General features: G+C 39.0%; 1 long non-coding RNA gene across 1 annotated transcript; it reads right to left on the bottom strand.

Annotated features, from left to right (window-relative positions):
* Positions 1 to 52,176: 52,176 nt before the first annotated feature.
* On the bottom strand, positions 52,177 to 53,363 carry LOC121987442. Its single transcript, XR_006113593.1, has 2 exons — positions 53,326 to 53,363; positions 52,177 to 52,449 (listed from the first exon to the last, which is right to left on the bottom strand). It is a non-coding gene; the product is annotated as an uncharacterized LOC121987442 (long non-coding RNA).
* Between the last annotated feature and the right edge of the window lie 18,726 nt (positions 53,364 to 72,089).

The raw sequence follows: 72,089 nt of genomic DNA, 5'->3' as shown, positions 1-72,089 counted from the left end.
ACCCCTTTCTTGTAGATTTAGTGTAGATCTAGGATAGAAAACATGTACATGTAAATTTTTATATATCTTCGCACGGATCCATGGCAAGACTTCGGGGTTTCCGCAACGCAAAAAAGCGATTTTTGCGGCCCGAAAGTCCCAACAGTGATATCAGAGCCACGTGCGAAGCATGTACTTGTTTCATTTTGTATTTTGATGAAAAATATCAGATCTGTAAGTTTCTGTAAATTTGTTATTTTTATGTATTTTATGAGTATTTTTCTCGTAGAGGCGAAGCAACAAGTGTTTGGACACTTGTAGGCTTCGACTACCGAGAAAAACCTTCTGAATCGACATGGTCTCGCCCAAATTGTTTTGGGACAGCAACTCAAGGCTCTTTAAGATTGTAGTAGGACACTCGTGAGACTTATTTCACGAGAAGGGACGCTGCCCCTAACCCCGCAAGGGGCATTGTCTAGCGATGTCGCCCGAAAATCGCTAAACGGGACCGTCGGGAAGTTGTGACTCATAAAATCGTAAAATTAGTAGTTAAATTATAGAAATTTATGAAAATTACATAATTTAGAATTATGTATAATTTTTGTGATGGTCATGGCCCAAGAACCCAATTTGATTGGACAAATGTGTTGTAATTCATAATATGACCTGCGTGCCATTTTTTGATTGTGCGTGTTGTATTTGATATGCGACCTGCGTATCGTGCCTCCTCTATTTTAATATTCCTATTGTAAAATAGTTTTAGACTCGAATGTAACTCGAGTTTCACCTTTTTGTAATGTACAAAATGAGGCGGTGGAAGATCCACTCAAGAAGGAGTTACGAGGAGGGCACTGTCAACACATGGTGGTCAAAGCAGGCACTTGGAGAAGCCGTTGACCCTAGGTTGACCGTCCAATCTTCTCATTGGCTTGAGAAGATCGTAGTAGGGTCATGACCTTATCACAATTAATTATAATTATCATTGCTTGTGTGTATGTGATGCATGCTAGAGTAGGATAATTAGTGCCTTGATGCGTACAAGATACGAATCCACGATTAGATTAGATCTAAATCAACTCAACTCGAAATGCCTACCAAGTTTTGATACCCATCACTACCTCGATCACATGTTGTTGTTGAATCTGCCAAAGTAGAGCAACGCATATTATCTTGGTAGGGTGCGGAGGGACAATCTTGGTCCCGCCTATCAAGGCTTGGGTGAGTACAAACTCAATTAGATTGAGTATAACTAGTTAACTCAATTGGATCGGGTATAACTATAGGCATTTTTCCAACGGTTGGACGATAGGATAAAAATCACATTTATACTAAATCATGGGCGATTTAGCCAAAGCTAACTCAAGTTTTAATGTAAATGAGATTTTTGATCCTATAAACAAGAGTTGCATAGAGATGTAATTGATAAATTCGTTATCTACCGATCATACTAAGTCTTGGGTGATTTAGCCAAAGCTAACTCAAGGCGTAGTATGATATGAATCTTGTCTCACATGAATTATAGCTTATTGGTTAGAATCTAGTAAGTGTGGTTTGACCACATCCATGGCTTGATTCTACAAAAGTTCTATAATTCAGTGGAAGCATCATTTGATTAAAGGCCTAATTAAATGATTAATGGAATATGATATTTATTTTCTATAATTTTCTGTTGTAGATTGTCATGTCGACAAACACGAACACCTTTTCCCTGCGTTCTATCCTTGACAAGGACAAGCTCAATGGAGCTAATTTCCTGGACTGGTACAGAAATCTGAGAATCATTCTCACACAAGAACGAAAACTGTACGTCCTGGAGAAGCCCATTCCCGAGGCACCTCATGCCACTGCCACGCGAGCTGACCGAGATGCTGATAAGAAGCATCAAGACGACGCATTAGATGTGTCATGCCTCATGCTCGCAACCATGAACTCTGAGCTTCAGAAGCAACACGAGTTGATGGGTGCTTATGATATGGTTGAACATCTTCGTCAACTATATCAAGGACAAGCGAGGCACGAGAGATTCGAGATCTCCAAGGCACTGTTTCAATGCAAAATGCTAGATGGGACTCCCGTAGGACCCTATGTGCTCAAGATAATTGGGTACATAGAAAACCTACAGAGGTTGGGATTCCCACTTGGCCAAGAGCTGGCCACTGACTTGGTCTTGCAATCCTTGCTAGAGAGCTACAGTCAATTCGTCATGAACTACAACATGAACGAAATTGATAAGCCACTACCCGAGCTGCTTAGCATGTTAAGAACTGCTGAGCTCAACCTTAAGAAGGTTAAGCCCAACTCTATTTTGATGGTACAAAAACATAAGGGCAAGGGCAAGCCTAAAGGCAAAGGAAAGTCCCAAGCCAAAGGCAAAGGCAATACACTGAAACCCAAAGGAGGGGTCGCCAAGGATGCTACTTGCTTCCACTGCGGTCAGACCGGGCATTGGAAGAGGAACTGCGAAGTTTACCTGGAAGATCTTAAGAAGAAGAGAAGTGAGACTTCTACTTCATGTATATATGTTATAAAAGTCAATCTATCTATTTCTGCATCATGGGTATTAGATACCGGATGTGATTCTCACATTTGTACTAATGTGCAGGCGCTGAGAAATAGCAAGGCATTGACGAAGGGCGAGGTGGACCTACGAGTAGACAATGGAGCACGGGTTGCTGTTGTTGCTGTAGGGACTTACTTTCTATCTCTGCCCTCTGGGCTTGTACTAGAATTAGATGAATGTTGTTATGTGCCTGCTCTTGCTAAGAACATAATTTCAGTTTCTTGTTTGGACAAGAAAGGCTTTTCGTTTATCATAAAGAACAAATGTTGTTCCATTTATTTAAACGATATGCTCTATTGTAGTGTACCCTTGATGAACGGACTCTATATTCTAGACTTAGAGAACTCCATCTATAACATAAGTACCAAAAGGTTCAAATCAAATGAAATGAACCAAACCTATCTCTGGCATTGTCGCTTAAGTCATATAAATGACAAACGCTTATCCCAGCTCCATAAAGATGGTTTGCTAGACTCATTTGATTTTGAATCATATGAGACATGCGAGTCATGCCTACTAGGCAAGATGACCAAAACTCTCTTTAGTGGACACAGCGAGAGAGCGATTGACTTGTTAGGACTTATATATAGTGATGTATGTGGCCCTTTCAATGTCACTGCCAGAGGTGGTTATAGGTACTTCATTACATTTACTGATGATTTCAGTAGATATGGTTATGTGTATCTGATGACACATAAGTCAGAATCTTTTGAAAAGTTCAAAGAATTCAAGAATGAAGTACAAAACCAGCTTGGCAAGAGTATTAAGATACTTCGATCAGATCGAGGTGGTGAATACCTTAGCCATGAGTTTCGTGACTATCTAGCTGAGTGTGGGATTATATCCCAACTCACTCCTCCTGGAACACCACAATGGAATGGTGTATCCAAAAGGAGGAATCGTACCCTATTAGATATGGTGCGATCTATGATGAATCACACAGATCTTCCTATATCTCTTTGGGGTTATGCTCTAGACACAGCAGCCTTCATACTTAACCGTGTTCCATCCAAAGCTGTGATAAAGACACCATATAGGATATGTACTGGGAGAGATGTCCATGTAACGACCCCACCCTCCTCTTACTAGTCTGTGAAGGTGCGATGTTACTTAACTATTTGCTTCACTTAACTAGTGTCACCCACATATAGACAGTAATACTTAGAACTCTGTGAAAACTCGAAAACATGCAATTTAGTAGCAGCTAAAAACATAAATAACTCATCTCAACATTCTACTCAAGTATTTGTTCTCAACTAAAATATATCAATCTGCACATGCATGCGACAGTGGTACAACTCAAATAATGGGACTAATGTGCATAGCAATTTAAATGGAAGAATTCTAAAAACATAAAAACATTCCATGAACAAACCAGCAACACGAAAGAATAATTCCAACAATGCAAGAGAGACTTAATCCATCTAAATTTCACAACCAGTCTAAATACAAAATCTTATAAATTCTTTAGCAAGGTCCCAAGGCTTCCATAGTCCAAACATCACACATCCATCCCGTACCTCCTTGTCGCCTTCCTTCACTATAACTTTCCTTTTCCTTTATCTGCAGTAAGAGGAAATGCAACTATAAGCAAATACTTAGTAAGCGTTGTCTACTCACAAAACTCAATGTGCATATACGTGTATATATATATACATCAAAACTAAAACTGAATGCTTACTGAAAATCTACATCTAAAATGCAACACCCCACCCTCCTCACTACTAGACTGCGAGGGCGGAGCGCTACTGGACTACTAACTTTACTTAACTATCCTTGTTCACATGTTGATAGAAATTCCTAAAACTCTCGGAGAACTCAAAACATACAATTAACTAGCAGCGGAAGACTAAATGACTCATCTAATACATTCTTAATAAATGATAATTTTAATAAATTCTTATGCTAGGTCCCAAGGCTTCTATAGTCCAGGCATCACACATCCATCCGCACCTCCTTGTCGCCTTCCTTTGCTATAACTTTTCCTTTCCTTTATCTGCAGTAAGAGGAAAATGCAACTATAAGCAAAATTGCTTAGTAAGCGCTATCTAACTCACAAAACTCGAATATGCATGTAACTGGAAGAAGTCTAAAACTGAATGCTCAGAAAGAAATACTACTCATACTCTTCTAACAGCAAAGGAAACAAAGCATACTGGAATGCTAAACATGTAAAGCAAATCTAAACAAACATGCTAGCATAAAAGAAAACTAAACTTGCTGGATTTTAAACTTATGTGAAGCTTGTTTTACTTGTTTAAAAACTTATACTTTAATACTTCAAAATAATAATCAACTTTTCTTGGGCCCGGCAACTGTACTTGCTATGCGCACATCCCTAACTAGACCCGAGGTAGTTAGTCCCAAATCTAGTAGGGTTTACTAGGTTATCTAAACCTAGGGACGACTATGGGAGCCCAGCCCAAGGACAACTGAGAGTCCAGCATACTAGGTTATCTAAACTTAGGGACGACTATGGGAGCCCAACCCAAGGACAACTGAGAGTCCAGCACAGTGCCACTGATAAAAGTAAAATACTTGTTATCTTTTAATACTTCTAATATATAATGCCTCGGCATTTTAACAAGCACCTTATGTGCCAAAAATCACTAAAGTCTTGACTTTGGGATCTACTTAAGGTCTTGACCTTTTTCTTTCTTTTCTTTATCTTTCTTATACTTGTTAATACATCTAATAAAAGAATGCTTCTTTAAAAACTGAAATGTTTAAACAAATTCTAACTTTGAAATGCATAAATAAAAATCTGCATATTATGCTAATCAAAATTCTGCATACTATACTAATCAAGACTTTGCATTCTATGCTACACTATTTCTGCATACTATGCAAACATAAATTCTGCACTATAATACTTAACCAAACTGCACTATAATCTTTTTCTTTAAAAACTGCGCTATAAGTTCCACCAAAAATCCGCACTACAAGTTCCACCAAAAATCTGCACTATAAATTCCACCAAAAATCTGCACTGCAAGTTCCACCAAAAATCTGCGCTATAAACTTTAAAGAAATCTGCACCATAAGCTCTTAAGAAATCTGCACTACAAGCTCTAAAGAAATCTGCATTTTAAGCTCTAAGAAATCTACACTACAAGCTTAATTAAAATCTGCACTATAAGCTTACATAAAAATCTGCACTATAAGCTTAATTGAAATCTATACTATAGGCTTAATTTAAAGTCTGCACTATAAGCTTAAATAAAAATCTGCACTATAAGCTTAATTAAAAATATGCACTATAAGCTTAATTAAAATCTGCACTATAGGCTTAATTAAAATCTGCACTATAAACTTAATTAAAATCTGCACTATAAGCTTACATAAAAATCTGCATTATAAACTTAATTAAAATCTGCACTATAAGCCTACATAAAAATCTGCACTATAAGATTAATTAAAATCTGCACTATAGGCTTAATTAAAAATCTGCACTACAAGCTTAATTAAAATCTGCACTATAAGCCTACATAAAAAATCTGCACTATAAGCTTAATTAAAATCTGCACTATAGGCTTAATTAAAAATCTGCACTATAAGCGCTTCTCATGCTTCGAATTCAAGAAGAACAAAGGTTCGAAACTACTCCTACTGCAGGTGAGAAGCACTTACCTTGCTTCTTGGACTCACAACCGAACAAAAAGGGCTTCTAGGACCTTGGCCGGCCGTCGGAGACGATGCCCTAACTCCCTTTTGTTTTCTGCCCGAGCTCCGCCATCGTACGCAGAAGAGAAGAAGAGAATGGTTTAAGTCACGGGAAAATAGAGCATCAACTTATCCCTTTTTATAACTTAATATTTCTGTTAAATCCTTAAATAAATTTTTTCTAACTTTTCTAAACAGATTTGTCCGTTTGCATTCTTGGTCCGCCGGATTTGCCCCCGGTCAGAGGTTGCGGGTTCGATTCCTCAGCCGAACCATTTTTCTCCTATTTATTTCCTATTTATTAATTACTACTTAAATAAATTTTGTTCCTTCTTTTAATCAACATCGCTCGTTGGAACACTTGGTCAGTCGCGCTTTGCTAAAATCAAGGGTCACGGGTTCGATTCCTCAGCCGAACCCTTTTTATTCCAATTTATCTCTTATTCTTTAACTACTGCTTAAATATATTTTTCTCCGTCTTTAATCTGTAATACCCGCTGGAACAGTTGGTTAGCTGCGCGTTGCTTAAAGCTTGGCTCGTGGGTTCAAATCTCGGCTGCAACCTTTTTCTTTCTATTATTTCCTGTTATCAACTTCTACTACTTAAATATATTTCATGCTTCTTTTAATCAGTAACGACTGCTTGCACACTTGGTCAGCCGGACTCGCTTAAAGCTTGGTTCGGCCGGAGGTTTCGGGTTCGAATCTCTACTTGGATATTTTTTTGTCGAAACTTCTTTCGTTTAGTAAAAATACCAAACGACCTCCAAAAATTACATAAAAATCTCTAGAATATTTTTAAAGTATTTCTAAATATTTTTAACCACTATTAGGACTCGTAATGAGGAATTTTGGGTCGTTACATAAAATGCTTTTATAAAATCTGAAACTGACATGCTAAACTAAAAATCTAGAACTGCATGTTAAAGAATCACTAACAAAAGGATCTAACAGCATGTTAAACAATTGATAACAAAAGGGTCTAATTAAGCCACGAAAATCCAACAGAACACTCCCAAAACTAAAGCTATTCATGTCTATTGCATAGCACTAACCAAAACTGCACAGCAAGCTCCAAAGCAAACTAAACCTGTTGGAATTTACATACCTATATAAAGCTGTTTCTCTTGTTCTAAGCTTATACTTTTATACTTCAAAATAATAATAATAACTTTACTCTTGGGCCCAGGCGTAGTACCAAAGCGCGCTCCCTAATAGAGACTGGGGTGGCGAACCACCAGTCCTATGAGGGTGAAGACCTTGGTCTTACCAAGGCCGAGACCTCAGAACCGGTCACCTGGATTTGTTTAACGACAACCTCGGAAGTCGGGTACTAGCCTCTTCAAGTAAAATACTTGTTACTTGTTAATACTTCTAATAAAAAGAATGCCTCGAAAATTAAACAGTAAGCTTAAAAAAAAACTGTTCGTATTCACTGCATACCCATTTCAATAGCTAATCTTATTCATTGCAGCAAGGAGAAACCAAAAACTGAGATGCTGCACATAGATCGTTCTTGTGCATTGAATTAACAAGGAAAAACCTAAAACTGAGATGCTACATATATAGACCATTTTTGCTCATCGCAGTAATAATGAAACTAAACTACATGCTCAAGAAAAACTAAAGCATTTCATGTTCATTGCCTAGCAGCAAAAATCCGAAACCTGCAAAACTCTATATGAACCGATCATGCCCATTAAGGTCACAACAGAAAGATCTAAATCAAAGTCTGAAATGCTAATTTTAAGGGCTGAAGGATCTAAATTTCACACCTAATCCATACAATTTTCCTTTAATTTCCTTTTGAGATTCACGACAGCAAACTTCAAAGAAAAACAACACATTTTACAACATGTTTCGAAAATAAAGAATGAAACAAGAATTCGAGAGCTACTCCTACTGTAGGTGAGAAGCACTTACCGATTTCCTTGACTCACAGCCGAGATCGACTTCGGAACTCCATGAAGTCTGATCACTTCCTTAACATATAGCTGTGTCAACTGCTCTATAGAGTGGGGCACCTTGATGGCTAGAAAATGGGTAGACTTTGTCAACCTGTCCACTATCACCCATATCGCATCGTACCCATTAGTGGTCCTTGGAAGACCTATTATAAAGTCCATGGATATTTCTTCCCACTTCCACTCTGGTATTGGGAGGGGTTGTAGAACTCCTCCTGGTCTCTGGTGCTCTGCTTTGACTCTCTGGCATGTCAAGCAAGTACTGACATATTTTGCAACATCTCTCTTGAGTCCAAACCACCAAAATCTCTGTTTCAAATCTTGATACATCTTGGTGGAACCAGGGTGCATGGAGTACGGTGTACTATGAGCTTCTTCTAGAATCTTCTTTCTCAATTCCTCATCATTGGGGATACAAAGGCGGCTCCCCTGATAGAGGATTCCACTGTCTGATACCCGAAACTCTGAATTTTCTTCTTTTTGTATCCCTTGCTTGATCTTCTGGATATCTGGATCTTCACTTTACTTTCTCTGTATATCCTCAAGTAGCGTTGACTCTAAGGTCAATGCAGAGAGTTGCTTATAAATAATTTCAACTCCAAAGTCTGACAGTTCCTTCTGCAGTGGCAGTGCTAATAATGACAAGGGCATCAGGGTTGCACTGGATTTTCGGCTTAGTGCATCCGCCACTTTGTTAGCTTTACCTAGGTGGTAGAGCATTTCACAGTCATAATCTTTAACCAACTCTAGCCACCTGCGCTATCTCATGTTTAAGTCTTTCTGGGTAAAGAAATACTTCAAGCTCTGATGGTCGGTGAAGATTCTGCACTGAACTCCATACAAATAATGTCGCCATAGTTTTAGTGCAAAGACCACAGCTGTCAGCTCAAGATCATGAGTGGGGTAGTTCTTCTCATAGTCTTTGAGTTGTCTGGAAGCATAAGCTATAACCTTCCCCTCTTGCATGAGAACAGCTCCAAGGCCCATCTTGGAAGCATCACTGTATATGTCAAAACTTTTGTTACCCTCTGGAACAGTCAGAATGGGAGCACTGGTCAGTCTTTTCTTCAATGCTTGGAAACTTTGCTCACATTTGTCTGACCATTCAAACTTTTTGTTCTTCCTAGTTAGGGTTGTTAGTGGAGAGGCTATCTTGGAAAAGTCCTCCATGAATTTTCTGTAATACCCAGCTAACCCAAGGAAGCTTCGGATCTCCCTGGCGTTCTTGGGTCTACATCAGTTATTGACCGCCTCTATTTTGGCAGGGTCCACCTGGATACCTTCTTTAGAAATGTTGTGACCTAGAAACGCCACCTGCTCTAACCAGAACTCGCACTTTGAGAATTTGGCATAAAGTTGTTTTTGCTGTAGGGTCTGCAGTACTATTCTCAAGTGCATGTCATGCTCCTCTGGGGTTCTGGAATAAATCAAAATGTCATCAATGAACACGATGACAAACTTGTCAAGGTATTCTCTGAACACTCTGTTCATTAAGTCCATAAAGACTGCAAGTACATTAGTCACTCCAAAAGGCATGACTACAAATTCGTAGTGTCCATATCTGGTCCTGAAAGCTGTTCTGGGTATATCACTTTCTTGCACTTTCAACTGATGGTATCCAGAGCGCAGGTCTATCTTAGAGAACACTGTTGCCCCCTTTAACTGATCAAATAAGTCATCTATTTTGGGAAGAGGGTACTTGTTCTTCACTGTTACCTTGTTCAACGCTCTATAATCTATGCACATCCGCATAGATCCGTCTTTCTTCTTAACGAACAACACTGGAGATCCCATGGTGAATGACTAGGACGGATGAAACATTTGTCAAGCAGCTCCTGGAGTTGTTCTTGTAGCTCTTTCAGCTCTGCTGGAGACATCCGGTATGGAGCTTTTGAAATTGGACCGGTGTCAGGCACCAACTCAATTTCAAACTCCACTTCTCTGTTGGGAGGTAGTCCAGGTAGCTCCTCTGGAAATACCTCTGGATACTCACAGACTACCCGAACATCTTCCTGCTTGGGTCCTTCTTGTTCTTTTGCATTCACTATGTATGCAAGAAAACCAGCACACCCTTTAGCTAACATCTGGTGAGCTGTTAGGGAAGAGAGAAATTTCTGGGTCTTCCTCTTTGGCACTCCCGTGAACTCAAAGGATGGTTCACCTTCTGGGCTGAAAATCACTTTCCTTCTGCGACAGTCTACCGAAGCACTGTACTTGCTGAGGAAATCCATACCCAGAATAACGTCGAAATCCTGCATCGCAAGGACTACTAAATTAACATATAGCTCTTGGTCTGAAATTCTGACCGGTACAGCCCAAAGCCACTAGTTGGACTCCATGACTTCCCCAGAAGGTAAGGTTGTCAAGAACTTGGAGTTCATGCTCTTTGTAGGCACCTGAAATTCCTTGGCAAAGGGCACTAATATAAAAGAATGGGTCGCCCCAGTATTCAAATAGTACAGTAGCTAAATGCTAAAAAATAACTACTTGACCTGTTACGACCGTGGAGGCACTAGTAGCTTCCTCTTTAGTGAGGGAGAATACTCTAACACTGGCTAGAACTGGTGGGGCTTCCAACCTTCCTTGACTGAGCTGAGGTCCGTCCAGAGTTGCAGGCATGTAGTGTAACTAAGGTTTGTTCCCGTATTGCGCTGCCTGTTGCTGAGGTGTTTTAAGCTTGTTAGGACATATCTTAGCCAGGTGTCCTTCTTGACCACACGAATAACATCCAGTCATACCCAAAAGACAGGCTCCTGGATGTAGTCTCCCACATTTAGGGCAGGAAGGGAACTTGGCCTGCTTGTCTACTGGACCTCCCTTTTGGCTGTCTCCTGTATTCCATCGTTTCCTTTTGTTATCCTTGCCCTTCCAGTTCTGCTTACTTGCCTGGGGTTTCTGACTCCTTACTGTCTTGTCCTCTATCTTGACTGGCTTGAGTTGCGTTTGTTGTGCTTTGATGCTGTTCAGATAGTGTTCAGCGACTAATGCCCTGCTGACCAGCTCTTCATCAGTCTGTGGTCGGTGAGTTCCACTACTCACCTTAAGTGCTATTTCTGGCCTCAGCATTCGGAGCATCAGTCTGACTCGTTCTTTCTCTGTACTTACTAGCTCTGGGAAGAGATGAGCTAGCCTGTTGAATCTCTTGACTGCTTCTTCTACTGGCAGGTCACCCTGTCTGAATTCTATAAACTCCTCATAATGTTTATTGGTGATCCGTTAGCGGAAGAATTCTTCGTAAAACTCTGTCTCGAGTCAGCCCAGCTCATCTGGTGGCTGCTCTCTTACTCTTAACTCTCTCCCACCACATACGAGCATCTCCAAATAGGCAGAAGGAGGCACACTTGACCTTCTCGACTTCCGGCCAGTCAAGAAGCTCCATTGTGCTTTTTAGTGTCTTGAACCAAGCCTGAGCATCCCAGGGCTCAGTCGTGCCTGAGAAACTTTCTGGCTTCAACTTCAGCCACTGTATCAGGTATGCTTCTTGTCTTTTAGGTGTTGTGGTGACTTCCATGGCAGCTGGTGGAACCTCAGTCACTACTGGGGTCTCCACATTAATAGTTGGGGGAGTGGGAGGGACTGGCTGCCGATTAGCCATCAGATTGATAATTACTTGTTGTTGCTCTGCTACTTGTCTCTGGAGTTGAGCAACAACTTCAGAGAGATCAGGTTCAGTTGTTTTGGGCTCTTCGTTCTCATGAGCTCGGTCCTCAGTACGAGCGGTACGGGGACGCCCTCTTCTTGCCATCTAGTCATGCAGAGAGAGAAAACCTGAAATCTTCTCTATACTCTCTAGACATATATGTATATAAACATAGAAAACAAAACAAGAACTTTTATCTTACTTAAGCACATATACGTAAATACTTCTAAGGATTTCTCTATACTGCAAATAATAAAGGAAAAGCATAAAAGAAAGTATAAATACATTCTTACTTGAAGACGGCAAGGCTGATGCTGATGTGTGTGTGATGTTGGAGAATGGGGACTGCTCTGATACCAACCTGTAACGACCCCACCCTCCTCTTACTAGTCTGTGAAGGTGGGACGTTACTTAACTATTAGCTTCACTTAACTAGTGTCACCCACATATAGACAGTAATACTTAGAACTCCATGAAAACTCGAAAACATGCAATTTAGTAGCAGCTAAAAATATAAATAACTCATCTCAACATTCTACTCAAGTATTTGTTCTCAGCTAAAATATATCAATTTGCACATGCACGAGACAGTGGTACAACTCAAATAATGGGACTAATGTGCATAGCAATTTAAATGGAAGAATTCTAAAAACATAAAAACATTCCATGAACAAACCAGCAACACGAAAGAATAATTCCAACAATGCAAGAGAGACTTAATCCATCTAAATTTCACAACCAGTCTAAATACAAAATCTTAATAAATTCTTTAGCAAGATCCCAAGGCTTCCATAGTACAAACATCACACATCCATCCCGCACCTCCTTGTCGCCTTCCTTCACTATAGCTTTCCTTTTCCTTTATCTGCAGTAAGAGGAAATGCAACTATAAGCGAATGCTTAGTAAGCGTTGTCTACTCACAAAACTCAATGTGCATATACGTGTATATATATATACATCAAAACTAAAACTGAATGCTTACTGAAAATCTACATCTGAAATGCTTTTATAAAATCTAAAACTGACATGCTAAACTAAAAATCTAGAACTGCATGTTAAAGAATCACTAACAAAAGGATCTAACAGCATGTTAAACAATTAATAACAAAAGGGTCTAATTAAGCCACGGAAATCCAACAAAACACTCCCAAAACTAAAGCTATTCATGTCTATTGCATAGCACAAACCAAAACTGCACAGCAAGCTCCAAAGGGACTGTTCATGCCCCTTTCATGGCACAAACCGAGACTGCACAGCAAGCTCCAAAGCAAACTAAACCTGCTGGAATTTACATACCTATATAAAGCTGTTTCTCTTGTTCTAAGCTTATACTTTTATACTTCAAAATAATAATAATAACTTTACTCTTGGGCCCAGGCGTAGTACCAAAGCGCACTCCCTAATAGAGATTGGTGTGGCGAACCACCAGTCCTACGAGGGTGAAGACCTTGGTCTTACCAGGGCCGAGACCTCGAAACCGGTCACCTGGATTTGTTTAATGACAACCTCGGAAGTCGGGTACTAGCCTCTTCAAGTAAAATGCTTGTTACTTGTTAATACTTCTAATAAAAAGAATGCCTCGAAAATTAAACAGTAAGCTTAAAAAAAACTGTTCGTATTCACTGCATACCCATTTCAATAGCTAATCTTATTCATTGCAGCAAGGAGAAACCAAAAACTGAGATGCTGCACATAGATCGTTCTTGTGCATTAAATTAACAAGAAAAAACCTAAAACTGAGATTCTACATATATAGACCATTTCTGCTCATCGCAGTAATAATGAAACTAAACTACATGCTCAAGAAAAACTAAAGCATTTTATGTTCATTGCCTAGCAGTAAAAATCTAAAACCTGCAAAACTCTATATGAACCGATCATGCTCATTAAGGTCACAACAGAAAGATCTAAATCAAAGTCTGAAATGCTAATTTTAAGGGCTGAAGGATCTAAATTTCATGCCTAATCCATACAATTTTCCTTTAATTTCCTTTTGAGATTCACGGCAGCAAACTTCAAAGAAAAACAGCACACTTTACAGCATGTTTCGAAAATAAAGAATGAAACAAGAATTCGAGAGCTACTCCTACTGCAGGTGAGAAGCACTTACCGATTTCCTTGACTCACAGCCGAGATCGGCTTCTAGGGTTTCGGAGAACTCGAAATTTCAGCCTCTTCTTCGTGCCTACGGGCTCTCCTCGACGAGAGAGTCTCTAGTCTGTGAAGAACTCACAGAATTAGCCCTTGGCCGGCCGCCGGAGACGAAGCCCTAGCTTCGGCTTCGTTTTCGCCCGAGCAGCGCCGTCGCACGCGAGAGAGAAGAGAGGAAGGGTTTATGTCACGGGAAAATAAAACCTAAGTTCTCTCTTAACTTATCTCCCTTTATAACTAGGATATTATGTTATCTATTACTGCTTAAATTACTTCTGCCCTTTCTTTGATCAGCACGGCCCTGCTGGGTTCTTGGTCATCCGAAACTACTCAAGGCTTTGATTAACTAGAGGTCTTCGGTTCGAACCTCGGTCCGACCTCTTTTTTTTGCCTAACTTTGTTTCTTTTGGTAAAAATACTAAACGAACTCTGAAAATTACATAAAAATACTCTAAAAATTCCTAAAAATCTTTAGAATATTTCTAAAGCATTTCTAAATATTTATAAGTATTGTTAGGACTCGTAATGAGGAAATTTGGGTTGTTTCAGCCTAGGTGTCTTTTATAAGGATTTGGGGTTGTGAGGCTTACGTTCGACGTCAAGTCTCGGACAAACTGGGACCCAAATCTGATAAGTGCTATTTTATAGGATATCCCAAGGAAACGAAGGGATATTACTTCTACATTCCCAGTCAACACAAAGTAGTTGTGGCTAAGACTGGGGTATTTCTATAAAGAGACTTAGTTTCTAGAAAAACTAGTGGGAGTACGTTCAATCTTGAAGAAGTTCAAGATATGGATCATAGCACTGAAGCCTTGATGGAATTTGAACTGGAACCACAAAGTGTTGTGGATGATGAGATTGTTCCACAGGGAGTTGAGGAACAACAACCAGTTCAAGTATACCTACCTCTTCGCAGGTCTGATAGGGTACGTCGTCAACCTGAGAGATACTCATTTCTCTTGTCTGACCATGATGACGTTATGCTCATTGAGAATGATCCTACCTCCTATCAGGAAATTATGATGAGACCAAATTCTGAGAAATGGCTAGAGGTCATGAGATTCGAGATGGAATCCATGTACACCAACCAAGTATGGACTTTGGTTGATCCACCTGAAGGCGTCAAACCCATTAGGTGTAAGTGTGTCTTTAAGAGAAAGACTGACATTGATGGACTTATCTATAAGGGTCGTTTGGTAGGTAAAGGTTTCAAGCAAATTCATGGTATTGACTATGATGAAACCTTTTCTCCAGTAGCGATGTTTAAGTCCATTCGGATCATGCTTGCTATTGCAGCGTACCACGATTATGAGATCTGGAAGATGGATGTCAAAATCACGTTTCTGAATGGAAACTTGCTCGAGGATGTGTACATGACACAACCTGAGGGTTTTGTAGATCCACAGCATACTGGCAGAGTATGCAAGCTACATAAGTCCATTTATGGGCTAAGGTAAGCTTCTCGGAGCTGGAATCTTCGATTCACTGATGCGATCAAATAGTTTGGTTTCATCAAGAATGAAGATGAACCCTGTGTCTACAAGAAGGTTGTTGGGAACACAGTTGTCTTCCTTATATTGTATGTGGATGACATACTATTCATTGGGAATGACATTCCTTTGCTGTAGTCTGTCAAGACTTGGCTGGGGAATTGTTTCTCAATGAAGGACTTAGGTGAAGCAGCCTATATTCTAGGCATAAAAATCTATAGAGATAGATCTAAGAGATTACTTGGCCTAAGTCAGAGTACATATATTGACAAGGTATTACTACGGTTTGTCATGCAGAATTCCAAGAAAGGATTTCTGCCGATGTCACATGGTGTGAGTCTTTCGAAGACTCATAGTCCCTCTTCTAGAGAGGAGAGAGACCGCATGGATACGATCCCTTATGCCTCAGCCATAGGATCTATCATGTACGTCATACTATGTACTCGTCCTGATGTTTCGTATGCTTTGAGCATGACGAGTAGATATCAGTCAGATCCAAGTGAGCATCACTGGATAGCGGTCAAGAATATTATTAAGTACTTGAGAAGGACTAAAGAATATTTCTTGATATATGGAGGTGATGACGAGCTGGCTGTAAAGGGTTACAGTGATGCTAGCTTCCAAATTGACCAGGATGATTATAGATCGCAGTCTGGGTTTGTGTTTTGCTTGAATGGTGGTGTTGTGAGCTGGAAGAGTTCGAAGCATGACACAGTTGTTGATTCTACAAAAGAGGCCAAGTATATTGCTGCATCAGAAGCAGCAAAGTAGGCAGTTTGGATCCGCAAGTTCATTACTGAGCTTGGAGTGGTTCCTAGTATTGTGGATCCCATAGAGCTCTATTGTGACAACAATGGAGCAATTGCACAGGCTAAGGAACCTCGCTCACACCAGCGGACTAAATATATACTACAGCACTTCCATCTTATTCGAGAGATCATCGATAGAGAAGATGTGAAGATTTGCAGAGTACCCACTCAGGCTAACATCGCAGATCCCTTGACCAAGGCTTTAGCACAGAGAAAGCATGATGGTCACACTAGGTCATTGGGACTTAAAGTCTACACTGATTGGCACTAGTGCTAGTGGGAGATTGTTAGTTATAGCCCTAGAGCCAATCATGTGATGGTTGTTGTATGGACTCATTGTATCATATTCTTGTATATAAATAAAGGCATTTCTTTATGGTTATTATACTTACTTGTATTGGTGCCAAATAACTAAGTATAATAGCGTCCTTGAGTAGAAGGTTCTTATCTATATCAATCGATTGGTTGAATCGATAGTGAGATGATATAGAGAACACTACTCTTAATCATTCCTAGTCAAGTATTAACATTCAGGGACAATGTTAATGCGATGAGACTAGCATGTAGGTTAACTCGATGACTTGATCTCACAAGTCATGGATATAGAGATATCAAGTTGACACATGGGTATGCATTGGAGAATGTCTACTGAATGACCCGCCATGAGAAAGTATCATGGATCGTTATATGAGTATCATATACTTTCTCATGTGACTCTATTAGTATGACTATTAGTCTTTGGACCTGAAGTCACCATGGTTCCCTACAAAGGAGTTGTGTTGGATCGAGAAGCGCTAGAGGGGGGGTGAATAGCGCTCGTGGCTATTTTGTTCGATTATCAAAAAACTATCGGAGTTAAAACGTGCAGCGGAATAAGCGGAAATAAAATAAGGAGACAACACAAAGAGACAGGTCGATTTTACTTCGTTCGGAGCCTAAGTCGACTCCTACTCGAAGGCCCGCAATCCTTGATCGCTTCCGGTGGGCAACAACTATAAGCTCGTTAAAAGATTACAATTATGAGTACAAATAAAAGCTATCAAAAATTATACCGACAACAAGAAATGCTAATTCTGAAGCTTCGGGTCGTCGGGCACTTGTAGTAGCACTTCAGAGCGTCTTTTAGAGCAGCGTGTTAATGAAAGATCACTTAGAATTCGTTTTTCTTTGAAGCTGCACCTCAACCCTCCTTTTATATGCGGTTCCGGGCGCCTGGATACCTTCCGGGCGCCTGAAGTGTGACGTGGCCAACCAACCAGGATGCTCCACGTGGCGAAGTCGCGCAGGGGATAGAATTTGGTCCCGGGCGCCCGGACCCATCCCGGGCGCCCGGACAGCCTTTTTCCAGCAGGTTCCTCACCTGCAACCAAAGGTTAGTCCGAGCAAAATACCCTGCAAGACAATGTTAGAATCTGATAAAACACAATAAGTAAGAATTGACAGTCTTCGGACTGTCCGAGTCTGACTTTGGATTTCCTTCCGGAAGCCCTAGGTCGACCCGACGCCTACTGTTCCCTCTGCGGGGAACGCGTCCTCACCTACTCCACTCAGGAGATTTACCTGTTGCCAGTCGATCCTCCAGATCGACTGGACTTTTGCTCAGCACTCGATGCTTCCGGACTTTCTGCTGGACATCCGCTTCCCCGGCTAGTCCAGTCTTTCACCTGGTTCGCGACACCAGGATTTTACACCTAGGGTTACCACCCCCTAGGACTTTTTCCTGAAGCCATCAACCTGCCAAGACTTTACGCATAGGGTTACCACCCCCTATGACCTAGGGTTACCGCCCCCTAGGGTTTTCCCTTTGCCTAACTGCAGCTAGGACTTTCCTGAAATCCTCAAGTAGACTTGTTAGACTAAAAAACATCTTAACTTTGAATTCTTTGCCGTTATCAAAACACGAGTTCGATCGTCGGATGCTTCCCGCACCAACAATCTCCCCCTTTTTGATTATGGCAACACAAATTCGAAGTTAAGTAAACAAGCGAGTAGATAGTCATTTTAAACACAGGCAAAATTTGCTAAGTACAGCAGAACAAGGTAACTAAAGTAAATTTTGCCCTATATACTCCCCCTTAACTTTGGCTCCCCCTTAACTTTTGCTCCCCCTTAATTTTTAACTTGAATTTTATGTTTACATTTTTGCTACTCTCCCCCTTTGCCATAACTCAAAAAATGGGCAATGTATAAAGAGTTGTGCATGTTTTAAAGTTAGCAATATCCAACAGAGTTTGGAAGTTAAGGTCAATTGGAATTTAAGTTTTTTTAGGACCAGATTATTCATTTAAGTTCAGTTGGTCCTTAAGTCCAAGCACAAGTCATGTTTATATATTAGGTATCAGAGCCATAGAGAACAAAACATTCTTGAAAAAGAAATTGAGTATCTTTTGCCAACTGTCTAACCTTTAGTTACTTGCTGATTGTCTATAGGACAATAGCTTTTACTAGGTTAGTCAAGTTAAGTTATTTAGGTCCAGATAGACTTGACTAGAGCTGGAGAACTTTAACTTGATTAATGTTTATTGCATATTTAACGCCCAGACTCATATTGATGCACAGATATAAGCATTCTTGAGTCCAGGATATACCCTATGCATCTCACGCCATTCTATGTTTTTCAATCACAATCAAGGTAAACCTAGGTGTTTTGTGAGATGCTCTGGCTTAATTCTAGGGGAACATGATATCTAGGGGGAAATCCTAGACTAAACCCAACTTTTGAAAGTCTAGTAAAATTGGAGTTTTGAAAACTGTTTTGCCTAGAAGTTATAAAAAAATTTGACTAAAAGACTAATTGATTAGATATAGTTAATCAAGCCTGAAGTGAAACGTTCCATTAGACTAAAAAGTCGACATAGATAAAAGAGTCATAATAGAGCTGCTACAAGCTATACTAGAGTCATAATAGAGCAACAGTAGGAGCTACTGAGATGGTGAGGGAGGTGGTCCGGAACCCAGCGACCGGAGTAGTGTCAGGATCTCAGTGTGACGAGCCCGATCGTCCTCTCGTAGATCTTGGCGCAAGTCGGAGAGCTCCTGTCGTACGTCTCGTCGTAAGTCGGAGACCTCCTGTCGAACCTCTCGTCGAAGATCGGAGACCTCTCGTCGCATGGACTGATGAAACTCGGAGTTCTCGTGCTGGAGACTCGACATAGCCCTCTCTAGTCCTGAAACTCGATCAGCGAGAGTGCGGGGAGCTGGATGTGGTGCTCGAGGTGGTGGTGGGGCAGGAGCAGCCTCCTCAGGAAATAGTGCCAACATGAACTCATCATGCTCTGCCTCCTCCGCCTGCTGGTGCTGTGCCCCCCTACGCCAGGACATGGTACCCTCATCGTCTATATGGATATTTGCTAGGGAAAAGTTCCTAGCTCCTATGATGTCAAACTCGGTCATGTAGCGGATGTCACCTCTGGTGACATCTGTAAGGGATCGGTGGCCGGCTAGAAGGGGGGTTGGATAGCTAGGTCACCCCCAACTACGATTTCTTCTCTACACGGTTAGTTTGCGCAAGCGGAAATGAAACTAAAACAAGAAAGCAATGAGTAAGAACACAAACGCTAACACGATTCTTTTACGTGGTTCGGAGATTGCTTGCTCCTACTCCACGGCGTGTCCTTGAGGTGGACGAGCCCTTGATCCTTCGGTGGATCGGTCCTCGTCTAGTATACTTTCCTTGAGCAAACCGCTCACAAAGGATCTCTTCCTCTTTACAATGATGAACTTAGGTTTAGGAGGAAGAGAGTAGGCTTGGAAGCTTTTGGGCAATGACAAGGAGTTATTCAATAAGCATGAGTAACCTCCTTCAAGCCCTAAAACTTCCCTTAAATAAGAGAGAGTTGATCATCATATCAACTCATCTCGGCACCGGTCGTGATAAAACATGCGATCGGTGTTACCGCTGGAGGTAAGCTACTTTCAAAGACCAACGGTCGTATATACCGCATTGCTAAAACTAGCGATCGTCAATGATCGCTAAAACTTGCAATGATCGATCTACACCGACCGAACGAACAGAACCATTACATTGCGCCCGATCGTGCGCGATCGCATCGATCGCTAAAACATGCGATCACTGATCGATCGGTCTTTCTGATCGCTACGAACGCCTGATAAACCCTAGAATTTATGTTTTAACTCCGAGTACAATCTCTTGTGTACTGTACCCTCACCCTTACGACTCTTTTGACGCTTCCTTTGCAGCTTTAACCGCCTTCAAGCATACTTTCTTTGGCTCTCGTCCCTCGGATGCATTCAAGCCCGCGGCTCGTCCCCAATGCCATCCTTCGCGTATGCCTCGAAATTGCTTCCCTCGGCCCTTGTCCTCGCTGCCTTGTCCACGGTCCCTCGGATGCTCCATGAGTCGCATGTGTATCTTGCGAACCTGCACAACTCAAATACACATATCAAATACAAGGATGAACCTAACTTAAACTCTTTGACACACACATCAAAACTATGATCGTACCGATCAAAACCTAGGTCGATTGCACCAACAATCTCCCCCTTTTTGATGTGTGGCAATATGTTTAAGTTAGGCATAAATATCAACATGAAAATTAGAAGCAATATGTAAACATGAAGCATAGTACCCAAGCTCCCCCTTAACATATACTCTCAACCATAATTTTCAAGTTTTGCACATAGTTAGGTTTTTAACTTAAACCTTTGCATTTCTCCCCCTTTGACACCATCAAAAATTGTACCAAATATGTATACATACTATGGTATCAATGTGGACTTAAAAGTACCCAAAACCAGCTCTTGAAAGTGCTGGAAAACAGCTACCAGTCGACTGCTATCTGTCGCAGTCGACTGGCACAAACCAACCCGAATTTCAGCATTTTACAGCCAACTTCAGAAATGCATAGAAAATTCTAGAAAATTCGAAAAATCATGAAATTTTGAACACAAATTTCTTATAATGTTATTTAACAAGGAAAAATATGTTTTCATGAAAATTCATCATATTTTTGAAGTTTTGATAAAAACTCAAACACTTTAAAAATCAATCAAGTTTGTATCAATTTGAAACCTTGTTTTGCAATCATATGTTTCAAAATAGCTAAACCACAGTAAATAAATCATAGAATTGTTTTCAAAACATTTGAAATATCCAACTATGATCTATGGGCAAGATGTCCATTAATTAAACATTTGCTTTCCCCATAGTTGGTCTATGATCACTAAAAATTGATACATTTCATAACTCATCAAAATGCTATAAGCATATGTGAATTATTTGTATCATCCTAGTATCTCACATTTATTGTTAGAAAATAATGCAAGTCATTGTGAGATAAAGGTAATCTCTACTTAGCCCTTTTTATCATGAATTTCTATCAAGGCTAAGTGCTCCCCCTTAAGGTCTCAAGTCAACCAAAAAATTGGAATTATGATTTCTATGGTTGACTTGACCTAAAATCCTCTAACCCTTGAGGATTGATTTTGGCACCCAATAGAAGTTCTCTCTAATTGGGTTGACCAAGTACTCCTTAGGGATCCATTTCCTATCTATGGTCTTTGTCTTTGATTTCCCCCTAGCAAGTAGACAATGATAAGTCTTTTCATTATTGGGTTCATTGTATCCTAGCCCATTTTTCTTGAAACTTGCCCTTTGGCTCCCAATAATCATGTTTAAGGTATTTGAGCCAATTTCAAATTTTCTAAGGGCTATGGTGAGGTATTCTACCTTTTCCCTTAATTTCCTATTTTCCTCTTCTAAACATGAATCATTTGAACTTGTAGAGGAAGCATGCAAATCATCATCCCTAATAGGCATGGATTCTAATTTTTCTTTAAGCATGCAAATGTCATTTTTCAAGGATTTGTTCTTTCTTTTTGCCCTAAATAAATCATCATTTGTGCTTGAAATAATTTTAATTAAAATATGGGGAGGAAGATTATGTACCTCACTTACCGAGAAGTCCGAATCCGAAGTTTGACCTCCCCCTTCACTTGAGCTCCCCTCTTCATCTTCGCTTGAGCTCCTTCCTTCTTCTTGCTCGGATGAGGTGGAGGCTATATCATCAATTCCCATTAGCGCAAAGTTGACTACATGGTGCTCTTCTTCCTCCGATGATGATGAAGGATCATCCCATGTTGCTTTTAGGTTTTGAGCCTTCTTCCCCTTTTCTTTTGTCTTCTTCTCCTCCCTCTTCTTCCCTTCCTTCTTCTTCAAGAGAGGACAATCATCTCTTATGTGTCCTTCTCCTTGACAATTATAGCAAATGATCTTCCTTGTCCTACTTTTGCTTCTAGTACTTTTCCTAGCACGAGATTTGTTAGAAGAAAAAGATTTAAATGCCTTTCTCATCTTCCTTACCATATATGCCTCTTGATCGCTATCCATTGAGGCACTTGATTCTTCGGAGTCGGAAGATGGTGTTGATGAAGATTTCTTCTTCTTTCCCTTTCCCTTGTTTGCCACAAGGGCTACTCCTCTTGATCTATGAGCTTCTCCATCTAATCCTTCAACTCTTGTTTCATGAAGCTCCATTGTTGAGAAGAGTTCATCTAGAGAGGATTTCTCTAGGTCCTTTGATATGTAGTATGAATCTACAATGGAGCTCCAAGTTGTGGTTCTTGGGAAAGCATTTAGGGCTTTCATCATCATGTCTCGATTTGAAAGTGTCTCACCTACACTTGTTAGCCCATTAATAATTTCTTTAATTCTAGAATGTAAAATTGATACCTTTTCTCCTTTCTCAAGCTTGATATTGTTGAGTTGAGTTCGAAGGAGGTCTCTTTTTGCCAATTTTGCTTCCGATGTCCCTTCATGAAGCTCCACTAGCTTTTCCCACAAGTCTTTGGCACTTGTATAGTTTCCAATTCTTGTTATTTCTTGTTGTGGAAGAACATGTAGTAGGTGATGCATTGCCTTGGAATTTGCTAGATGCTCTTCTTTTTGTCTTTTTGTCCATCTTGTTATGTCGATTGTCTCATTCCGTTCATCCTTGGGTTCTTCAAAGCCACTTCTCATGATTAGCATAATGTCAAAATCGGTATTGAAAAATACCTCCATTTTCTTCTTCCACCATGAGAAGTCCCCTTCGAATTTTGGTGGATGAATGTTTGAGCCGGCCATTTGATGAAGTGCTCTTCTTGGCGATTAGTCCGTTGAAGAGCGTCCTTGCTCTGATACCACTTGTAAGGGATCGGTGGCCGGCTAGAAGGGGGGTTGGATAGCTAGGTCACCCCCAACTTCGATTTCTTCTCTACACGGTTAGTTTGCGCAAGCGGAAATGAAACTAAAACAAGAAAGCAATGAGTAAGAACACAAACGCTAACACGATTCTTTTACGTGGTTCGGAGATTGCTTGCTCCTACTCCACGGCGTGTCCTTGAGGTGGACGAGCCCTTGATCCTTCGGTGGATCAGTCCCCGGCAATCTCCGGCTAGAGCTTTCTCCTTCTCGGTGGAGCAAACCTCTCACAAAGGATCTCTTCCTCTTTACAATGATGAACTTAGGTTTAGGAGGAAGAGAGTAGGCTTGGAAGCTTTGGGCAATGACAAGGAGTTATTCAATAAGCATGAGTAACCTCCTTCAAGCCCCAAAGCTTCCCTTAAATAAGAGGAGAGAGTTGATCATCATATCAACTCATCTCGGCACCAGTCGACTGCTAAAACATGCAGTCGACTGGTGTTACCGTTGGAGGTAGCCAACGGCTACTTTCCAGCACCAACGGTCATATACCATCGATTGCTAAAACTAGCAATCGATGGTGCAATCAACTGCTAAAACTTGCAGTCGACTGATCTACACCGACCGAACGAACAGAACCATTCTGTTCGCGGCTAGTCGACTGCATGATTTAGCAGATCGCCTGCTACAGTACTGCTACAGTAACACTACAATACTGCTGCAGAAACGCTACAGTGCTGCTACAGTAAACCCTAGAATTTATGTTTTTAACTCCGAGTACAATCTCTCGTGTACTCGTACCCTCACCCTTACGACTCTTTTGACGCTTCCTTTGCAGCTTTACCAGAACCTTCAAGCATACTTTCTTTGGCTCTCGTCCCTCGGATGCATTCAAGCCTGCAGCTCGTCCCCAATGCCATCCTTCGCGTATGCCTCGAAATTGCTTCCCTCGGCCCTTGTCCTCGCTGCCTTGTCCACGGTCCCTCGGATGCTTCATCCTTCACCGGACCCGAAGCCATCAACCTGAGTCGCATGTGTATCTTGCGAACCTGCACAACTCAAATACACATATCAAATACAAGGATGAACCTAACTTAAACTCTTTGACACACACATCAAAACTATGATCGTACCGATCAAAACCTAGGTCGATTGCACCAACAATGTGACATCAATGTGTAATGAGGACATGTAAGCTGTCAGAATATGACAATAAGGCATATGTACTCGTCTGCTGGTCACGTATCCAGCTGCATAAATGATAGTGGAAAAGATGTGAAGACTGATGTCTATGTCTAACCTCTGACACAGGGCATATAGCAGGAAGGAGTGAAATGGACGCATCACCGTAATGTCATGAGTGGTTAACGGTAGAATACAAAGTACTAGAACCCTATAAAGGGCGTAGTCCTGAATTCTAAGGTTAAGTGACCTAAACTGGGTCTCAGTGGGATCACGCTGGTCCTCAAAGAAGAACGAATAGATCGTATCGAGGGTAATATGTGAGTAGGGATCTCCAAAAGGTAGCTCCCTAGGAGGATAGCATAGCAAGGTGCACGGTGACTCTCGTAATCCTAGAAACTCACGAATGGTGGTGGGAGATAATGTGATATCCGTGCCAGCTGCCCTAGTGGTATAGGAGTAGTCGTCTACTTTCACTAGGTTGTTGTAAAATTCGGCACATAAACTTATGTTTACTACGCTGGTGCACTCAACTAGGTTTCGCAGCCTATAGTGGTTTATAGTCTCGGAGACTGGAATACAAGAGCGTAAAAAGAATGATCTGTCTATACATTTAGTTCTAATGGCCATGTAATTTGTTGACATAAACTTAATCCTAAGTTCGTCAGTGGGAAACCTAGGGTCAATGCTAGGGGTAGAGGGCCCAGCACCAGATTTAGTACGCTTCCTAAATTTGAAACTAATATTATACTAAGGAAGAAGAAAAGACAGAAAAAATTATAAAAATGAATTTTAGGAGGGGATAGAAATTTTACCGAGGAGCCATTGTCAGAAATTTTAGAATTGACGACCTCGGTTGAGTCACGACTTCGTATCAACCACGGAAAAAATTTTAATTTTGAAAGTCTTCGCAGGGAAGCTAAGAAGAAGCTTAAAAAAGACTTGGGTGCAAGGGTAGGGGGCGCCTCCTGCCCCCTATATATAAGGGAGTCTGGGCGCCGTATTATTATTTTATTTTCAATTTTTTAATTTAATTTCGAATTTTAAATTTTGAAATAATTTTGAAATTTAAAAATAATTTTGAAATAATTTAAGTTTAAAATAATTTTGAGATTTAAGTTTTTTAAAATAATTTTGAAATTTAAGTTTAAATAATGTTGAAATTTAAGTTTTTTTTTTTTTAAATAATTTTTTTTTAAAATAATTTTGAAATTTAAGTTTTTTAAAATAATTTTGAAATTTAAGTTTTAAAATAATTTTGAAATTTGAGTTTTTTAAAATAATTTTGAAATTTAAGTTTTAAAATAATTTTGAAATTTGAGTTTTTTAAAATAATTTTAAAATTTAAGTTTTTTAAAATAATTTTGAAATTTAAGTTTTTTATAATAATTTTGAAATTTAAGTTTTTAAAATAATTTTGAAATTTAAGTTTAAAATAATTTTGAAATTTAAGTTTTTCAAATAATTTTGAAATTTAAGTTTAAAATAATTTTGAAATTTAAGTTTTTAAAATAATTTTGAAATTTAAGTTTAAAATAATTTTCAAATTTAAGTTTTTAAAATAATTTTGAAATTTAAGTTTTTAAAATAATTTTGAAATTTAAGTTTTTTAAATAATTTTGAAATTTAAGTTTAAAATAATTTTGAAATTTAAAATAATTTTGAAATTTAAGTTTTTAAAATAATTTTGAAATTTAAGTTTTTAAAATAATTTTGAAATTTAAGTTTAAAATAATTTTGAAATTTAAGTTTTTAAAATAATTTTGAAATTTAAGTTTAAAATAATTTTGAAATTTAAGTTTAAAATAATTTTGAAATTTAAGTTTAAAATAATTTTGAAATTTAAGTTTTAAAATAATTTTGAAATTTAAGTTTAAAATAATTTTGAAATTTAAGTTTTTAAAATAATTTTGAAATTTAAGTTTTTAAAATAATTTTGAAATTTAAGTTTAAAATAATTTTGAAATTTAAGTTTAAAATAATTTTGAAATTTAAGTTTAAAATAATTTTGAAATTTAAGTTTTTTAAAATAATTTTGAAATTTAAGTTTTTAAAATAATTTTGAAATTTAAGTTTAAAATAATTTTGAAATTTAAGTTTTTAACATAATTTTGAAATTTAAGTTTAAAATAATTTTGAAATTTAAGTTTTTAAAAAATTTTGAAATTTAAGTTTAAAATAATTTTGAAATTTAAGTTTTTAAAATAATATTGAAATTTAAGTTTTTAAAATAATTTTGAAATTTAAGTTTAAAATAATTTTGAAATTTATGTTTTTAAAATAATTTTGAAATTTAAGTTTAAAATAATTTTGAAATTTAAGTTTAAAATAATTTTGAAATTTAAGTTTAAAATAATTTTGAAATTTAAGTTTTTAGTTTGATTTTAATTACTTAGTCATCTCACCCGATCTAATTTCTCAATCAGGGAATCCTATAATTTTTGTGAGATGAATTGAGGTTCAATTTAAGGGTTTTGTTTAGTCTTGTGTTAGATTCAGGTTTAGCTTTGGATTCAACAAGTAAGCATTTTTTGGATAAACTTCTGGGCTATGGTGAGTCACAAGGAGCTCATTAAAGTAACTATGCCTTCGAGGTTTTCCAAATAGTCCTACCCATTGAACTTTAATACTAAAACCTGGTCTAACTAGTTAGGATCCATTTAAGGGTAGCTTCGATCAGTTCCACTTGGCCAAATGCACCAGGTCGAAGTCATATCTTCCTAGACATGCGATGCCCAAGTTTTCCTAACGTACTATCATCCAAAAACTTCACCAGTACTGTGGTTCAAGTTAAACTTATCCCGTTTTAATCTAACATTAACTACCCTGCCGGGTAATCTATTCTTGTTTTACCCATTACGGGTAAATTAGGTTCAGTTACCCTGTCGGGTAGTTCAGTTGGAGGTGCCAGCTAGTTTGGATCCTCCTTCTATTTTTCATTTATAATTTTGATTTGTTTAATTTAAATTTTGAATTTTGAATTTTGAATTTGATTTAATTTAATTTTGAATTTTGAATTTTGAATTTGATTTTAGATTTTTAATTTTTAATTTAATTTCGAATTTTGAATTTGATTTTAGATTTTTAATTTAATTTCGAATTTTGAATTTTGAATTTGATTTTAGATTTTTAATTTAATTTCGAATTTTAACTTACGATCGTTTTCATTTTAGCTTTCCCTGGATCACGTCCTCGATATGGTCTGTCGAGGAAGTATATTTGATCCTTCGGAACCCAGTATTGGCCAAGTCCAATTTGATTTATCAATTTGGACTTGGGGACCCATGCTTGGACTGATTTACTACTTTGTTTGTTTATTAAGGATAAATAAGATTTATATTTCTTTTTACTTTTATATCCTAGCCCAGTTCTATTGTAGACGGCTCTTTGTGTCCCAAGAATTAGATCCAAATTCTTGGAGCCCAGAGAGAACTTTTCTAAAGTAATTTCTAAATCATTTAACTGATTTTTCAGATTTGAATTTTCTTTCTCAAGTTGTTGTACTTGAGTTGAATCTTCAGTTAAAGATTTTAAGTTAGTTACTCCTTTAAGAATGGTTACTTCTTTTAAAAGTGACTTAATTTTCAAATTTGACTTGGCTAATTTGCGAAGTAAATAATTGACTAAATTATTAAGCCTAGGAATACTTACAGCGGAGTCTGGCCCTTCGGAAACGGATGCGGATCCGTGGCTTTGCTTGGAGTCGGCTTCTGACTCGCTTTCGGATTTCGGGCCATCAATGCGAGTAAACTCGTTTGGTCGAGTTCGTCGTCTTCGTCCTCCGAAGAAGATTCGTCCCAGGTTGCCTTTAGTGCCTTCTTTCTTCTTTGCTTTTTGGCCTCCTTTTGGTTGGGACAGTTGGCCTTGATATGCCCTTTCTGGTTGCACCCGTAACATGTGACTTCGAACTTTACCTTGGAGTTTTGTTGGGCCTCCCTGGATTGGACTGCCTTCTTTAGATCTTTCTTGTTGAAGCCCTTCTTCTTCTTGTAGAGCTTCTTTACAAGATTCACAAGTTCACTGGTCAGTTCATCTTCTGAATCTTCTGAGTCAGGTTCATCTTCGGATTCTGATTCAATTTTTCACCGTCCTCTTGATTCCCGTGTTCGATTTGTTCCTGCAACCAAAGCAATCCCTTTCTCGGATGGCTGTGCATTAGTTTGTTCATGGAGTTCGAATTCACTAAATAATTCGTCTAATTTCAAGGAGGATAAATCCTTAGAGACTTTATAGGCATCTACCATTGATGCCCATAGTGTACTCCTAGGGAATGAGTTAAGGGCATACCTTATTATATCTCTGTTTTCTACCTTCTGCCCGATTCCATGTAGAGAATTCAGGATATCTTGAATTCGGGCGTGCAAAGAGCTTGCCGTCTCGCCTTCCTGCAATTTCAAATTGTATAGTTTATTTAGTAACAAATCACGCTTACTTACCTTGGTTTCCGAGGTGCCCTCGTGTAGTTCGATCAGTTTCTCCCATAGTTCCTTTGCGGAGGAGAATGGACCGACTCTGTTGAGCTCTTCTTTGGTAAGACCGCACTGGATTGTGCAGGTGGCTTTGGCGTCGGCTTCCACCTTTTTGATAAATGCTGGCTCCCAGTTCTCACAGGATGTAGGCTTACCGTCTGTACCAGTTGGTAGTTGCAGTCCTGTTTTGACGATCATCCAGGTGTCGAACTGGATCTTTAGATAAATTTCCATTCGCCCCTTCCAATATCCGAAGTCTTCTCCGGAAAATAATGGGGGACGAACGGTGCTAAATCCTTCTTGTTGGGCCATTTAGATCTAAAAAAACAGAAACAACAAGATCTATTCCAAGACTAAGTCTTGGATTAGTAGTGCGGGAGGAAGGAAAAAATAACAGGCTCAAGTGGTATTGACCAGCTTTGAGCAGAAAATCGATTCGTAAAAAGAAATTAGAATATAGCTATGAGGCTAAATTCTAATCGACTCCGAACAAAACCACGAAGAAATTGTCTCGAATAGTGGTTGCACTGATTCAAGACGACCCCGCTCTGATACCAATTGTTGGATCGAGAAGCGCTAGAGGGGGGTGAATAGCGCTCGTGGCTATTTTGTTCGATTATCGAAAAACTATCGGAGTTAAAACGTGCAGCGGAATAAGCGGAAATAAAATAAGGAGACAACACAAAGAGACAGGTCGATTTTACTTCGTTCGGAGCCTAAGTCGACTCCTACTCGAAGGCCCGCGATCCTTGATCGCTTCCGGTGGGCAACAACTATAAGCTCGTTAAAAGATTACAATTATGAGTACAAATAAAAGCTATCAAAAATTATACCGACAACAAGAAATGCTAATTCTGAAGCTTCGGGTCGTCAGGCACTTGTAGTAGCACTTCGGAGCATCTTTTAGAGCAGCGTGTTGATGAAAGATCACTTAGAATTCGTTTTTCTTTGAAGCTGCACCTCAACCCTCCTTTTATATGCGGTTCCGGGCGCCTGAATACCTTCCGAGCGCCTGGAGTGTGACGTGGCCAACCAACCAGGATGCTCCACGTGGCGAAGTCGCGCAGGGGATAGAATTTGGTCCCGGGCGCCCGGACAGCCTTTTTCCAGTAGGTTCCTGACCTGCAACCAAATGTTAGTCCGAGCAAAATACCCTGCAAGACAATGTTAGAATCTGATAAAACACAGTAAGTAAGAATTGACAGTCTTCGGACTGTCCGAGTCTGACTTTGGATTTCCTTCCGGAAGCCCTAGGTCGACCCGACGCCTACTGTTCCCTCTGCGGGGAACGCGTCCTCACCTACTCCACTCAGGAGATTTACTTGTTGCCAGTTGATCCTCCAGATCGACTGGACTTTTGCTCAGCACTCGATGCTTCCGGACTTTCTGCTGGACATCCGCTTCCCCGGCTAGTCCAGTCTTTCACCTGGTTCGCGACACCAGGATTTTACACCTAGGGTTACCACCCCCTAGGACTTTTGCCTGAAGCCATCAACCTGCCAAGACTTTACGCATAGGGTTACCACCCCCTATGACCTAGGGTTACCGCCCCCTAGGGTTTTCCCTTTGCCTAACCGCAGCTAGGACTTTCCTGAAATCCTCAAGTAGACTTGTTAGACTAAAAAACATCTTAACTTTGAATTCTTTGCCGTTATCAAAACACGAGTTCGATCGTCGGATGCTTCCCGCACCAACAAGTTGCATACTTTGGCTTCGTCAAACGTCACCCGTAAGTGGGTGAACTATAAAGGCGATTACTGGGTATGTAACAAATTATGCGGAGGGATGTGAGTGATGTAGATGGGATCTATCCCTCCTATATGACGGGAGCGACATCATTATTCTTGATAGAGTGAGACAACTAAGTGCATGGTCATGCCCAAATGAGTCAATATGAGATATTGAGCTTATTTGATTAGAGTGAGAATACTTGGAGTTCAAGATTTAGATTGATTAGAGGATGACACGGTCTATGCCTCAAATTGATCAATCTAGATGTCAAGGATAGAAGGGCATTGTCATATATTGTGAGAGTCACAATTAGTAGTCACAAAGGTGATGTTGGATCTCAGCATTCTTTTAACTTGGGTAGTAATGATGTGTTGCTAGATACCTCTCATTACTTATGCTTCTAAATGGATTTAGGAGCATTGCCAACGTTAGAAGAACCTATAGGGTCACACACAAAGAGCAATTAGATGGAGATTAGGTTCATATGATGAACCAAGAGGATTAGGCTTATGTGATGAACCAAATTGGATTAAGAGTAATCCAAATTAGAACTAATTGAGTTGGACTCAATTTGATTCATGTGTCCAATGAGTCTAATTTGATTATAATTCATTGAGTCAATTTAATTCAATGAATATAGATTCATTAGATTAAATTGATATGAATCAAATGGTTAGATTTGATCAACCATGGGAGATAAGAGGTCAAGTTTGACTTGACTTAAGAGGGAAGATGAAGACTCAAGTTTGACTTGACCAAATGTCATGTCATTGTGACTTGGCATAGGATCAGTCAATGATGGTGTTACACATCATCAAGGCCACATCATTTGGTCAAGATTGACTTGACCAAATGCCACCTCATGAGGGAGACCAAGAGCCATGACTCTTGGTATCCCATGGAGGTTTATAACCTCTCTATTGTGGTCGGCCACTTGAATGCGTGAGTGATTGCATTTGTGTGCTCATTCAAGAGGTTTTCTTCTTCCTCTTCTCTTCCTCTCTTCTCTCCCTCTCTTCCTCCATTGCCGTGACCTTCTAAGGGTGCTAGCACACTCTTAGTTGTGTTTTTCTCCACCTATTATTCGTGTGGATACACATAGAGGAGTGTACATTTGACACTCTCGAGATCCGGCAACCCTTCTGGATGAGCGGGATTTGCGAAGGGCTTCGCTTCAAAGGTATAAACCCCTTTCTTGTAGATCTAGTGTAGATCTAGGATAGAAAACATGTACATGTAAATTTTTATATATCTTTGCACGTATCCGTGGCAAGACTTTGGGGTTTCCACAACGCAAAAAATGGTTTTTCCGGCCCGAAAGTCCCAACAAGTTATGGGTTTGGAACAAGGAATGAGGAAGGGAAAACTATATTAGATTTTGCGATAGCATATGCCCTTATATTAGCTAATACGTTTTTTAAGAAAAGAGAAGAACACTTAGTCACATTCAAAAGTGGGAATAATAAATCGTAAATTGAATTTCTTATGGTTAGGAAGAAGAATATAAAGATTTGTAAAGATTGCAAAGTTATCCCTGGAGAAAGCTTAACTACCCAACATAGGGTAGTAGTGTTGGATATATGCCTCAAACATAGTATCAATAGAAAGAAAATATATACAATTTCTAGAATTAAGTGGTGGAAGTTAAAGGATAAGAAGCAAAATATATTTAAGGAGAAGGTAGAAGTACAAGCATTAGGTGAAATATACGATGACTCTAATACAACATGGGATAAGATGGTATCAAAGTTGAAAATAGTAGCTAAGAGTGTACTCGGTGAGTCAAAGGGACATGCACCACTAAGTAAAGAATCTTGGTGGTGGAATGAGAAAGTACAAGAGAAAGTGAAGGAAAAACAAATAGCTTATAAGGAATTATATATTTGTAAGAATGAGGAAAACTTTAAAAAATATACAATAGCCAAGAAAGTAGTGAGTGAAGCAAAAAATGAAACTTTTGAACGATTATATCAAAAATTAGATATAAAAGAAGGGGAAAGAGACATTTATAGAATAACTAAAGTAAGAGAAAGAAAAATAAGATATCTTAGCCAAATAAAATGTATTAAAAATGAATGTAATAGGGTATTGGTAAACGATGGAGAAATAAAACAGCGGTGGAAGAGGTATTTTCATCAACTTTTTAATGAAGGTTTAGATGATCAACTTAACTTAGGTAATTTAAGTAGGTCAAATGAGCATAGAAATTTTAATTTTTATCGTAGAATTCAAACTTCAGAAGTAAAACAAACTTTAAATGAGATGCACAATGAAAAAGTCATTAGACTAGATGATATTCTGATAGAGGTATGGAATGCTTAGAGAAACAAGGTATTGAATAACTTACAAAATTATTTAACATGATATTGAAAATGAAAAAAATGTCTGATCAATAGAGGATAAATACTCTAATTCCCTTATATAAGAACAAGAGAGACATACAAAATTGTGCAAACTATAAGGGTATTAAACTAATGAGTCATACTATGAAACTTTGGGAAAAAGTAATAGAAAAAAGATTAAGGAAGGTGACCACAGTGACAGGAAATCAATTTGGGTTCATGCCTGGAAGGTCGACAATAGAAGTTATACATCTTCTTAGACAATTAATTAAAAAATATCGGGAGCAAAATCAAGATCTACACATGATATTCATTGACTTAGAAAAAGCGTATGATAGAGTCTCAAGAGAAATTATATGGAGAATTTTAGAAAAGAGAGGTGTTAACGTAACATATATTGAACTAATTAAGGATATGTATGAGGATGTAACGACCAGAGTAAAGACTTCAGGTGGAGTAACTGAAGTATTTCCAATAAAGATAGGGTTACATCAAGGATCAGCTCTAAGTCCCTATCTTTTTACACTAATTATGGACGAACTCACTACGCACATTCAAGACACAGTACCGTGGTGCATGTTGTTTGCAGATGATATTATTTTGGTAGATGAGACACGTGAATGAGTAAATGCTAAACTAGAATCTTGGAGGAAAACACTAGAAGAGAAAGGTTTTAAGCTTAGTAAATTAAAGACAGAATATATGAAATTTAAGTTTAGCAATATTAGAAGTAATGAAATAATTGTTAAGATAGGAGAGGACGAGTTGCCCGGAACTGAGAGATTTAAATATTTAGGATCATTTTTGTAAAATGATGGAGGGATTGAGAGAGATGTCTTACATAGAATACAAGCAGAATGATGAAATGGAGGGGAGCGTCGAGTGTTTTATGTGACCATAAAGTACCTCTTAAACTTAAAGATAAATTCTATAAAATCGTAGTTAGACCTGCTATGTTATATGGAGCTAAATGTTGGGCTATGACTCGAGCACATGAGCAGAAGATAAGAGTTGCAGAGATGAGGATGTTAAGGTGGATGTGTGTATATACGAGGATGGACAAAATAAGAAATGAGAGCATTAGAGAGAAAGTCAGAGTTGTATCTATTGAGGAAAAACTCCGAGAGACACGCTTAAGATGGTACAGACATGTACTTAGACGACCAATAAATGCTCCAATTAGTGTTGGGTTTTTCGGGCCGCGAAAACCGCTTTTCGCGTTGCGGAAACCCCGAATCACCCAAAGCCGTAGATCCGTGAAAAGAAAAATTTCGAAAACACAAATACGAGTTTTATACTACGATCTACAGTAGATCTACAAAGGAAAAACCATTTTACCTTCGATGTGTGCCCTTCGTTTAGTCCCGCTCATCCAAGGAAGCGTTGGATCTCGAGAGTGTCAATGTAGACACTTCTCTAGTGATATCCACACGAACAAGGAGTAGTCTTCTACCACTCAAAGATGGAGAAGAGAGCCCCAAGTGTGCTAGCACTTTTCTAGAGCTCTCGGATGGGAACAAAAAGGAGAAAAGAGAGAAATAGAAGAGAGAATCACATACACTCCTTTAGTACCCTCCTTTGTGACCTTCACTTTCCCTTGTGCTCTTGGAAACAACTCAACATCTTCTCCTCACCATGATAGCCACGACCACAGCAACTCTAGAGGAGAGGGGAACCCAAGGAAGAAGAAGGAATAATGACACCACATCAATTCCCAAAACAAAAACCTCCACACCATCTAATGTGTGGCCGGCCACACCATAAAGCCCCTCATTAATGTGGCCGGCCACATTAAAACCAATTGGATGTGTAACCTCCAATGAGGTGGCATACCATTATGAGGTGGTGATGTGGCTAATGATGTGGCTAGGTTGGTCATGCCAAGTAGGATGAGTCAACCTTCATGATGATGTGGCAAGACATCAAGTCAAACTTGATGTTTCAACTTCCATTTGGTCAAGTCAAACTTGACCAATTCTCTTCCTTGTTGAGTTAAATCCAACCTTTGATTCAAGTCAATTTTAATTTAATGAATCTAATTCATTAATATAAATTGACCCAATTAATCAAATTTAAATTAGACTCATTCAACATTTGAATCTAATTGAGTCTAACTCAATAAGTCTAATTTTTGAATCCAATCTTTGGTGCATCATATGAACCTAATCCAATTGGTTCATCATATGAACCTAATCTCCATCCACATGTTCTTTGTGTGTGACCCAATAGGTTCTTGTAACGTTGGCAATGTTTCTAAACTCTTTTAGAAACATAAGCAATGAGCGGCATCTAGCAATACATCATTGCAACCCAAGTTACAAGAAATGTTAAGATCCAACATCACCTTGTGACTACTAATTGTGACTCCTCACAATATGTAACATTGTCCTTCTATCCTAGACATCTAGATTGATCAATATGAGGCATAGACCGTGTCATCCTCTAATCAATCTAAATCTTGAACTCCAAGTAGACTCACTCGATCAAATGAGCTCAACATCTAATGTTGACTCATTTGGGCATGGTCATGCACTTCGTGGTCTAACTCTATCAAGAATATTGATGTCGCTCCCGTCATATGGGAGGGATAGATCCCATCTACATCACTCACATCCCTCTGCATAATTTGTTACATACCTAGTAATCGCCTTTATAGTCCACCCTGTTACGGGTGACGTTTGACGAAACCAAAGTACATAACTCCTTATGTAGGGATCCATGGTGACTTCAGGTCTAAGGACTAATAGTCATACTAATAGCCACATGAGAAAGTATATGACACTCATATAACGATCCATGATACTTTCTCATGGCGGGTCATTCAGTATACATTCTCTAATGCATACCCATGTGTCAGCTTGATATCTCTATATCCATGACTTGTGAGATCAAGTCATCGAGCTGACCTACATGCTAGTCTTATTGTATTAACATTGTCCCTGAATGTTAATACTCGACTAGGAATAAATTAGAGTAGTGTTCCCTATATCATCTTACTATCGATTCAACTAATCGATTGATATAGGTATGAACCTTCTACTCAAGTACGCTACTATACTTATTTTATCTGGCACTAATACAAATAAGCATAATAACCAAATGCCTTAATATATATATAAGAATATGATATACATGAGTCCATACAATCATCAAATGATTGGCTCTAGGGCTCTAACTAACAATCTCCCACTAGCACTAGTGCCAATCAGTATAGGCTCTAAGGCCTAATGACCTAGTGTGACCATCATGCTTCCTCTGTGCCAAAGCCTTGGTCAAGGGATCTGCAATGTTAGCCTCTGTAGGTACTCTGCAAATCTTCACATCTCCTCTATCGATAATCTCTCGAATGAGATGGAAGCGCCGTAGTATATGCTTGGTCCGCTGGTGTGAGCGAGGTTCCTTCGCCTGTGTTATAGCTCCATTGTTGTCACAATAGAGCTCAATCGGAGATGCTAGGAACCACCCCAAGTTCGATGATGAACTTGCGGATCCAAGCGCCTCCTTTGTTCCATGCAGCAATGTACTCGGCTTCTGTTGTAGAATCGACTACTGTATCCTGCAAACTCTTCCACCGACCATTAATGCAAAATCTGAACCCCGATTGCGATCTATAGTCATCACGGTGGTCGGAAGCTAACATCACTATAACCCTTTAACTAGCTCATCATTGCCTCCATATATCAAGAAATATTCTTTAGTCCTTCTTAAGTACTTAAGAATATTCTTGACCGCTATCCAGTGACTTTCACTTGGATCTGACTGGTATCTGCTCGTCATGCTCAAAGCATATGAGACATCAAGTCGAGTACATAACATGGCGTACATGATCGATCCTATGGCTGAGGCATAAGGGATCTGATCCATACGGTCTCTCTCCTCTCTAGAAGAGGGACTTTGAGTCTTCGAAAGACTCACGCCATGTGACATCGACAGAAATCCCTTCTTGGAGTTCTGCATGGCAAACCGAAGGAGTACCTTGTCAATATATGTACTCTGACTTAGGCCAAGCAATCTCTTAGATCTATCTCTATAGATCTGTATCCCTAGAATGCGGGATGCCTCACCTAAGTCCTTCATTGAGAAACATCTCCCTAGTCAGGTCTTGACAGACTGAAGCATAGGGATGTCCTTCCCAATGAGTAGTATGTCATCCACATACAATATGAGGAAGACAACTATATCCCCTACAACCTTCTTGTAGACACAAGGCTCATCTTCATTCTTGATGAAACCAAACTGTTTGATTGCATCATCGAATCGAAGATTCCAGCTCCGAGAAGCTTGCTTTAGTCCATAAATGGACCTATGCAGCTTGCATACTTTGCTAGTATGCTGTGGATCTACAAAACCCTCAGGTTGTGCCATGTACACATCCTCGAGTAGGTTTCCATTCAAAAACGCGGTTTTGACATCCATCTGCCATATCTCATAGTCATGGTAGGCTGCAATAGCAAGCATGATCCGAATAGACTTAAACATCGCTCTGGAGAAAGGTTTCATCATAGTCAATACCATGAATTTGCTTGAAACCTTTAGCTACCAGCGACCCTTATAGATAAGTCCATCCATGTCGGTCTTTCTCTTAAAGACCCACTTGCACCCAATGGGTTTACCCCTTCGGTGGATCAACCAAAGTCCATACTTGGTTGGTGTACATGGATTCTATCTCGGATCTCATGGCTTCTAGCCATTTCTGAATCTGGTCTCATCACGACTTCTTGATAGGTGGTAGGCTCAACCTCTATGAGCACAATGTCATCATGGTCAAACAAGAGAAATGAGTATCTCTCAGGCTGACGACCCTATCGGACTGCGAAGAGGTATGTCTACTTGAGGTTGTTGTTCCTCAACTCTTTGTGGAACATCATCCACAACACTTTGTGGTTCGATTCAATTTCCATCGGGCATCGGTGCTATTGTTCGCATCTTGAACTTCTTCAAGATCGAGCATTCCCATAGTCTTTCTAGAAACAAAGTCCCTTTCTAGAAAGACCCGGTCTTTGCAACAACTACCTTGGGAATGTAGAAGTAATATCCCTTAGTTTCCTTGGGATATCCAATGAAATAGCACTTGTCAGATTTGGGTCCTAATTTTTCTGAGACTTGACGTCTTACGTAAGCCTCACAGTCCCAAATCCTCATGAAAGACACCTGGGCATCTCTCCCAGTCCATATCTTATATGGTGTCTTTATCACGACCTTTGATGGAACTCGGTTGAGTATGAAAGCTGCCGTGTCTAGAGCATATCCCCATAGATATGTCGGAAGATCTGTGTGACTCATCATAGATCGTACCATATCTAATAAGGTACGATTCCTCCTTTCGGATACACCATTCCACTGTGGTGTTCCAGGAGGAGTGAGTTGAGATAAAATCCCACACTCAGCTAAGTAGTCACGAAACTCATGGCTTAAGTATTCACCACCTCGATCTGATCGAAGTACCTTAATACTCTTGCCAAGCTGGTTCTGTACTTCATTTTTGAATTCTTTGAACTTTTCAAAGGATTCAGATTTATGTGTCATCAAATACACATAACCATATCTACTGAAGTCATCAGTAAATGTGATGAAGTACCTATAACCGCCTCTAGCATCAACATTGAAAGGGCCACATACATCACTATGTATGAGTCCTAACATATCAGTTGCTCTCTCGCTATGCCCACTAAAGGGGGTCTTGGTCATCTTGCCTCGTAGGCATGACTCGCATATCTCATATGATTTAAAATCAAATGAGTCCAGCAAACCATCCTTATGGAGCTGGGATAAGCGCTTGTCATTTATATGACCTAAGCGACAGTGCCAGAGATAGGTGTGGTTCATATCGTTTGATTTGAACCTCTTGGTACTAACGTTATAGATAGGGCTCTCAAGGTCTAGAATATAGAGTCCGTTCATCAGAGGTGCATTACAATACAACATATCGTTTAAATAGACAGAACAACATTTGTTCTTTATTATAAACGAAAATCCTTTCTTGTCCAAACAAGAAACTGATATAATGTTCTTAGTCAATGCAGGCACATAACAACAATCGTCTAACTCTAGTACAAGCCCAGAGGGTAGAGATAGAAAATAAGTCCCTACAGCAACAGCAGCAACCCGTGCTCCATTGCCTACTCGTAGGTCTATCTCGCCCTTTGTCAATGCTCTGCTATTTCTCAGTGCTTGTACATTAGTACAAATGTGCGAAGCACATCCGGTATCTAATACCCACGACGAAGAAATAGAGAGGTTGACTTCTATAACATTTATACCTGAAGTAGAAATCTTATTTCTCTTCTTGTTAAGATCTTCCAGGTATCCTGTGAAGTTCCTCTTCCAGTGCCCTGCTTGTCCTTGATATAGTTGACGAAGATGTGCAACCATATCGTAAGCACCCATCAACTCATGTTGCTTCTGAAGCTCAGAGTTCATGGTTGCGAGCATTAGACAAGACACATCGAATGCGTCATCTTGATGCTTCTTGTAAGCATCACGGTCTGCTCTCGTGGCAGTGGCAGGAGGAGCCTCCGGAATGGGCTGCTCCAGAACGTACAGTTTACGTTCTTGGGTGAGAACTATTCTCAAGTTCCTGTACCAGTACAGGAAATTTGCTCCGTTGAGCTTGTCCTTCTTAAGGACAGAACGCAGAGAGAAGAAGTTCGTATTCGACGTCATGGTTATCTACAACAGAAAATTTGCAGAAATAAATATCATATTCTTTTAAATCATCTAATTAGGCCTTTAATTAAATGATGCTCCCACTGAATTCTATAATTCTTGTGGGACAAGATCCACATCATACTAACCCTTGAGTTAGCTTTGGCTAATACGCCCAAGGCTTAGTATGATCGGTAGGTAACGATTACCAATTACATCTCTATGCAACTCTTGTTTATAGAATCAATATCTGCATTTATATTAAAACTCGAGTTAGCTTTGGCTAATACACCCGAGAGTTAATATAGATGTGATTTTGACCTATCTTTTCCAACCGTTGGAATAATGCCTATAGTTGACTCGATCCAACCGAGTAACTAGGAATACTCAATCTAATTGAGTTTGTATTCACCCATGCGTTGATAGGCGGGACCAAGATTGTCCCTCCGTACCCTACCAAGATAATATGTATTGCTCTGCTTTGGCAGATTCAACAATACATGTGATCGAGGTAGTGATAGGTATCACGGCATGGTTAGGCATTTAGAGTTGGTTCGATCTAGATCTAATCTAATCGAGAAGGATGCATCTTGTGCATGACTTAGATCTAATCTAATCGCAAGGGTGCATCATGTGCACGACTTAGATCTAATCTAATCGTTAAAGCACTAATTAATTAATTAACTATTAAACATGCATCAGATATATAACAATTAATTAATTAATCTATTTGTGATTTAGTCATGGCCCTACTACGATCTTCTCAAGCCAATGAGAAGATCGAATGGTCAACCTAGGGTCAACAGCTTCTCCAAGCTCCTCCCTTTGACCACCTTGTGTTGCTCGTGCCCGCCTCGGAACTCCGTCTCGTGTGGACCCTCCACCGCTCCAATTTGTACATTACAATTTGAAATTCGAGTTACATTCGAGTCTAAATCTAATTTACAACAAGAAAATAAGAGAAGGCACGACGCGCAGGTCGCGAATATAATACAACACTCGCAAACACATAACGGCACGCAGGCCGTATTATGAATTACAACACAACCAATCATATTGGGTTTTGGGCCATGACTATCACAAAATTAATATATAATTCAAAATTATATATTTTCATAATTTTCTATAATTTTAAAACTAATTTTTACAATTTTTTATGAGTAAAATTTCCCGGCGGTCCCGTTTAGCGGTTTCGGGCGCAATCGGGGCCCAGGGGCAGTGCCCCTACCCGCGATCTAACCATCGCGAGGGTTCCTTTGCGATCCAACAGCGCCTAAACCCGCTGTCCCAAAATGATTTGGGCCGAGACATTGCCGTTTCGGAAAAATCTTCCCGACGGGTTCGTTTTTAGCGATTTCGGGTGCAATCGCGGAGCAAATCCCCTTGCGGGGTTAGGGGCAGTACCCCTACCCACGATCTAACCATCGTGAGTTGCTCCTTTGCGATCTAATGGCACCCAAGCCCGCTGTCCCAAATGGATTTGGAGCAAAACGAAGCCGTTTTGGAAAAATCTTTCCGGTAGCCGAAGCCTACAAGTGCCGAGACACTTGTGCTTCGCTTCTACGGAAAAATTACCCATAAAAACTATAAAATCATAATTTTACAGAAAATTACAGAAAATTTAGTTTTCATAAAACCAAAAAACAAACTCGTATTCGCCTTGCACGTGGCTCTAATACCACTGTTGGGTTTTTCGGGCCGCGAAAACCGCTTTTCGCGTCGCGGAAACCCCGAATCACCCAAAGCCGTAGATCCGTACAAAGAAAAATTTCGAAAACACAAATACGAGTTTTATACTACGATCTACAGTAGATCTACAAAGGAAAAACTATTTTACCTTCGATGCGTGCCCTTCGTTTAGTCCCGCTCGCCCAAGGAAGCGTTGGATCTCGAGAGTGTCAATGTAGACACTCCTCTAGTGATATCCACACGAACAAGGAGTAGTCTTCTACCACTCAAAGATGGAGAAGAGAGCCCCAAGTGTGCTAGCACTTTTTTAGAGCTCTCGGATGGGAACAAAAAGGAGAAAAGAGAGAAATAGAAGAGAGAATCACATACACTCCTTTAGTACCCTCCTTTGTGACCTTCACTTTCCCTTGTGCTCTTGGAAACAACTCAACATCTTCTCCTCACCATGATAGCCACGACCACAGCAACTCTAGAGGAGAGGGGAACCCAAGGAAGAAGAAGGAATAATGACACCACATCAATTCCCAAAACAAAAACCTCCACACCATCTAATGTGTGGCCGGCCACACCATAAAGCCCCTCATTAATGTGGCCGGCCACATTAAAACCAATTGGATGTGTAACCTCCAATGAGGTGGCATACCATTATGAGGTGGTGATGTGGCTAATGATGTGGCTAGGTTGGTCATGCCAAGTAGGATGAGTCAACCTTCATGATGATGTGGCAAGACATCAAGTCAAACTTGATGTTTCAACTTCCATTTGGTCAAGTCAAACTTGACCAATTCTCTTCCTTGTTGAGTTAAATCCAACCTTTGATTCAAGTCAATTTTAATTTAATGAATCTAATTCATTAATATAAATTGACCCAATTAATCAAATTTAAATTAGACTCATTCAACATTTGAATCTAATTGAGTCTAACTCAATAAGTCTAATTTTTGAATCCAATCTTTGGTGCATCATATGAACCTAATCCAATTGGCTCATCATATGAACCTAATCTCCATCCACATGTTCTTTGTGTGTGACCCAATAGGTTCTTGTAACGTTGGCAATGTTTCTAAACTCTTTTAGAAACATAAGCAATGAGCGGCATCTAGCAATACATCATTGCTACCCAAGTTACAAGAAATGTTAAGATCCAACATCACCTTGTGACTACTAATTGTGACTCCTCACAATATGTGACATTGTCCTTCTATCCTAGACATCTAGATTGATCAATATGAGGCATAGACCGTGTCATCCTCTAATCAATCTAAATCTTGAACTCCAAGTAGACTCACTCGATCAAATGAGCTCAACATCTAATGTTGACTCATTTGGGCATGGCCATGCACTTCGTGGTCTAACTCTATCAAGAATATTGATGTCGCTCCCGTCATATGGGAGGGATAGATCTCATCTACATCACTCACATCCCTCTGCATAATTTGTTACATACCTAGTAATCGCCTTTATAGTCCACCCTGTTACGGGTGACGTTTGACGAAACCAAAGTACATAACTCCTTATGTAGGGATCCATGGTGACTTCAGGTCTAAGGACTAATAGTCATACTAATAGCCACATGAGAAAGTATATGACACTCATATAACGATCCATGATACTTTCTCATGGCGGGTCATTCAGTATACATTCTCTAATGCATACCCATGTGTCAGCTTGATATCTCTATATCCATGACTTGTGAGATCAAGTCATCGAGCTGACCTACATGCTAGTCTTATTGTATTAACATTGTCCCTGAATGTTAATACTCGACTAGGAATAAATTAGAGTAGTGTTCCCTATATCATCTCACTATCGATTCAACTAATCGATTGATATAGGTATGAACCTTCTACTCAAGGACGCTACTATACTTATTTTATCTGGCACTAATACAAATAAGCATAATAACCAAATGCCTTAATATATATATAAGAATATGATATACATGAGTCCATACAATCATCAAATGATTGGCTCTAGGGCTCTAACTAACAATTAGGTGATGTGAAACTATGATAAACATGCATATCAAACGAGGAAGAGGAACACCAAAAAAGACTTGGTTAGCAACAATAAAACAAGATAAAATTTATTTAAATATAAATGATGATATAATAGGAGATAGAGCTCACTGACGTAAAAGGATTCATATAGTCGACCCCACCTAGCGGGAAAAGGCTTGGTTGTTATTGTTGTTGTTGAATTAATTTCAAATTATAGTTAATTTAAAAATCTAAATTAATTTCAAATTCTAATTAATTTAAAATATTAATTAATTTTAAATTCTAATTTAAAAATCTTTATTAATTTTGAAATCATAATTAATTTCAAAAACTTAATTAATTTCAAAATCTAATTAATTTCAAAAACTAAATTAAGTTCAAATTCTAATTAATTTCAAAATCTAATTAATTTAAAAAGCTTAATTAATTTTTAAAACTTAAATTAGAATTCAAACATAACTTTTTTTAAAAAACTTAATTAATTCCCCAAAATTCAAAATTCAAATTTAATCATTGAAACTTGAATATTTTTCAAATTTTAAATTTAAATATTTTTTAAATTCAAACTTAAATATTTTTTAAATTCAAGCATGATTAATTTCCACAAATTTAGATTTAATATTTTTAAACATTTAAACTTAAAATTAACTTAAAAATTAAAAATAACTTAACTCCATCTCACATAAACTCATAAGTTTAACATGTTTGATAACATAGAATAAGTGAGATGGAAAATCAAGAAAGTAGATGATTATCTTAAATATCTTTTTAAAACTTAGTTTTTTGCATATTTGAACTCTAGGATGGTACTCACTTTACCTATTTTAAAGTTAACTGTCACCTTTTTAAGGCATTAATCAAAGAAGAGAAAAGGAGGGGGGTTAAAAGTTAAGTATTTTCAAAAACAAAACAAAGTTATTCCATTTTTTTGACATTAATTAAGGAAAAGTAAAAGAAGTTAAGTATCTTCAAAAAAAAAAAAAAAATTCAAAATGATAAGCTAAGAATTTTTAATAAAGCTAAGTATTTTTAAAAGTATAACTAAAGGTAAGTACTTTATAAGATACGATAATTAAATAATAAAGTTATTAGAGAAATAACTTTATTAGATTTTTTTAAAAAATTTAGAAATTGTTTTAGGATTTAAATGAAGTCCATATGACACGTTTAAGGGGGATGAATCTACTAGGCATAGAGAAAATATAAATAAGAATTGATTGAATTAATGTAACGACCCAACTCCTGGGTACTAATCTGTGAGCCGGATCGCTACATTAACTACTGAAGCTACTGCGCGGAAAACTGGGTAAAATAAAATTTCACTAACTGACTCGGTTAATCTGACAACTGATACACCCATGCTGTTATAAGGAAGGATTCAAGACCCTTTCCGGTTGGTGTACATGTGCTAAGGAGGATACTTGACCTCCCATCTGAGCTAGGAACTCAGAACTAACTTCCCAGCTAGCTGCTGATCGATCCACGGATCAATCAAACTTGCTACGATTCTGTGCCCTACTGGATCGGTCTGCGGACCGATCCAGCAAAGGCTGGATCGGTCGGCAGACCGATCAGGTGTGTCTGAATCGATGCAGACCGATCGAGCACTAAACGGATGCTCTGTTCGGTCTTTGGATCGGTCGGACGGCCGTCGAGATAGCATCTGATAGCATACTGTATGCCTCTGGATCGGTCGGCTGACCGATCCAGGATCCTGATACTACAACGGATCGGTCGGCAGACCGATCCAACTCTGATACGAAATCAGAGTTTCTGATTTCAGAACTTTCAGGCACTGGAACGTACCACAACTCATAGACATAGGTTCTAGATACATGGAAAACAATCTAACATTAACCTACATGCGTCCTAAACTGAACAAACTGAATAGTGCATAGTTTTACTGGATTATAACATTTAACCAGCTAAGGACTAAACCATAAACAAACTAACAACGTAAATACTAGAATTAAGCTGTTTCGACCCCTAGGATCTTTATTCCAAACCCCTTGCACACACACACCTCCATAGCATTGTCCTCCAGCCTCCGTTAGTCCACTTTTCTTTTACCTGTATCTGCAGTATAAGAAAAGTAGTACCTGTAAGCTAAAGAGCTTAGTAAGAAATCATCTACCTCACAAAAACATGCAACGATGCGAGTATGGTTTCAAAACATGCTATTTGAAAACTGAACTGAGCATGGCAACATGGCATGGCATACAAACATGTACTGAACTGATCATGGCATACAAACAAGCTGAGCATAGCATACTGTATCTGAAACTAAGCATACATACTGAACTGGTCATGCATATACATCTAACTGGTCATGAACTCAAATCATGAAACTTAACTGAGATAATCAATCAACTGAAACTAAGTTAGTGTTTCCATCACTGATTACATATTTGGAAAAACTATATATAATAATAGATGAAAATACTAAACATGCTGCTGGGGCCCTGGCAACTGTACTTACTGTGCGCGCATCCCTACGAGACCCGGGATTGCAAGTTCCGAATCCAGCAGGGTTACTAGGTTATCTGAACCTAGGGACGACTGTGGGAGTCCAGCCCATGGATATCTGATCCAAGTACAGTGCCAACTGAATAAAAGTAAAATACTGAATACTGTTTTATTTTACTTTGCTGTTCTAGGTTATCTGAACCTAGAGCTAGGTTATCTGAACCTAGAGGCTACTGTGGGAGCCTACCCAATGGATATCTGATCCATATAGCTGTAATAACTGATAAATAACTGAATAAAATGTTTCTAATATATTTTACATGCTGTTAGGACGCCTATTGGTGCATCCTTCTGAACTGGGCATTCTACCGAATGCTTGGTGTGCACTAAAAGCACACCCTAAAACTGAAAACTGTAAAATTACTGAACTAACGCCAAAACTAACAAGCGAGAGCAATTATACTGCAGGTGAGGGGTTTCTTACCTCAATCGCAAGGTTTTCTTACGATTCTAACCGCTAGGTTTTCCGGAAAACTGCTCCGTTCGACGAACCGCTTACGTCCTCGCGTTCCTCTCGCGGAGGAGAACCTTTTTCGTGTTGGAGTCGTCGCCGGAAGATGTTCCCTTGACCCTTAGCTTGGTGTGTGCCGTGCGTGAGGAAGAGGGGAAGAGGAGAGGTGCGGCGGTTTTAGGTTTCGGGTGAGGAAAAGCTACGGTGAGAAAATAATCTAAACTTCTCACTTAAATCCTTATTTATATTTACTAATTAATTCATCCAAAATCAATTATAAATATAATTGATTCCCTCTTCTTTCAGCACGGCCCTGCTGGGTTCAACTAGCATTATCCCTACACCATAGGTCTCGGGTTCGATTCACCCTAAGCTATTTTGCGACCTATTTGTTTTGCTACTTCCGGTACTCAAAATTATGTAAAAATATCCTAAAAATCTAGAGAAATCATAGGATATTTCTAAAATAAATCGAATTTTAGACTTTACAATCCCCATACTTATAAAAGTTCATCCAGAACTTAAAACAATTACAGGTATACATCTCATGGCCTCTGTCTCCCAAGTCGCCTCTGCTGTGTGATTTTGCGTGACTTTGACTAATGGTACTTCCTTGTTCCGTAATTTCTTTACTGCTCGATCTATTATCCGAATAGGCCGATTGTCATAACTGAGATCATCACGGACTGTACCATGGGGCTCAATTACAGGTGGCGTGGAATATGCTTCTTGACATGGAGACATGAAATCGTTGTGGACGGTGACATCTCTGAGGTAGTTCTAGCTCATATGCTACCTTGCCCACTCTCTTCGTGATAAGGTATGGTCCCACATATCGGGAGCTAGCTTGCCCTTCTTCCCAAAGCATGACTCCTTCATGGGAGCTACTCTGAGGAAAACTGTCCCCAACTGAAAACTCTAGGTGTCTGCGTCGTGTATCGGCATAGCTCTCGTGGCTCTGCGTTGTCTCTATCCTCTGGCGAATCTGTGTATGGTGCTGTGGTATCTGCTACTAGATGTGTCTGAAGCTCTGGTTCTGTTCACCACTCTCGTACCAGCAGATTGGTGATCTGCACCTCCGCCCATAGAGTGCCTCATAAGGAGCCATGCCGATAGTGGCACGATAGCTGTTGTTGTATGCAAATCTGCTAGACTCGGATATTTGCACCAACTTCCTTGAAATCTAGGGCACAAGCTCGGGCATATCTTGAGTACGGTTTACTCGCTCGTCGACCATCAGGATGGAAGGTCATCTGAATTTTAGCTGGTGCCCATAGTGCGCACACACTTCGGAAGTGTGATGTAAATCTCTTGTCTCATGCGATATAATGGTTCGTGGGACTCCATGCACTGACAATCTCCTTGAGATACAACCGAGCTATGCTCCATGGAATAGGATATTCTAATAGCTAAGAAGTGAGCTGATTTGTCGACTATTACCCATATGGCATCGAAACCATTCATGGTTCTGGTAATCCACTATGAAGTCCATAGAGATATCCTCCCACTTCCATTCGGAATCTGGATTGGCTGCAAAACTCCTCTTGGTCGCTGATGTTCTGCCTTAACCCTCCGACAGGTTAGACAGATCTTGGCGTGTCTGGCGATATCTCGCTTCATCCCGAGCCACCAAAATCGTTTCTTTAGATCCTGATACATTTGGTGGAACCAGATACATCGCATAGGAGTCTGTGAGCCTCGTCTAGAATCATTTCGTAGTTCCTCCCGATCGGAACACTCTCACCACAGTACACTACCCCACTGGCGGACACTCTGAACTCTCCATTTTCGATTACGCTAACCCTTGCTTGATTTTTGGATTTCAGGCTGAGCTGTCTGGATATCATCAAGCAAGGTAGATGATAAGGACATAGTGGAAAGCTGTCCGACTATAAGCTCGAGACTAAAGGTCGTAATCTCCTTCCTTAGGGGTGGTGACATAGTGTTAAAGATAATAAGGTAGCACTGGACTTCCTGCTGAGTGCGTTTGCTACCTTATTAGCTTTCCTTGGATGGTAGAGGATATCTATGTCATAATCTTTGACCAGCTCTAACCATCTGTGCTGTCGCATATTCGAGTAAAGAAATACTTCAGACTTTGGTGATCTGTATACACTCTTGAGCTCCGTACAAATAATGTCTCCAAATCTTGAGGGCGAACACCACTGCTGCAAGCTCAAGGTCGTGAGTAGGATAGTTTCTCTCATAATCCTTGAGTTGTCTGGAGGCATAGGCGATCACCTTGCCTTTGCATCAGTATTGCTCCTAATCCCAATTTAGGCGTCAGATGTCGGTCATGTTTTGGTATAGCTAAAATAGAGCCTTTGGTCAATCTCGTTTTAGTTATTTGACATTCTCATGATCCTATGTCCTTGAAATTTCTTGTTCTTCTGGTGAGAGGCATCGGTGGGAGGCTATCTGGAGAAGTACTCTCTGAATTTCTGTAGCTTTGCTAATCCCGAAAGCTTCGATTTCCTTGGCGTTCTGGGTCTCTTCGATTACTTACGCTTCTATCTTCTTTGGGATCTACCATAACACCATCCTTGGAGATGATGTGACCGAGAAAGGCTACTGGTCTAGCCAAAATTCACATTTCGTGAATTTGGCGTACAGCTGATTCTGTTGAAGGATCTACTATTCTCTGATGCTCTGCATGGTCCTCCTGAGTGCTGAATAGATAAGAATGTCATCGATGAACACGATGACAAACTTGTCTAAGTATTCTCTGAATACTCATTCATGAGGTCCATGAAAGTAGGTGGAGCATTTGTCACGAAGGCATGACTACGAACTCATAATGTCCGTGTCCGGTCCCGAAAGTTGTTTTAGGTATATCACCTTCCTTGACTCTAACTTGGTGATATCCGATCTGAGGTCAATTTTAGAGAACACCGTGGCTCCTTTAGCTGGTCAAACAGGTCATCTATCCTGGGAAGAGGGTACCTGTTTTTAATTGTGACCTGGTTCAAGGCACGGTAGTCGATGCATAGGCGCATGCTTCCATCCTTCTTCTTCACGAACAACACAGGTGCTCCCCATGGTGAGTGACTAGGGCGTATGAAACCCTTGTCAAGAAGCTCCTGTAACTGCTCCTGAAGTTCCTTCAGTTCTGCTGGAGCCATGCGGTACGGTGCCTTGGAAATTGGATTTGTGCCGGGAATGAGCTCTATCTCAAATTCAATCTCCCTGTCTGGTGCTAAGCCTGGTAGCTCTTCAGGGAAGACTGCTGGGTAGTCACAAACGACTCGAACCTCTGAAAGCTGTTGGTTCTTGTCCTGGCTGGTGTTGACTACATTTGCTAAAAATCCCATGCATCCTGAATCCATTAACTGCTGTGCTTTCAGTGCTGAGAGAAACTTCCTGGCTTTTCTCTTTGGTTTTCCCATGTACTCAAACTGTACTCCTGCTTCAGGTTGGAATATGACCTTCTGTTTACGGCACTCTATAGAAGCGCCGTATCTGATCAGAAAATTCATTCCAAAGATGACATCGTAGTCAGTCATTTCTAGCACTATCAGATCACCAAAAAGTTCTCTGTCTGCTATAATGACTGGCACTGCTCTGAGCCAGTGTGTAGATGCCATAATGTCTCCTGAGGGTAGTGTTGTCAGAAACTGACTATTGAGTACCTCTGGAGGTGTTGCTAATTTCTCGGCAAATGCCCTGGATACATAAGAGTGGGTTGCCCCAGTATCGAATAAGACAGTTGCATTATGCTGTAAAATATTGATCTGACCTGTGACAACTGTCGAGGCATTTGCTACGTCCTCTCTGGTCAGTGAGAAAATCCTGGCATTTGTGTTAGCTGTGGGGGCTTCTAATACCTAAGGCTGCATACATCTGGTGTAGCTGCGCTGGCTGAGCTCCATACTGTATCGGCTGAGGCTGAGGAAGACTGTTCTTGTTCGGGCACTGCTTAGCCATGTGCCCTTCCTGTCCACATTCAAAACAACCTCGCGTACCCTTGCGGTAAACTCCTGGATGATGTTTCCCACAAGTAGTACATTTGGGATGTCTGGAATGTTTTCCAGCTGGTCCTCCTTTTGGGTCACTGCTTGCCTTACGTTTCCCCTTCCAGTTGGAGCTATGTCCCTGTTATTTCTGCTGAGTACCTGAGCTAGCTTGTCCCTTGGGTTCTGTGGAAACCTGCTTCTGCTGGGTGATATTGTGCTGATAGTGCTCGGTGATCAGAGCACTACTCACTAGCTCCTCTGTGGTTTGTGGCCTATGAACGCCACCAGCCACATTCATTGCGATCTCTCATCAAGCGTACTCGTTCCTTCTCTGAGCTGACTAGTTCGGACACAGATGGGCCAACTGTTGAATTTCTTCACGGCCTCCTGAACGATAGGTTACCGGAATTCTGTAAACTCGTCATAGTGTCGGTTCGTGACTGCATGTGAAAGAATTCCTCGAAGAATTCTTTCTCGAAGTTGCCCATGTCATCTGGTTTACTGGCCACTTCGATTTAATCCGCTCCCACCACATGCGTGCATCTTCTGTTAAACAGAAGGAGGCACACTTCACCTTTTCGTGCTCTGGCCAGTCTAGAAGCTCCATCGTGCTTTCCAGTGTTTTAAACCATGCCTGAGAATCCCATGGTTCGCTGGTGCCTGAGAAGTTCTCGGGCTTTATTCTCTGCCACTGGATAAGGTAAGCTTCTCTCTTAGCCCCTGCTACTGGGGCTACTGGGACTGGTACTGCAGGCTGAGCTGGTACAACCTCTGTGATTACTGGAGTGACTGGGGGAGTAGTCTGCTGGTTAGCCTTTAAGGAGGCTATCTCCTGCTGCTGTTCAGCTAACTGCTGCTGTAGCTGAGCCACTAGTGCTGTAAGGTCTGGGGGAGGCACTGAACTGCCTGCCTCATGCTGGGGCTCAGCCGCTGATGCTTTCTTAGCTGGACGTCCTCGTACCATTTTCTAAATAGCAGAGAACACATATATATAACTAGGCTATCATGTTATAGTTAACTACTGGTAACATGTTAAATACTATCACTGTAAACATGAATTAATTAACTACCAACATGAGAGCAAACATGAAAGCACTTATAACTGATATGAAAGCTGAAAACAAAATTGAGTGAGAGATGTTCTTACTTGGAAGCTGTAGGCACAATGCTGATGTGTGTGTAGGAAGTAAGGAACTTGCTCTGATACCACTCTGTAACGACCCAACTCCTGGGTACTAATCTGTGAGCCGGATCGCTACATTAACTACTGAAGCTACTGTGCGGAAAACTGGGTAAAATAAAATTTCACTAACTGACTCAGTTAATCTGACAACTGATACACCCATGCTGTTATAAGGAAGGATTCAAGCCCCATTCCGGTTGGTGTACATGTGCTAAGGAGGATACTTGACCTCCCATCTGAGCTAGGAACTCAGAACTAACTTCCCAGCTAGCTGCTGATCGATCCACGGATCGATCAACTTGCTACGATTCTGTGCCCTGCTGGATCGGTCTGCGGACCGATCCAGCAGTCGGCAGACCGATCCAGGTGTGTCTGGATCGGTCTGCAGACCGATCCAGGCACCTGGAAACGCTGGATGCTCTCTGTTCGGTGCTGGATCGGTCGGACGACCGATCAGATAGCATACAGTAGCATACTGTATGCCTCTGGATCGGTCGGCTGACCGATCCAGGATCCTGATATTGCAACGGATCGGTCGGCAGACCGATCCAACTCTGATACGAAATCAGAGTTTCTGATTTCAGAACTTTCAGGCACTGGAACGTACCACAACTCACAGACATAGGTTCTAGATACATGAAAAACAATCTAACATTAACCTACATGCGTCCTAAACTGAACAAACTGAATAGTGCATAGTTTTACTGGATTAAAACATTTAACCAGCTAAGGATTAAACCATAAACAAACTAACAACGTAAATACTGGAATTAAGCTGTTTCGACCCCTAGGATCTTTATTCCAAACCCCTTGCACACACACACCTCCATAGCATTGTCCTCCAGCCTCCGTTAGTCCACTTTTCTTTTACCTGTATCTGCAGTATAAGAAAAGTAGTACCTGTAAGCTAAAGAGCTTAGTAAGAAACCATCTACCTCACAAAAACATGCAACGATGCGAGTATGGTTTCAAAACATGCTATTTGAAAACTGAACTGAGCATGGCAACATGGCATGGCATACAAACATGTACTGAACTGATCATGGCATACAAACAAGCTGAGCATAGCATACTGTATCTGAAACTAAGCATACATACTGAACTGGTCATGCATATACATCTAACTGGTCATGAACTCAAATCATGAAACTTAACTGAGATAATCAACTGAAACTGAAACTAAGTTAGTGTTTCCATCACTGATTACATATTTGGAAAAACTATATATAATAATAGATGAAAATACTAAACATGCTGCTGGGGCCCTGGCAACTGTACTTACTGTGCGCGCATCCCTACGAGACCCGGGATTGCAAGTTCTGAATCCAGCAGGGTTACTAGGTTATCTGAACCTAGGGACGACTGTGGGAGTCCAACCCATGGATATCTGATCCAAGTACAGTGCCAACTGAATAAAAGTAAAATACTGAATACTGTTTTATTTTACTTTGCTGTTCTAGGTTATCTGAACCTAGAGCTAGGTTATCTGAACCTAGAGGCTACTGTGGGAGCCTACCCAATGGATATCTGATCCATATAGCTGTAATAACTGATAAATAACTGAATAAAATGTTTCTAATATATTTTACATGCTGTTAGGACGCCTATTGGTGCATCCTTCTGAATTGGGCATTCTACCGAATGCTTGGTATGCACTAAAAGCACACCCTAAAACTGAAAACTGTAAAATTACTAAACTAACGCCAAAACTAACAAGCGAGAGCAATTATACTGCAGGTGAGGGGTTTCTTACCTCAATCGCAAGGTTTTCTTACGATTCTAACCGCTAGGTTTTCCGGAAAACTGCTCCGTTCGACGAACCGCTTACGTCCTCGCGTTCCTCTCGCGGAGGAGAACCTTTTTCATGTTGGAGTCGTCGCCGGAAGATGTTCCCTTGACCCTTAGCTTGGTGTGTGCCGTGCGTGAGGAAGAGGGGAAGAGGAGAGGTGCGGCGGTTTTAGGTTTCGGGTGAGGAAAAGCTACGGTGAGAAAATAATCTAAACTTCTCACTTAAATTCTTATTTATATTTACTAATTAATTCATCCAAAATCAATTATAAATATAATTGATTCCCTCTTCCTTCAGCACGGTCCTGCTGGGTTCAACTGGTTACTAGCATTATCCCTTACACCATAGGTCTCGGGTTCGATTCCCGCCTAAGTTATTTTGCGACCTATTTGTTTTTGCTACTTCCGGTACTCCAAAAATTATGTAAAAATATCCTAAAAATCTAGAGAAATCATAGGATATTTCTAAAATAAATTCGGGAATTTTTCGGGCTTTACAATTAATTAAACGTTGGAATTAAATTAGGTTTATATAATGGAAACCTAAGTTACATTTCCCATTTCCTCCGATTCTCTTCATTTTCCCAGATTCCAGTTGTCTCTCCCGATCCACTCTTCACCGCTTCCCTAGCTTCCTTCGCTATCACCCCGTCGTCATTCCCCATCATCGCCAACCTCCTCCTTCATGCACATCAGTGATGTCGTCGTCGTTGTAATGCCAACCACTGTAAGCACCACTGTCGACGTCGTGCGTCCCTTTCCCCGCCGCGGGCCCAATCCGGGCGTCGCCTCCTCCTCACAAACTACCGAAGATGACACCATCTACTCTCCTTTCCTGATGGTGCCATTTCCTCCATTACGAGCATATTGTGGCACTGCCCCTCTGTCATTTTTTTGTCAAACAACAACATCTTAGATATTGTCATGGTCGACAGTATAACTCGATTGCAACCTCTAACGATGTAGCTCCCAATGCATACTGGTGCATCCTACCACTGTCGCTGACCAACAATATATCGAGTCCAACAACTGCTATCGCAACTCGACCTGGTGGTTGCTGCCATCTCCAGTCGACCATCGTCGACCACCATGAGCCATTATCAGAAGAGAAGCTTAGGTAAGAAATTCCCTTGTTCCCTAAGCTCGATTCATTCAAATGCTGTGAAGTGTTTCTCAGTAGATGAAGGTGAATTTTGTTAGCAATTTTTGGAAGGGGTTAATCGTTCTATTAGCGCTTGTTGATGATTTTAACTCTAGCCGATCGATTTATCATGCTAACCAAATAAGTGTAAGGCTAGAGGATCTATATTGTGGATTGATTTATATGGTAGTGGTTGTAAATGTAAATTAGAAGAGGAAGGGGAAGTGAATAATAGTATTGTGATGATGGAGATTTGGTTTTATGATCTATTGTTGTTGGGTTAATTTGTGGTGTTGATAGCATGATCATTATTAGCATTATTAGAATGATTATCAGATTTGAGTGAGTTTTGGAGATGATTCATGTTTAAACCTAATATAATTAGGTTGTGGAATGGTTAGGGTTAATTAAAGAGATTAAATCTAATCTAATGAAGATGATGAATTAATTAGGGTTAAACCAACTTAACTCTAGTTTAGGTGGTTAATCAATAATCATATTCGATTGTAGTTACCCTAAATAGGTTTAAAGATATGATTTAGCTATTTAATTCATATGTAATTAGCTAAATCTGTACATTATATAATTTGTAGGATGTTGATTCGAGACAAGCATCTCAACGTGGGATTGTTTAGCACTTTCGACAGATAAAGGTGGGTACTTCTTTCTTAGTCTCTTTAGTTCATTGAACTTAGTGTATGGTTATTTTGATTAATGGATTAGGTTACTTTACCTTAAATCTATTTGCTCTTATCCTGCTTGATACTTATCTACTTGACCTTAGAGATGATCTAGTTATATCATATACAGTCTTGGCTTTTGATATCTATACTCTGTTGTGTATACACATGTAGAGTATATATTGTAGGAGATATCTTGTTAAATGAGTTAACATACTGATTATGCATATGATGTTGAGTGTACACATGTTTGGTATGTGTTATAGGAGTTACCATATTGATTGTTTATTTGTATGTTGGGTGAGTACATGTGTCTAGCGTGATTATTAGAGGTTTCATGTTGATTATACCCATGTTGTAGTGTGCATATGTGTCGGGTATGACTATTAAAGTATCATGTTGATTATACATACGTTGTAGGGTGCGTATGTGTATAGGGTGTATATATCTAGTGTTGCTACTTATTGTATTTGTTGATTAGTAAACACCTTTGGCTCTATTCTAACCTATAGACTTAGGTTATGATAGATCATGTACTGAAGGTACTTATGTGGATTGAGATGTTGTATGATAATGATTGTGTCGGTATCATAATTATTTACATCATGTCCATCATTGCACTACATGCTGACAACTAAAGTCTCCCTTATGATTGAAAGAGTTGTCAGTCATTTTTAGCTGCCCATTCGATTACTAAGGGAGAGTGGTAGTTAGGAGTGGAGCTTGTCCTGGTTGTGCCCAATTAGCCACTCTGAGTAGTGGTAGCTAGAGTCATGCAGACAATGAGCCTCATTGTTATGTAGCTAGATAGCTACTTTACATCTCGCCCATCTCGGTCATTCTGATGTAGTGGTAACTGGAGACACAAGTAGTCGTCACAGTCCTGCCCATTCGATCACTCAAATATAGTGGCGGTTGTGAGTGGCATGCAGGAGTGACACATCATGTTTATATGCATATGATGTACGCTACATCTTTCAGAGATATATCTGCATTTGCTTATAGTTGTTGTATTTGCTTGAGATATGATTATTGTATATGATTGTCATGCTTCATATATCATACATGTATATATTGTCGATTATATTGCTCAGGTGTTACGAGCAGATTTGTTGTTGATCCCTAGAGAGTTTACTAATCACTATACCGCATGTGTCTATTCTAAATTATGTATATATTCATTATGTTAATTATGATTATGTACATTTATTATATCAGTTAGGGTTATGTGCATTAATTATGTCATATATGATCATGTTCTTATTTTCCTACTTAGACTGTATATTTTAATCTCCATATTTTATATTGACTGTGCACTATCTTATCTATTATTCGCTGAGTCACCTGCACTCACCACTCTATTTATGTATTGTCTTTTTCCTCAGACAACAGGTAGATGATTGTGGAGTTACTTGAAGTATCCTATTTGCTAGTCTCACATCACATCAGAAAATGGTCTTTCCTTCACTTTTGTTTTCTTGCATGTTTTTCCTTATGGTACTTGGCATTGTAATAATTTTGTCTTGATCTTGGTATTTAGCCATGGGGCTACTTTATCATTTTTTATTTTATTTTGTTGTGTTTAAGTCATGCCGACATTCATTGTATCATTTTGGATTATGTAGCTTTTCTATGCCTTCCGTTGTGTTTTTGTTACAACCATGTGATATGTTTATTATTTTGTTTTCTATTCCAGCTGTGTGGGTTGTATATACAACTGAGTGATTGTTGATCCAGCCATGTGTGCTACATATTAAATTGTATGGTTGTGTTTTAAGTATAGCCCTGTGGGTTGCATGTTATTATACTTGTATAGCTGAGTGGGTATGTGTCTAGGGTTTATTTATCACTATTAGAGGGGAGATGCTATCCATTTGTCGAATAAGGACTGCTCTAGGGAGTGAAAACCTTTTAAAGAAAACTTTTGAGTAAAAATTTTCTGAGTAAAAGGAATTAACTTAAATATCTTCAAAAAGTAGTTTTTTTAAAAGGATAAGTTAAGTATTTTTCATAAAGCTAAATATCTTTTTAAAAACATAACTAAAGTTAAGTACCTTTTAAGAAATTTTCTTAAAATTAAATAAAAGAAATTATTTTCAAAGTTAAGTATTCAGCTAAGTATTTTTTAAAGAAATTTATTTTAAAGCTAAGTTTTTTTTTTTTGAAAATAAAGTTAAGTGATACTTTTTAGGGTAGCTTAAAGTTAAAAAAAAAATTTGGGAAAAAGATTAAAAGTTAGCTATTCAAATTTAAGTACTATTTTTACAAGTTAACATTTTTTTATCTCTACTTAGTATTTTTTGATATGTGTTAAAGTGGGAGAAAAAGGTGTTAATAAAAAAGAGAGAGATTATTGGTGCTAGAAACACTAGCTAATCAAATTTGTATTTTGATATTGGCAAAGGTTCAAAGTTAAGCTATGTGTGATCTAACGAGTTGAACTAAGTATGCAGAAAAGTCGTAAGTGATCTTAAGCAAAGTGAAAGCCCTAGTTATGGTTAAGTAAAAGATGGAAAACTCCTAGCTACAGTTAGACAACGAAGTCCTGGTCCATGAGATTGGGAAAAGACTTGGCAAGTCAAGGACATTAAGCAAAATTCTAGGGTCGAGGACGCTAGATGAAAGTCCTGGGGGTCGCGAACACTAGGTGGGAAATCCTAGGGTCGAGAACACTAGGCGGGAAATCCTAGGGTCGAGGACTCTAGGTGAAAGTCTTGAGGTCTCGGATGCTGAGAAAAAGTATAAACAGTCTAGAGGACTGGTCTGGCAAAAGATAACCTCTCCAGAGAAGAGTAGGTGTGGACGCATTCCCTAAAGAGGAAATAGTAGGCGTCGGTCCGACCTAGAGTTTTAATGAAACTCAAAATCAGGACCGGACAGTTCGAACACTGTCTAAAATTACATTACTTTACATATTATTTGTGCTTGTGCTAACTTTGTGATGCAGAAAGTTGGCGGTTAGAAAATGGGCTTCCTGCGCCCAGATCTTGTTAGGGCTCTCGGAGTTCCGGGCGCCCAGACGTCCGAGTGCCCAGAGTTGCTCCAGGAAATCGAGTAAGCTACAACGAGGAAGCACCTCGAGTGGGTGCTTAGCGAGGTACCCGAACGGTCCGAGCACCCAGAGTTGCTCCAGGTGCCTGGACAAACAAAATCTCATCTTCACTCTACGTTGGAGCACGATGACTGGCCGATTCATGTCAATGGTTTAGGCGCCCGAAGGGGTTCCCGGTGCCCAGACATGGATAAACTTCTCGGATGAAGTTTCAATGAGAGCTCACCATGTCAACACACTCCAGGAGCCCGAGAGAGGGTCTAGGTGCTCGAATGGGGCTATAAAAGGAGGTTTCGACTAGTACCTTGAAGACATCAATTCGAACAAGTTTTTCTCCTGTGCACTACTCGATAGACGACTCTACAATGCCCAAATGTTGCTCTAACGATGACTACGCTCAAGACCTACCTCTAAGTCATCAGTATTGTTTATATTTCAAATTGCTTATACTTAAATTGATATTGTATCTATAATCTTTCCGATTGATTAGTGATTACCTATCAAAAGCACTCAACTAGTGTAGGCCTTGGAATAGGAGTTACATAGGCTCCGAACCAAGTAAAACTAGGTCGTGTTAGCATTATTTTTCTTTTCTATCTTTACTCTGGTGAATTTTACTCTCCATGTTTTAAACGAATGTGAAAGTCACTAGCGCTATTCACCCTCCTCTAGCGCAATGATCTGTAGTATATCCTGTATTTTTTTACAACTCTTCTATTTTGTGGTAATAGCAGCGTTGTTAGAATACTTGTGCTATCCTTAATTGATTACGTAGATGATTTTGACAACTTAGCCATGTTTAACTAGTATAATGTAGTGTACAATTTCAGGGCTCCTCAATTGGAAGCCATTGGTTTGGAGCTTACATTAAGGGCAAAACCAAAAGTTGCTGATTCAACTCCTTTCCTCAAGGGATTTCCAAATATATTGGTTGTAAGTTAGATTATATTTAGCTCCCAAAATTTGTTGTGAATATTTTTTACTCATTATAATCGCATTGTAGGTATGGGTGAGTGAGCATATAAGTATCATTGATCTAAACCATCCTAAAGATTTCCTAGAATCATTCGGTGGACTTAGCCTAACTATCATATTGGCATAGTCAAAAAGATGATAGATCGTGTGACTATAGAGCAAATTGTTATAGATTTAATTTTGGCAGAGTCGGAGCTCTTTTTGGTATCACACTAGTCTCCTCCAACTCAATGACTAATTATAGGCTAAGGATCTTCACATCAAGATGAAGAAGGTATACTGTAGTGTCTAGAGATGGTAAACTGCAGTGAGTCCAAGGAAAAAGGAGAACATAATAAAAATTTAAAGCAACAATTATATGCAGCTATTAAAAGTTTAGAGGATGTTAATAAATGAAAAGGATAGTCTTTTAACATCAAAGGATAATTTAATTGTTGAGATGGAGTGCCAGCTTAGAGATAAAGATCTTCAAATAAGGGAACTTCTTGATTTACCGGATAGGAGTGCCAAAAATACTGATAGTAGCAATGTTGATGTGGACAAGACTATAGGTGGAAACAATAGAATTTTAATTGTAAAAGATAAAATCATAGTTGATACCAAAATAAAAATCAAATAGCTCCAAAAACAACTACAAACCAAGGTCTCAAAAGAGCCATAAGCAACCCCTACCACAGATAAAGAGGCCATAAAACCTAATTTGCCAACATATATAAAAATAAAGAGTCTTGCGACTTTCGAGCCGCAAAAATCGCTTTTTGCATTGTGGAAACCCCGAAGTCCCATGTCACCGGATCCGTGCGAAGATAAAAATTTCATGTACATGTTTTCTAACCTAGATCTACTCTAGATCTACATGGTAGAGATTTATACCTTTGATGCGAAGCCCTTCGCTTATCCCGCTCGTCTAAGAAGATGTCGGATCTCAAGGGTGTTAAGTGAACACCCCTCTATGTGTATCCACACGAACAATTAGGTGGAGAAAACCTATTAAGTGTGCTAGCACTCAAGGAGGTTTCGACCAAGGAGGAGGAAAGGGAGAACAAGAAGAGAGGAGGAAGAAGATGAAAATCAATTGCCTTGAATTAGCACACAAATGCACTAATTTCACCTTTTAAGTGGTCGGCCACTTCATGGTGGTTTGTAACCTCCATGGGATACCAAGGGTCACAACTCTTGGTTTCTCTCATGAGGTGACATACCATGAAGTAGTCTTGATGATGTGGCACATCATTATTGGCCGACCCTCATGCCAAGTCATCTAATGAAGGTATATGGTCAAGTCAAGGTCAAGTCAAACTTGACTCTTAATCTTCCTTCTCAAGTCAAGTCAAACTTGACCTCTTACCTCCCATGGTTGATTAAATCCAACCATTTGATTCAAGTCAACTTAATTTAATAAATCTATATTCATTGAATTAAATTGATTCAATGAGTCATAATCTAAATTAGACTCATTCAACACATGAATCAAATTGAGTCCAACTCAATTAGTCTAATTTGGATTACTCTTAATCCAACTTGGTTCATCACATGAACCTAATCCTCTTGGTTCATCAAATGAACCTAATCTCCAACTAATTACCCTTTGTGTGTGACCTTATATGTTCTTGTAATGTTGGCAATGCTCCTAAACCCATTTAGAAGCATAAGTAATGAGCGGTATCTAGAAACACATCATTACTACCCAAGTTACAAGAATGTTGAGATCTAACATCACCTTTGTGACTACTAATTGTGACTCTTCACAATATATGACAAATGTCCTTCTATCCTTGACATCTAGATTGATCAATTTGAGGCATAGACGGTGTCATCCTCTGATCAATCTAAATCTTGAACTCCAAGTAGATTCACTATAATCAAATGAGCTCAATATCTCATATTGATTCATTTGGGCATGGCTATGCACTTAGTGGTCTCACTCTATCAAGAATAACGATGTCACTCCCGTTATATAGGAGGAATAGATCCCATCTACATCACTCACATCCCTCCGCATAATTTGTTACATACCCAATAATCGCCTTTATAGTCCACCCAGTTACGGGTGACGCTTGACAAAGTCAAAGTATGCAACTCCTTATGTAGGGAACCATGGTGACTTCAGGTCCAAGGACTAACAGTCATACTAATAGCCACATGAGAAAGTATATGACACTCATATAACGATCCATGATACTTTCTCATAGCGGATCATTCAGTATACATTCTCCAATGCATACCCATGTGTCAACTTGATATCTAATATCCATGACTTGTGAGATCAAGTCATCGAGTTGACCTACATGCTAGTCTCGTCGCATTAATATTGTCCCTGAATGTTAATACTTGACTAGGAATGATTAAGAGTAGTGTTCTCTATACCATCTCACTATCGATTCAACCAATCGATTTATATAGATAAGAACCTTCTACTCAAGGACATTATTATACTTAGTTATTTGGCACCAATACAAATAAGTATAATAACCAAAATAAATGCCTTTATATACATAGGAATATGATACAATGTGTCCATACAACAATCATCAAATGATTGGCTCTAGGGCTCTAACTAACAGCGGTGCCGTCGGGGAGAAGCGGCGTCGGCTGTGGCAACCGGGGGCGACGCGAGAGGGCAAGGGAGGCAGCGGCGCTAGGGCACAAGGGAGGTCGGTGGCACTTTCGTGCGGCGGTGGCGCTGTACAGAGGCGCTTGGCGTCGCTGGTGGCAGTGGGCGTCGCTAGGGCAAATTCGCCGTGAGGGCAGAGGGTGAGGGAGAGGGATCAAAAGGAGGAAAGACCTCGAAGCTTCCTTTGGTTGGCCGTTTTGTAGGCGAGGGGAGGAGCGGAATCGACGCGGTGGAGGCGGCGGTTTGGGAAAGAAAAGAAACGGCCAGAGTGTGGCTCGTGCACGCGACGCGGATCAGGGAAGAAACAGCGAAGGAGGGAATAAAAAGAAAAGGAAAGGATTTAAAGAAAATAAACATTTCCTCGTTAAAATGGGGTAGCCTAAACAGGCTTCCCTCGCGGCCCAATTTATCCCCGTAAACTCGTCCATACGGTCTTCGAAAAATTCCCGAAAAATTTCTAAAAATTCCAAAAATTTCCCTTATAGTTATTCGCCATTTTTTGGTATTTTACACATGGAGACCCAACAGGTCACGGTTGACCAAGAGTTGGGTTGGAGATTTTGGACTTGAGTTTGAGTCAAGTTCAGGCCGGTCAATCGATCGGGTGATCGATTGAACCAGGGTCCAATCGATCAGTGGATCGATTGGAGTGTGTTGTGAAGGAAGGAATGGCCCAATCGATTGGTCGATCGATTGGGACCATAATTCGCAAGCACAGAGGCCTTCCCAATCGATCGGGCGATCGATTGGGAGCTGCCGATCGATTGGGAAGGGGAGTTCTCGCGCGATCACGAGAACACAGAAAGCTTTTGAATCGATCCACCGATCAATCCAGATGTTCCCAATTGATCGGTCGATCGATTGGGATTTGACCGTTGGACAGGATGCAGGTGATGGACGGCTGCGATGGAGCGGTGCTGACGTGGCAATCGATTGGGGATGGATTGGATCGATTGGGAGCACTGTTTAAAGCCTTGGTGAAGCATTTTCTCTACAGATCTTTGCGATTTCTTCCTGCGGTTTTCTACGATCTTCACCAACGATTTCCTCCGAGTTTCTTGCCAGTTCTTGAGGGTTCTTGGAGTGCATCTCCAAGATTCAAGAGGCAACAACAACACACAGCAAGTAAGCAAGAAGAGTGTGTTTTCACTTGTATTTTTGTATTTCTCTTCTTGTGTGAGTTGTATTTGTGTGTTTAGGTTTGTCCAGGCTTCTCCGCCTCCGACTACGACCGAGAAGTGTTGGTGCGGTTAGCACTGACGGTCTAACTCAGGTTTTGATGAATGACAAATTGGGTTAAGTTAGGTTTGTCGTTATCTAACACTCTGACCGAGTGTGTAGGCGAAGTCTAGACAGGTCGACGGGCTGACCGGATGTCTGGAACGAAGTCCAAGCAGGTCGATGGGCTGACCGGACGCTTGGTACGAAGTCCAAATGGGTCGACGGGCTGACCGGATATTTGGCACGAAGTCCAAGCGGGTCAACGGGCTGACCAGACGCTTGGCACAAAGTCCAGCTAGGTCGACGGGCTGACCAGATAGCTGGTGAGAAGTTCAAACGGGTCAAAGAGCTGGCCGGACGTCTGGCGGGTAAGTAAAGGTATGTCACTGGAGGGGAGTGACTGTGAGGATGCGTTCCCAGGAAGGGAACATTAGGCGTTGATCCGGCTTAGATCCATTTCGGATATCTAAGTCGAGATCGTGACTAGATTCCGGTATCAGAAAGACGGAATCTAAGTCATACTCTTTATGTTGAACTTATGAACTGTACTAACACTTTGTTTTGCAGGTTACACATTATATATTTGCCTCGGACTAACCTTGTCTTGCAGGAGAAGGATTTTCTGGAGAAAGGAGGTCCGGGCACTCGGAAGGGATCCGGGCCCCCGGAGGCAAATATTATCCATTTCGCGGCATATACATGTGGAGCTCGCTGGTTGGGCCTGCCACATCACACCAGGGCACCCGGAAGGGATCTGGGACGCCCCGAGCCTCATATAAAACAAGGGTCAGGGGTAGAGCTTCAAGAACAACTCAAAACTCTCAGACTGCTCTACTGTGCTCCTGCAACGCCACGAGGCCACTCCGACAAAAGCGCTCTCTTCAATTTAATTCTTTTCATTTTGTCGGTATTTTCTTTTCTGTCAATTCTTGTACTAAATTTGTAATTCCATTTTTCGAATTGATAGTAATTTCCCAACGAAAGTACTCAACGAGTACGGGCCTTGGAGTAGGAGTCGACACAGGCTCCGAACCAAGTAAAAAGCTTTTGTGTTAGCATTGTTTTACTTTTCCGCTGCGCTTACTCTTTTCGAAAGTTTTATAATCGATATTCACCCCACCCCCTCTATCGTGTTGGAGTGTATAATTAAAAGTTTAGCTTTTGTACACATTTATTTTGAAATAAAGAATCACATTGGTCAAATGTTTACATTTATTTGTTAAATGTAATTGTTCAATTAATTTATATAGTAGCTAACATGAAGTGTGGAGTCACACTTAGAAGATCATGTTGTCGGTTCTCTATAAATTATAAACAGTTGCTCACGACTAAGATGGAAAGGAACAAACCATCAGAATAGACGTAGTGTAATTAAGTATTAGTTTATCTTGACTAATAAATTACACTGATACACTTTAAGTGTATTGAGTAGGATCATTTAGGTAAGTTCTTTTTGTACTGACTTAGTAAAAGAACTAGACCTTAGTTATTGTGGAAGTGTGTGCTCTTAATCCTAATATAATAACAAGCATGTATATTTAATATTTATTTCTTTGACTTATCAAAGGGTGAGGTTTAGCTCGATAAATCAATATGCCCGATAAGTTGGGAAATGATATTACTTATAGTATGTGTTGTTGATTATAGAAGGAATCTGTGTCCTAGTTATCTAGGTTGAGAATGTCCCCAAGAGGAGCTCATAAGGATTGCCATGTTAAACCCTGCAGGTGGACCTAGTCCAACATGACAATAAAGTTGAGTGGTACTACTCTTGGAGCTAGATATTAATTAAATGAGTTGTCAGTAACTCACTTAATTAGTGGACATTCGTAATCTTAAACACAGGGAGACTAACACACTCATGATAAGAAGGAGCTCATAATGTAATTTGGGATTGGTGCGGTAGTGCGGTAATAACTCTCTAGTGGAATGAGTTATTATCGATGAACTTGAGTTGTATATTCGGGGCGAGCACGGGATACTCAAGCTCATCGGAAGGCCAAAACCAATTTCTCCTCTAGGTCCCTGTTGTAGCCTCAATAAAGCCTCAAGTCCATCCAAAGAAAAGTCTATCTTGGTGTCCAAGAAGGGGCCGGTTCATTACTTGGTGACCAAGCAATGGCCGGCCACATATTCTCTAGAAGTGGCCAGCCCTTGCCTTGGGCAAAGGGGTCGGCCGCAATATTTAAATTAGGAAGGTTGTTTTTGAATTTTTAAATTTCCTCAGATATTTACAATTTGTAAAAAGAGAGATTTTAAATATTTATAAAATTTTCCTAATTTAAATTAGGCCACAAGGTTTTAAAAGAGAGTTGTAAAATTTATAAAACTTTCTTTTAAAAAGAAATATTATTAGAGATGTTTTAAATTTTAAAACTTGGTTTTAAATTTTAAAACTTTCCTTTTAATATCCACATTAGAAAAAAAAAAAGAGTTTGTAAAATTTTATTAGAAGTTTTCTTCTTTTAAAATTTTATAAAAAAATTTTCTTTCTTTTCCTTTTAATAAGTGGCTGACCACCTTGCTTGGTGCCCAAGCAAGGGGTCGGTCAAATAATTAAACATCAACAAATAGTTGTTTAATTAATAAAGCAATCTAGGATTGATTAATTAAAAGGAAAGAAAAAGAAAAAATTAAAACTAAATAGGAATGAGTCTAATTTTTTATAAAACTCTTTCCATAATTTTCCGTTGGGAAACTAATATAAAAAGGGGGAAAGGGGAGGCCTTGAAAAACATAACAATTGATATTGTGTTGTTGGAGATCATCAAGTGGCCGGCCCCTCTCCCTCTCTTCCCTTTTCTCTCTTTTGCTCCTTTGTGGTGGTGGTGGCCGAATTCTAGAGAAGGAGGAGAAGCTTTCCGGGTGGTGTTCGTCTTGGAGGATCCTCGCCCACACGACGTCCAAGAGGAGGCGAGGGATATGGCAGAAGATCTCGAGGTTTTTAGCATACAAGGAAGAGGTATAACTAGTATTTAATTTCCGCATCATACTAGTTAATTTTCTTTGTATAAATACTAAATACAAGAGGCATTCAATTCTTGTTTTTCGAATTTAATTTCGATGTTGTGTTCTTTTTCTTTTTTCATTGTGATTTGATTGTTCCTTTTGGTTAACCTAGAGTTATATAAGGAAATTAAATATTAACTTTCCTTAAAAGGCTTTGTCTAGTCGGTGGTGGTTGCTCCCATATCCAAGAAGGTCAAGTGTCTCGCCATGCAGTACTGGAAGCCAATTTTGGAAACTAATATTTAATTGAATTTATAACCTAGGTGATTTGGATCAAACGTGTTAAGTTCCGCAGGAGTCCAAATCTAAACCTAAAGGAACATATAAGTTAAACTTGGAATCAAACGTGTTAAGTTCCGCAAGAGATACAAGTTTAACTTAAAAGAACACATGGTAGCTAGGAAAGGTTCAGATCACGTACAAAATTTTTGTACAGTGGAGCCATTGGGTTTTCCGAGTAGCAACCAACATATCGAACGATCACGGTCCAACAAGTGGTATCAGAGCAGGTACCGCTCTGATTTGGTGCAACCACCAATCAGACAAGAGGGTGATTTGTTTTTAAATTTTTTTTCTATTTTTATATTTTGATTTTTCGTAAAATTTCAAATTGGTATTATTACCTTTTTGGAAATCTCCTTCCGTCGTAATTAAATCTAAATTGGTGCAACACCAATTTAGTTATTTTTATTTAATTCTTCCTGCACTACTAATCCAAGACCAAGTCTTGGAACCTCTCTATTTGTTTTTTTTTGCAGATTAAAAATGTCGCAGATCGAGGGCTTCAGCACAGTACGACCTCCCCTTTTCAACGGGGTTGATTTCCCGTACTAGAAGAAGCGAATGGAGGTGTACCTCAAGACGGACTTCGACCAATGGCTAACCGTCACAAAAACCTACAGACCTCCAGTTGACAACTTCGGGAATCCACTAGATCCGGGACAGTGGACTCCGGACATGAAGAAAAAGGCATCGACGGAGAACAAAGCAATCAACACTTTACAATGCGGACTAACAAGAGAAGAACTGAACCGGGTCGGACCGCATAAAAACGCTAAAGAGCTGTGGGATAAACTAATCGAGCTGCACGAAGGAACCAGCGATGCTAAGGTAACAAAAAAGGATTTATTATTAAATAAAATATTTAATATAAAAATGCAGGAAGGAGAAACAGCGAGTCAGCTGCACGCAAGGATCAAGGATATCCTCAACGGGCTCCACGCAATAGGCCACCAGATGGACAACAGAGACCTTATCAGGTATGCGTTAAATGCATTTCCACGTAATAGTTTATGGGCATCCATAGTGGATGCCTACAAAATTTCTAAGAATTTAACTAAGCTTAAATTAGATGAACTGTTTTGTGAATTGGAGTTACATGAGCATACTAACGCTGGAGCCGAGAAAGGTATTGCTTTATATGCAGGTTCCTCCAAGAAGAACAAGCCTGAACCTGAAGAAGACTCTGACCAGAGCTCTGAAGATAAAGAACACCTGGTGAACCTGGTAAGGAAGATGTTCACCAGGAGGAAGAGAAGCTTCAGCAAGAAGGATCTACAAAGGATCAGTTCGTCAGCCGATACAAGGAACATGACATGTTTCGGATGCAACAAAAAGGGGTACTACAAGAACGAGTGCCCAAGACTGAAGATCGACAAACCGAAGCTGACCAAAAAGAAGGCTCTCAAAGCGACGTGGGACGACTCCTCCTCGGATGAATCAGAAGCAGAAGATCAGAAGCACCAGAGCCACCTCACGCTGATGGCCCCCGAAGCAGAGTCGGAAGACGAATCAGAAAACGGGTCCGAACCCGAATCGAGCCATGAGTCCGTACTCGTTTCCGAAGGTTCCGAAGAGGTATTCCTTACCTTAAACCGAAAGTTTTTTAAAATTATTTCTTGCTTAAATAATAAGTTAGTTAAATTAGAAAATGAAAACAAATTGCTCCTCGAGGAAAATCAAATCCTCAAGGAATAAGTTGTAAATAATAAACCAACTCAAGATCTAACACTTGAGGAGGAGAATTCATCATTAAAATTAGAAATTAATAATTTAAAAAATATGTTAGAAAAATTTACTACCAGATCAAAAAATTTAGACTTAATCCTAAATAATCAAAAAGCATGTTATAATAAAACCGGACTCGGATATAAGTCGAACTTAAATAAAACTTTTAAATTATTAATAACCCAATACAAACCAACGAATAAAGCCTGGGTTCCGAAAGCGTGTTTAACCACGCAAATAGGACCTAACCAATATTATATCCCCAAAGATAAAATATATTACGTAAAGTCAAATAAACCAAATCAAAAACCAGAATACAAACCTAAACAAAAAAATTAAAAATTTAAATATATTAAAACTCAACAAAATTTAAACTATCACCAAGTAAAATATAATTATAAAAAAAATAGACATAAACCTAGAACTAAAAATTAAATTAATGGCCATTAATTTAGGGGGAGGCTCCAGAATAGCTGGCACATCTAAAACTAACCTACCCGGCAGGGTAACCCTAACCAACCTACTCGACAGGGCAATTAGGACTAGTTAAAAAGGGTTCAAGTTTAACTTGAAAAATGGTACTGGTGAAATTTTGGATGATAGTACGTTAGGGAAGCTTAGTCTATGCATGTCTAGGAAGATGTGACTTCGACCTGGTGCATTTGGCTAAGTGGAACTGACCGAACCTACCCTTTATGGATCCTAACCAGTTAGACCAAGGTTTTGTACTAAGTCCAGTGTATAGGACTATTTGGAAAACCTCGAAGGCATGGTTACTCTAATGATGTCCAAGTGACTCACCATAGCCCAGAAGTTTATCCAGATAACGCATATTTGTTGAACCCAAAGCTAAACCTGAATCTAACACAAGTTAAAAACAAACCCTAAAATAGAACCTAATTTATCTCACAAAATTATAGGATTCCCTGATTGAAAACATAGATCGGGTGAGATGACTAAGGACTTAAATTAAAATTAAAATTAAAATTAAATTAAAATTAAATTTAAATTAAATTTAAATTTAAAATTAAATTTAAATTTAAATTAAATCAAATTAAAATTAAAATTAAAATTAAATTAAATTAAATTAAATTAAATTAAAATTAAAATTAAATTAAAAAAAAATTCAATCAATTTTTATTAACTTAAAAGTTATTTTAAAATTAAACTTATTTTTTAATTTAAAAATTATTTTAAAAATTAAAATCAATTTTTTAACTTAAAATTATTTTAAAAATTAAACTTAACTTTTTTTTAACTTAAAAATTATTTTAAAAAATTAAACTTAATTTTTTTTTAACTTAAAAATTATTTTAAAAATTAACTCATTTTTTAACTTAAAATTATTTTAAAAATTAAACTTAACTTTTTTTAACTTAAAAATTATTTTAAAAAATTAAACTTAACTTTTTTTTAACTTAAAAAATATTTTATAAATTAAACTTAAATTTTTTTTAACTTAAAAATTTATTTTAAAAATTAAACTTAATTTTTTTTTAACTTAAAAATTAAACTTAATTTCTTTAAACTTAAAAATTATTTTAAAAATTAAACTTAAATTTTTAACTTAAAAATCTAACTTAATTTTTTTTACTTAAAAATTTATTTTAAAAAGTAAATTTAATTTCTTTTAACTTAAAAAATTATTTTAAAAATTAAACTTAAATTTTTTTAACTTAAAAATTTATTTTAAAATTAATTTCTTTTAACTTAAAAATTATTTTAAAAATTAAACTTTAATTTTATTTAACTTTAAAATTCATTTTAAAATTTAAAAAAATTATTTTAAAAATTAAAATTAATTTCTTTTAACTTAAAAATTATTTTAAAAATTAAACTTAATTTTTTTTAACTTAAAAATTTATTTTAAAAATTAAACTTATTTTTTTTAACCTAAAAATTTATTTTAAAAATTAAACTTACTTTTTTTTAAACTTAAAAATTTATTTTAAAAATTAAACGTAAATTTTTTTTTACTTAAAAATTTATTTTAAAAATTAAACTTAAATTTTTTAACTTAAAAAATTCACTCTAATAAATCTTATTCAATTTACTCTCATCAAATCTAAAGAATGACTATAAGTCTAAAATTTAGACTAACCCCAACTCCTACTTATTGTAGGAAACTAAGTGGATTTTGGACAGTGGTTGCTCCAAACATATGACTGGAGATCACACAAAATTCACTCAACTCACCTACAAAAGCCTAGGAATAGTTGCCTTTGGAAACAACGGCAAACTCAAGGTAATTGGTATAGGTAATATCGAACTACAAATTGACTTTATTATTACAAATATTTTACTTGTTAGAAATTTCAAATATAATCTTTTAAGTATCAGTCAATTGTGTGATACTAGGTATAAGGTTAGGTTTTTATCTACAGAATGCTTAATCAAACACCTAGACAACCCTCACATAAGCCTAAAAGGATTTAGAAAAGACAACATCTATGCAATCAACTTAACCACTTCTTCAACTAAGTGTTACTTAACACAAAAAGAAGAAACCTGGTTATGAGATAGAAGAATATCACACACGAATTTTAGAAATATAAGCAGACTAAATGGATTAGTTAGAGGTTTGTCAAAATTACCTAACTTAGATTCAACCATATGTAATGCCTATCAACAAGGTAAACAAACAAAATCTACCCACAAACACAAACCAATTCAACATTAGAACTTTTACACTTAGATCTATTTAACTCCCATAGAGTCAAATCAATAAATGGAAGCATATACTATCTAGTAATAATAGATGACTATTCTAGGTTCACTTGGGTAAAATTCTTAAAAAATAAAGATGAAACCTTTGAAATATTTACAAATTTCTGTAAACAAATTGAGAATGAAAAAGATATCAAAATCAAAAGACTTAGAAGCGACAATGGGGGAGAATTTAAAAACCATAATTTTAGTAAATTTTGTCTTGAAAACAGATATCATCACGAATTTTCGTGTTCAAAAACCCCCTAACAAAATGGAATAGTAGAAAGAAAAAATAGAACCTTACTTGAAGCTTCCAGAACGATGCTAAATGAATATAATCTACTCAAGTACTTTTGGGCAGAAGCCGTTAGTACAGCCTGCTATGTACAAAATAGAACAACACTAAATAAAACGCAAAACAAAACCTCTTTTGAAATTTACTATAACAAACAACCCAATATAAAATACTTTAGAGTATTTGGGTGTCCAGTCTTCATCCTAAACATAAGAGAACATTTAGGAAAATTTACCTCTAAAATAGAAAATGGAATTTTAGTAGATTACTCCCTAAATAGTAGGGGCTACAGAGTTTATAATAAGGTTACCTTAAGGATTGAAGAGACTACCAATGTGAAATTTGAAGAATCCAACGAAAACCTACAAACTCAACCAATTGAATTTATTCAATAAAACAATTCTGAAGGAACCAACCAACCCCTAAATCATGAAGAAGAAGATCAACCTCAAGAGAATCAACATCCTAGAACTATAAGAGTCAACCCTAACCATCCAACTGATCAAATAATTGGTGACCCGACCTAAGGGTTCAAATTGTTAGGACCAAAAGTAGCTAGAGGGGGGGTGAATAGCTCATCACGTTCGCTCGGTGGTCGGCGTTGCTTGTTTCTTCGAAGATGTGCAGCGGAAAATACAGAAACAAATCACACAACGCTAACACGGTTGGTTTACTTGGTATCCACCTCACAAGAGGTGACTAGTCCAAGGATCCACACCAACACACACACCCTCCACTAATGAAACCCTCCTTTATGGTAACTACCAAGGGCGGAGAAGCCCTACAAGACTCAATACAAGAAGAGGAAAGGGTAGTAAAGAAATACAAGCTTACAATGAGTGCACAAACCCTAACCCTAGTTTCTTCTTCTTGCTTTGATCCGCCTCTTGACTTGGAAGAGCCTCCAAGAACCTTCAAGAACTGGCGATCTCGAGCTTGAGAAGAGCTGTGGAGGAGCTGGTGAAGATCTGAGATGAATTTGTGAAGAGATACCGAAGGAATCATGCGCCTGCGGCCTTTATCGAT

This window comes from Zingiber officinale, chromosome 5B, assembly GCF_018446385.1.
Source record: "Zingiber officinale cultivar Zhangliang chromosome 5B, Zo_v1.1, whole genome shotgun sequence".
NCBI lineage: Eukaryota > Viridiplantae > Streptophyta > Magnoliopsida > Zingiberales > Zingiberaceae > Zingiber > Zingiber officinale.
The sequence above is the reverse complement of the archived record's forward strand: the minus strand, read 5'-3'. Positions and strand labels throughout refer to the sequence as shown.